General features: G+C 36.7%; 1 protein-coding gene across 4 annotated transcripts; it reads left to right on the forward strand.

Annotated features, from left to right (window-relative positions):
- Positions 1-1,354: 1,354 nt before the first annotated feature.
- On the forward strand, positions 1,355-52,552 carry LOC127872892 (uncharacterized transmembrane protein DDB_G0289901-like). 4 transcript variants are annotated; one of them, XM_052416380.1, is made up of 20 exons: positions 1,355-1,562; positions 4,057-4,338; positions 11,903-12,079; positions 13,129-13,173; positions 13,796-14,386; positions 14,481-14,606; positions 14,769-15,035; positions 17,923-18,021; positions 22,207-22,266; positions 22,589-22,648; positions 23,730-23,783; positions 24,208-24,234; positions 30,466-30,573; positions 43,985-44,065; positions 44,660-45,487; positions 45,641-45,694; positions 49,115-49,171; positions 50,647-50,697; positions 51,145-51,226; positions 52,380-52,552. In XM_052416380.1, the coding sequence occupies exons 1-20, from the start codon at positions 1,478-1,480 to the stop codon at positions 52,414-52,416; spliced, it is 3,171 nt and encodes a 1,056-aa protein (XP_052272340.1). In that variant the 5' UTR covers positions 1,355-1,477; the 3' UTR covers positions 52,417-52,552. The 4 variants fall into 4 exon arrangements, with proteins under 4 accessions (XP_052272340.1, XP_052272341.1, XP_052272342.1 ...); XM_052416381.1 differs by having other exon boundaries at positions 52,383-52,552; XM_052416382.1 differs by lacking the exon at positions 22,207-22,266.
- Positions 52,553-52,862: the final 310 nt, after the last annotated feature.

Here is a 52,862-nt window from a genome sequence, read left to right on the forward strand (position 1 = left end):
TATAAAAGCAAAATCATACAAATCAGACACATGCCATGGCTCTATTCTTGCGGGGCCAAACCTTTGTTCAAAATATTGGCACATTAAAACGATTACATGTTCTCAGTCTTTGTTCGTTTTACACCATTATAAATCGATGCTCATTTCAGCCGAGAAATTTAGGTCAAATAAATTATAAACAGGCATAACGGTCAACCTATGCACAATTTACTGAAATGATTAAAGTTGCATTGTCTCGTTGTAATCTATAAATAATATGCCTAAGTGCTTGAATACATCATACGTATATTTGTAAAATATATATATCTATGCAAGAACACGTCGTGTATATATTCTTAAAATGAATAAGTACCTCGACTGACTTAAGTATACATGTACCTGTACTGGTTGTTCAGGCGATTTAATTTATTAAATTGATTTAATATATAAACGATATTTTTTTATTAAAACATGTACTTAGTATACTTAAATTTTAAGTACTAAACCGTTGTTTGATATTTTAACAATCTTTAATTGTATAGCTTATTATGAATTCAATCGATAATGCACATATTCCATTTTACATTGAAGCCTGGGAAGATGAAGAGTTTAATTTGATTTTAAGTTGCTATTACTGACAATAAACTGTTTCAGTACACCGCACTTTGCTGTCATTGGTGTTGAACGCCAGAGAACGGTAGCACAGCAATGCACTTCAGTTTCAACCAGACTTTGCTTTTGAACGCCGTTCATTGTGTTCGGTGTCGGTTGTTTGCGATCATAAAATATTAGTGGATTGCAGTGTTACACAATCCTTCTCAATATCTCCCTTTTGTAACCTTATCATTTTCTCCCCACATCATTTTAATCAGATACAGGCTTCATCATCATCAACAAAAACAACAACGAAAACATCACCAATCATTTCCATTGTCATCAATAACAACTTTACCGAAACCGCTATGATCTCCGTCGTCTGCATCATCAAGGTGTTATCGTCATAATAATCTTTACCGTATCTAATTGCTATAAATTTATCACCATTATAAGTAATTTTTAAAAGATGTATAAATCGTCATTATGAGAGTATAAATATCATTGACAAAGCAATAATTCAAGAACTAGACATGAGCATTCCTGATGCTTCCGTGATCAGATCGAATGGGTATTGATTGATAATTGCAATATTTAAAAAAAAGTACACCAAAGTGTGGTACTTCAGTGCAATATTCGCTTAATTGAGAAAAACTGTAGTGCCTGTGACGCTTTGCTTTTGTAGAAAACATTGAGTTGTATAGCCACAACAGCTACAATCAAATCTTTGAAAGTGATTCCGTGACTCGGATTCTTATCTGTTATGTTGTCAATCATATTTGTGAGGTCAGGTTCTTATTTAAGTTGGCAAAGACACGAGCCAGTCCTTAATTTAACTGTTAGTTTTCGTTCGTTTGAAGCTCGTTTAGCTTGCGTGTAATAGGTAAAAACAAGGCGTGAAGAGATGCACACATTAATTATTGTCTGTGCGTTACTCGTGTCCGCAGAGGCAACGCGTGGCGTCTTCAAAGAGGACATAAAACATGTGTGTAAGTGTTAATAATAATTATCGATAGTTCATGAAACAAGATGTCATGAATAACTTAAAATGACGACACATTATTGGTAGAATTACGTACGTTTTTTTTGAATGTTTGGTACCCCGCCCGCATTAAACATGACGTGAAACACACGTGAATACGGTGCCTATACCACGTGACTTTTTAAGATCTGTGTTTGGAGAATAAAGCTCGACCCAGTTAACATTTTTAATAATGTCTTTTTAAATATTTCACCATGTTTAATGGGATAAAATTGAGAGCCCGCTAATTCGTGAGAGTTTTCTATAGTTATCTTGATCTGTTTAAAAAAAATAAGTACTTGTTCAGTAAAGTGCAACCGCGCGTTTGTAATATGAAGTCCCCGCACTGATCCGACATTTTTCAAACCGTTCAAACGCGCAGTTGCACTTTACTGAAAAAATACTTATTTGTTTAAAAAGATCATGATACCTATAGAAAACTCTTTAGAATGAGCGGGCTCTCCACTTCATCCCATTAAAAATGGTGAACTATTATTTTAAAGAGATCCTTAAAAATGTTAACTGGGTCGCGCTTTATTCTCCCAACACAGATCCGAAAATGTCACGTGGTATAGTCACCGTGATGAAGAATGACCGAGAATGTTAATCAGAAACTATTATCAATATACCATTTGATTTGAAGTTATAATTTGACAACCACTATGAAGACATGCTAATTTTATTTTGAAATATTTTGTACTCATCATGTTACTAATTATTATCAACTATTCTTAGAATTTCCAATATTAGTGTAACCATGTTTGTAAAGACTGCTAACGACTATTTATATTAAGACCACTACCAATTCTTATACCGTGATCTACATAAACTGCGAATGTCAAACATTATAATCGGAGGAAAATAAAAAGGGACTTATACTCGTTGAGTTATAAATTTATATTTATACATGATCTCTTTATAAGTGTTCAGAAGTTAAAGGAGTTTTTGATACAAAAAATTTCGATACTTAATCACGAGTTAAAAAACGATTTTGTCTAGCACAGTCATCGATTGCTACAACTACTTCAATGTGACGTATCCTTATCCGTTCATGTCTTATCACGTGTTCGAGATTCTATATAAGTAACATTGGATAAAACATTTGACCTCTAATCACACATACCAAAACGACCAAAGAATGCCAGGTTTAAGTATATTGGAGAGTCGAGTATTTAATACGGCAACACATGAGCGTACTACTTTTCACCATTTTTGATACATAGAGCGAAGACGATAATTTATTGTAAAAGTGCCAATATACTTTGGGCATTTTATCCTTTAAATGTGTAAGATGCTATGGACTGCAAATACATACAACTCATTTTCGGGTCATCGGGTGCAAATTCGTCGGCACTTGTAAGTTACATAAATAAACCCATTCGTACCGATGCGACGATTGTACATAGAATTTCAATGACTTAAAGACAAAGGAAGTTAATAGTATATACGGTTAAAATATTATCTAAAAGAAGATGGGTAATGGGTTTAATATTATTTGTGTAACATCATATGGTGGCCCTCTAAAACGTTTCTTCAAATAATGACCGTATGATCAAATCGACCACGCCCCAGCGGTTACTTGAATATCGTATATGTATATATTGAAAACCTTAACAATCTTCTGTGAAAATGTACGTTTGTTATTTGTTATGCAATATTCTATAGCAATCCTCTGCTAAGTGTGTTCATATCATGCCTCTGTGTCAAAACTTGCCACACTAAAGGGGTCATTTATAAAAGCATATGTAGTAAATAACTTTGAAATATATATATATATATATATATATATATATATATATATATATATATATATAAAACCAAGGATTGGAGGTTCAATATTTGTATGGTAGATTAAAATATTTTACCTCTACTTAGTTGGTGCAAATGCCCGTTGCGTAAGAACAAACCATGACACAAGGACACACGATTTATATACACATGTGTATCAAATATTTAAACAAATCTTTTTCTCTGAAAACGAAAGGTTTATGTGTTTAATTCGCGACATTGTAAGGTGTTCCTTTATGTCGTTTGTTCAAATCATGAAATTGATGTCCACACTAGGTGTTGCTTTTATGTGTGTATATGTATTTTCTAAACTTTCATTTGTTCTAATATTTTCTCAGACAATATCAGAGAAAAAATGCCTTGATAAAGACACAGTCTCAGCAAAATCGGCACATGGCATTTTAGCTTGAATGTGTCTAAATTGTACGGCCTATGATCTTCATTCCCTTTTATTTTAGTGTGTATTGCTTAAATAGATGTATAGTTCAAATCTATACCAAAACTTAACATTGAAACTATATTTTGAAATAGTATGCATAGTCGCACGAAAGGGTATTCCTGAATATCCCGTGTATTATTTGATTTTTTTATGTCCATATTCTATTTTAGATAAAAGATTTTTGTCGAATTTATTATTACCATGAACCACTTACGCTTTAAGAATTATGTTTCAGCCGCAATGTACCCACATTTTGGTTCGTTTGAGAAAATACGCCCTAATGCGAAAAACATGTGGCATCAGTCACACTTGAGCGACCCTTACAGCCTTAACAACTGGAACGAGATGCCAGGAGTTGAACTGCGAATACGTCGAGACGGAATCTTTGGCAATTTCGATCCAAATGCTTTCAATTCTCAGATTGGATCCAATTTTAATCCAAACACTTTTGGAGGCGGAGGATCTTCGGGAAGCAGTTCTGGAAGTGGATCGTCAGGATCCTCCATGTTTGGTGGTGGTTCGTACACACTGTATTTTCTTTTGAAGGGGTGTGCTCAGAAATAACTGTATACAATATTGCATGTATACTTATTATGTGTTGGTGTGTCGTATTTAGCCATAACGGGGGGAGGGGGGGGGGGGGGCATGCGTAAACTGATACTAACTGGGTTTAAGTGATGTTAGTTAGAACTTACTTCCAAAGTGGCATCGTTTTCGTGTTTTTCGCAAAGGAGTGCGGATATTTTCACCCAGTAAGCCACTTTATATTTATATTTCTTTTAAATAAATACGACATTTCGGCTCTACGGTGTTTGTGCTTCCATCGGATTTTGTTTGAAGATCGTAGATGTCGGGATGCAAAAGTTATTGAAAGAAAACCGTTCACAAATCTGTTGCCTTCTTACGTGACGTTCAAGCAATTAAATGTACAACTATCATGTTCTCTTATAATACACAGTATTTACGCATGCGTACAGTAAAATATAATTTAAATCACGAGTATTTTACTTTCTCGACGCCCTTTATCTGTGATAACTAATTTATTGCCAAAACAATTCTATGGAACTGACTTCCTTTTAAGCAAAATTTGGGACTTACTTCCAAATGACAAATAGCTCTTTTATATGTTAAAGAGCTTGGCACGAAATACCCACCCATCTTTAATAAAGTTAATATGTGTACTTAAATATTATAGTTTTATAACATGTTATATGGTGCAATCTGAGTGTTTTCTTGATCACGTTACTAACTGTAGAATTATAATAATGCTGTATGAAATACCTGTCGACCAACTAGTCAATTAACATATTTTCAAAAGGAAGGTGTGTGGGGTGGCTGATGTTCGAGATAATATAATGTTTGTCAGCCCTTTTTAGTAATATTTTTATTCATTTAATTTATTTCATGACATGTCGACCTTATATTGAACTATTTTCAAAACAATTATCTTGATATTCTGTTCAATATATTTTATTTTTCTCGTGAATAGGTGTGAGTGAGATGAGTCCATCCCACTCCACGCGGTACATATTTTACGAAAAATATATACATATAACAACGCAAATGCATACATTTTAGACATATAAGCTCTACATCACAATACAAACAATATTTGTCAAAGAGATATTTGATAGTAACGTGACTTCTTTTATAACATCTACTAAAAAAGAGGTAACAATATTTCCCAATTCATTACTTTGACACATAGTTAATTTCCTTAAGTACATTGAAATGTAAGGGCAGGTACGAATTTTATCAAAATAAATATTTGGTTTAAGGCTCTTATTGTATTTGCATGTCATAGGATAAAGGAGGGAAACATGACTACATACAGAAAACAATTAAACTATTAATTTATTAACGCGCTTACAATCCCAAAATAAATGTTCGATAGTTACACATTCAGTTTGACAAAACGTGCAGTTGGCTGAAGTTAAATATCTAATTTTAAATGAAAAGGAGTTTGCACCTATGATTCTTTGTATAATTTTATATTTAAACCACTGTAAATTCGTATCCCGTGTAATGAGAAAAGGCATTTAAAAATATGTTGCCATTCTTTTTTTTCAAATAAAATTAAAAATATTCGACCATTTATCTAGGCATATTGGCGATGACTCATCTATGGTAATTATTTCACACAAATGTTTGTGTTGTACCATGTGTGTTGACAAAGATAGGCCATAGGCTAGTGTGAATAAAAAGATTCGTAAAAAAGTGTCATTAGAGCTTTTGAGTATGAGGTATCTTTTAACGTCATTAATAATTCGGATTGAAGTTATATACTTTGCAAAACTCGTTATAATTGTAAAAGATTTAATGTTCTGCGTTGTGCATCAATTAACCGACAAAAGTAACGCCTTTTTCTACCATACATGTACGAAAACCACTTTTACCAATTGTTATGCCTTGGTTATAGAATAATGGATTCTGAAGCAAAAACTAATTTCAAATGGTTATTTTACAGAGTTCAACAAATGAATTTATCTTTCCAAAATTTATTTTTTTATCTTTATTATTAAATTGTCATGGTATTGACTTCCAAAGTTGTATATTTTTGAACATGAATCATTGTATTCACAATATGTATCCATTTTCCATTCCCATTGGCAATTCTACGGATCCACGAGCACTTTAGAGCATTTACAAAAGAAAACATCAATCATCTTTGCACCTCCTTCTGCATATTCTTCAATTTAAATATTTCCGCTAATTCGAGGTTTGCCAATTCCACAAAAAAAAATAAAAAAAATAATAGCAGTTCATTTATCTCTGTTAACACGTCATGTGGTGGATTTGGCAAGGAAACAAACATACAATTTGACACAGGTAATGCTAAGGTTGTAATAACGTGAATTTTACAAATCGGGGTTAAAATTGGTCTAGATCAGATTTTAGGATTTAAGGCTTTTATTTTTACTATTGTGTCAACATAATTTAGTTTTATAATTTTGTTAAGGTCAATATGCAACGTTAAAAAAAATAACCTGTCAAAAGTTTGTTGGTATCAATTAAGTTCCTATCTTGTTTTGATGATTTCGGAACTTCATTGATGTTTTACCTATCCAGACTACTTGCGTTTTGTTGAAATTAACTATTAACCCTGAGTAGTGTGTGAAGTTTAACAATACATCTCAGTTTGATAAAAGAGATTCTGCAGAGCATTCCAGGAGTATAGAAGTGTCATCGGCAAATTGTGGCAATTTGTATTCTGTGTCTCCGATTTTAATTCCCTTAATTTTAGGATTAGGCCTTAGTTTTATAGATAATATTTCAGCAAACAGCATGAACATGTAGCAACTGAGCGGAACTCCTAGTCTGCAACCGCGTTGTATAGGAAAACAACTCTGATAAAAACCCACATTGCGTAACGGCCGATACCCCGTCTTTATACAATACATTAAACTGTTTTATAATGTCAGGACCGAAATTAAAGCATTTTAATGTCCGATTAACAAATTCCCATGACAGTGAGTCGACGGCCTTTTCAAAATCAATGCGCAGCAGCAGACCCGGGATATTGTTTTTATGTGTGTAATTAAGAATATCGTAAATGAATCTGGTGTTCTCTCATATGAACCTACCCTTGATGAATTCAGTTTGGTCATTGCTAATTAATTTATCTATCAATAATGTATAGCTTCAGCCTATTTGTCATGCATCCATAATAAATTGTATATACGGTATTTAGAAAAGCCATTGGGTTTCAGTGTTGAGAAAATTGTCTAGGTTTAACACTTATTGAAATGCAGGTAATCATACCATGTGTTTGAGTAACAGATACCTTTCCACATATTGATGATTGCTAAGAGCTCTGCTATCAAAAGTACGCAATTTGGGACCAAAAGCTTTAAAGAAGTCAATTGTATAACCGGATGAACCTGGGCTTTTATTTTTGACATGTTTTTTAAACAGCAAAAGCGCCATTCAATATGATTGGCCCTTCTTAACAATTTGCTTGTTCACTTGAAAGTTTGGGTATTTTTATGTCATTAACATAACTATTTTAAACAGTATCATGTACTTTATATTTTGAGACTGGTAAAGTTTTTTTTTATAGAATAAGGCAGTTTCTTCCAAAATATAATACATAATACAATTCAGTTTTCATTAATGAAGTTGGTTATAGCACAGTCGCATAATTGTATCTTCAAGATTATAAAATAGTTTTTAGGGTTTTCACCATTTTAAACCTATTCGGCTCTTGACCTTATACCGAACCCCAAATTCGATCATATATGTTTAAAGTTCTTATTTTTAATAATATTTTGAACGTTTCATCTGTGAGATTTTTTCTAGTTTTTCGATTTCGAGTTTAAGGTGCTTTGCACGATTGTTAATCGATTTCTTCTTATATAAACTGTTAAATGTAGCTTTGCCCCTTATCTCTACAAAGTGTCGAGAAAACGTTTATCGTCAATCATGAATTGTATATTTTTATCTTTTATATCAGAAACGTTATTAACATTATAAACGGGGACCATATATGGTTGCTTAATTTCGATAAGTTTATCATTTATAGTGTTTTTGGTATTCGATATCACCTACTATTATGCTTCCATAGACCTTTGCAATGTTTAAAGTTATAAAATTTAAAGACATTATTACAATTGAGTGATCGGACTGGAAGCTCGGTATAAAATTTATATCGAGGAATGATGGTGATAAAAGCGGTGATAAAAGGGAAAAAATCGAGCCTAGCTTGTTGAATGGGACTTGTTCGTCTCCATGTGTGTTGATTTAAAAACGGATTTTTAACTCTGAAAGGTTCGAAAAGAATGCGTTCCTGTTTGTCTTTCATTTTATTATTCTTTGTTTTATAATTATCGTAATCGAGTGTTGGATCTAATACTAGTTCTTGAATGCTCTAAGCTTTTATGAGTACATGCGTTCAGCTCAGAGTCTTTCCTTTTAAAACGAAATTCCATGTCAAAAATTTAAGTCTCAAGTTTGTCTATAAAAATTGAATTCAAGCAACCTGATACATTGTTACAAACACAATACCCATTCACGTCGACATCAATTTGCTTGTGTTTTTCGTGGTTAAATGTTCAAAACAAAAAGTTGTCAAAAACCGAAATAAAACCGGAAACCGAAATTTTGAATTGGCGATTCAATCTATCGTAATGAGGCACCGGTGACAGTCGGTGCAGCACGATTGGTTGATTAAACACGAGACTATCTTGCCGAGGATTCCGGAGATAGTCGATGTTTACATAAGCATATTTTCTAATTCAGAATAATAGGCGTTTTTCATTGAAACAAACTTCATAACCGTATGATATGTGTGTGTTTATTAATGCCAAAAATAGTAAATGTTCATTTTAACAATTAAAGTGCCGCCTGAAATCCGGGCGGCAGAGTTTCCATGAAAAATCTTGTTACCAGTTTGAGTTGAATAATTGCAACTAGATCTCATACTAAATTAAAGTCTCCACAAATCAAATGATTCGTTACCGATGGCATCGATTTTTGCGAACATATTCTTAACAAAGTCCGGGGTATCAGTGTTTTGTCCATATATAATTACTATCTATGGACAAAACACTCGATTATTTTTCAGCAGAATAAAGTTTCATTGGTTGTCATCATAAACGTTACAGTATAGTGTAAAAGCAAGTGCGTCGATTCGAACGTAATTAGCATGATCTCCATGCAGTGAACGGGAGCAACAAAAGAGAATACAAAATAAACAGACAAACATAAAAGAAAAAACTGGCTACAATATATCGAACGGCAGCTTGGCTAAACATTACACAGATTATCTAGCATATGCAAATGAATAACACGTGAATTCAATACTTTTTTCAATAAGATATGTTTAGATACTTTATTTTTGTAACTTTATGTCATTTCAGATGATGCAGGTTAAAGTGCGATTATAAGTTCATCTTTCGTTAGAGTATATGTAATAAGAAATTTAAAGGTAGCGGAGGACTGACATGCCCTAGTCATGGACCACAATAGGTTAAATGCAAAATGAGCCAGAAAGAATCCTTCAACAGAGCCGGTCTAAACAGCATATAAAAACAAACGAACCAAACAAAAACCTGCACATTTGATGTTTGTAGTTAACATAGCCTACATAGACTACTCTGCAATATTATTGCTAAGAGTGCTACTTAATTACACGTGTCGTTCCGTATATGGCATGATGCAAGTTTCTCATCTTTGTTTAAATAAACAAAATGATCTGTATTACGTAATTTCTTCCCACGAGGTCTCTGTATACATTTTCAAATGTGCTAACATGCATGATAAAAATTTAATTGGGTCGGAATGAATTCGTTATGCATTTGACTGAATATTTCTTAAGATTAGAAGGCAAAGTAAGGAACAAACGAAGTAGCCTATCTAAGTACACCAATACATTATTTCATCAATATAACAGTCGTAAAACATATATTTATATATAATTATAAAAGGGAAATAATATACATGTATATTTTTATATCTTCTAGTTAAATCATATCGTGTATTGCATCTGCACAAATCTTTCTATCTACTACAAGGTTGTAGTATAATCACCAACTCAGAACTTGTTTCAAAGAAGATCGTCCAAAATATGTCACATCAAAGTTACATACATGTAGCAGTATCGTTATGGTTAAAACGTGTCAAATGTCACTGTATTAAATAAACAGTTAATATTTAAGTTTACAATACTAAATAATCATCCACTGATACGCATCTTCAAAGAAAGCTTCAGGCGCTTGAGGTATTCCAGATTGCTTCAGTCAATCCAAATCGCTATTATGGTAGTATTTGGTCACAACAACATTATACCAGTACCGAACTGGCTTTGCCCTTTTCTGTTTTTCATTGCACTTATATTTCGCGTATATTATATCGTTGTGTGTGTTTAACTGGCGTGGTACTTCGAAGTAATATTTTTAGTTTGGTTGGTATGTTTTCATTTTCCTTTCGCTTTCTATAGTGGTACAGACTTCGTTACGCCTTCTTTAGTAGACATAGTTTTCCGTTTAGTAGGCATAGTTTTCCGTGTAAGGCATTTTTAAACATAATTATGTTCATACTTGTTAGAATAAACAGGTAAGAATAACATAATGCAAATAATACCGTCAAATGACTTATATAACACACACAACACGTAAGCGAGAAGTCTTTGAGAAAACATATAATAATAAAAATTAATAATATAATAATTAATTAAAAAGATAAAATGATAACTCTTGATCTCTTAAAAGAAAATGATCTTCAAAACATTCGCACTAATGCGGAATTCATTCACAACAGTTACTTCGTGTCAAACCTTCTAACATAGGAAAGAGCTGTTTGTCACTTGGAAGTCCTGTCCCAAAATGTGCTTAAATGGAAGTCAGCTCAAAAAGGGAGATGGATAAACCAATCTTGTTGGCAAAAAATTAGTTATCAGAGATCAAACTACGTCGGGTAAATTAAATAATCGTGATTTTAGTTATATTTTACTGTACACGTGCGCCAATACTGTGAATTATAAGAGAAAATGACATTTGTACATCTAATTTCTCGAACGTCACGTAAATAGATTTGTGGACGATTTTCCTTTAATTAAAGAAATATAAATATAAAGTGGCTTCCCGGGTGAAAACATCCGCTACTAATTCGCCAAAAAGCTCGAAAACGACGCCATCTTGGAATTGCCGTACGAACTAACCTCACTTAAAGCCCGTAAGTTCCAGTTTACGCTAACCCCCCCCCCCCCACCCCACCCCCACCCCACCCCCACCCCCTGTATAAAAATGTTGACAATTTTGTGAAGAGAGAAACAATATGTTGTTCCCACACGGGTTTCAACCTAACCGTAGCGATCCGCATGATTTCAGCTATTTTAATATATAATTTATCCATTTTAAGTGATGTTAACGTATTAAATTGTGTAAAGTATACTTTTATATCTGTAGTGATATTGATTCTCTTTATCAGCGTTATGCTTGATAAAACATTGTATGTAAACATGTTTGGAAATTGTGAATTCGTCGTACGGTGAACTAGTCCTTTTAACATACATAAACCTGCACAGAGTTGTTGTCTGGTTTTGGTGGTCTGAATATAGTCCTACTCTTATTTCCTGTACATAGGTTCAATGTTTAATCCGAACGCCATGATGGGGAGTATGATGGGAGGCGCGTCAGGCGGTACTTCTGGAACTCAACAACAGACAACCGGTAGCGCACTGCCGACACAGGGAACCAGTCAGGTCACGTCTATTTCAGGGACAGCTTCCGGTGGTTTTGACCCAAATAACGCAGGGACAGGTACTCTTTCAAATTCCATATAAGCAGCTCACACATGTTTGTCAGTAATTCAAATGCTGTCGAAACTGTGTCCTACGTCATTCTGTCTGTCTATCCGTTCCACGTTCTTGTTATGAGCATGTCTCAACAACTACTAATCATAATTCACTGGGACTTCATAGAAAACTTCATTACTAATTTGGTGTGTATTGAATAAGGCATTTCTGCACCTAAAAGTTATACATAAAATATGATGAGACAGATATATAAAATCAGCATTATATTTACATGTATACATTTTGCCTGATCTACACATAGGCTATTTCTATTAAGAATACGAATAAACTTTCTTAAGCAAACACGTTTCACGTCAACATTTTTTTTAAGAGCAACGGAACTCAATTGAACGTTTTTCACTCACAAAAAAAACATATTCTGTTTCTCCGCTTTAATTATTTAATACTTGAAGTTGTTTTTTGGTTTCAAACTCGTAGTATGCATTTGACACGAAGTAGAAAATAGTATTGAAATAGCTTGTTGAAGATAGTATACGTATGAGAATCATAGATCATGGATGTGGGTCCGCGTTTCATCAAAGATACATATGGAAGTTAAAGTTGTCCTGGTTGGGTATAATGTTCCCTTCCTTTTTACATTTCAAGTCTTTAATGCATGCCCTTTTGCCATGTCAAATTATCATAAAGTAAAACGCATGGTATCTTGTAGGAGCAACAAAACTACAAGCCTCCTCGTTGTTCTCAACGCGTTCTGTGGGGCTATCCATTCTGGGGATATCCATCCAATTTAGTTATACATTTAAACCTAAATCTTTACTCGTATCCGTTCGTTCAACCAAAAGTTAGGCAGTAGTTAACAATTAATACGTTTCTACAAATCTACAATTTAAACAGAGGAATTCAATATTTGCGCCGCTAATCTCTCTATATATATATCTAAAAATATCTTATTAAACTAAACTTAACTACAAAAGTCGTATCTATTGCCTATAGTTGTCCATTTGGAACTATGCTGTGCACTGGTTGCTATGACACAACATAATGTTCTTTCAGGAGGGGCTGGTGGATTCAATCCGAACACCGCTGGAACTGCTTCAGGTATATATATATATACATATTTTTTTATGTAAGTTAACAAGTTTAACATGGATGTAACGGGAATGTAATAAATCTTTGCAGGTAAACAGTGTAGTGTAACCGTTACATTGTTATATATATATACTTTATTTCTGAATTAATGCTAATAATATAACAATACACCTTCAAATATTTATTTGATTCCCGTTACAGCCATGTTAAAATTGTTTTTACATCGTGTTTTAACCAACAAAAGCAGGTAGTTCCATACACACCCACAATAAGATTCACCAGATTCGTGATACGTCCGTTGTTACCTCACATCGAGACGTCACACCGGAAAGGGATAGTATTCGATTGCAATCGGCATTAGGCCAACAAAGTCACAAATTTGATTCACCGAACATATTTTATTTAAACTTCAACAGTAAATTATTTTCTATATAATTTCTGTTCACCAGGTAAGAAGTCTCAGAAGGTAATTCTATTGAGCCACATAATCACATGAAAGTGCTTAAGAATTTCATAAACACGTATTTATGTATATTGTATTTGTTTATTTATTTCAGTAGTTTATTTATCTTAATCGCTTATTTATTTATTTAAAAAAAGTAATGATATATTTCTTGTGTTAATCCGTCAGGGGGCAGTGGAATGGTGAGTGGTGCTGGAGCTAATAAGCCTCCGGGAGTCTCTTCCGGTGGAGTTAGTTCCGGAAGTATGCCAAGTTATGATCCTAACAATGCCGTCAACACAGGTGCCAAGTATGACCCTAACGCTGCGAACTCTGGAATGGGTGGCAGTGGAGGTGCATCGCCGTCTTTTTCAAACGGTATGGGAATGAATGCCTCACAGCAAATGCCTGGCGGATCTCAATCTGGAACATCGGGGAGTGGCGGGGTCACAACATCCGGTTCCTCTGGCGGAATAAATCCTGCAAGTGGGTTTGGAAGTGCAACGTCTGGTTCGGCTCCAGGTTCGCCGTCTGGTTCAAGCAGCGTTGGCGGTTCGTCGTTCGGGTCTGCAAGTGGTGGAACTGGCGCCCCGCAAACTGGAACAGCCCCGGGAACCGGTGGAAATACAGGAACAGCCGCTGGTGTAGGTCCAGTGTCACAGGGCGGCGGCAATACACAGTCGGGTGGCTCTGCTGGAGGCACTGGCGGGCCGAACTTTGATCCAAACTCAGCCAACTCCATGGCAACGTCTGGGTTCAATCCGCTTAATCCGATGATGGGTAAGATGCAGAGGTATTATATATATCGAAATAAATGTATTAGAAGTATAAGAAACAACATGTAGCACATATTGTATTATTGTCTGTTTGCCAGGAAAGGATATGTCTGTGGTAATGGGTCCACAGACTCAGGCGGGAGGCAACAACCCCGGCGGTTTCGATCCCTCGTCCATGAACGCTGCACTGGGGTCGCAAGGCATGAGTCTCAACATGTTTGGAGGTATGCTTCCTAAATTCACTGTTACGCTAGAAAATATGCAGCGTTAATGTGTATAATAATTGAACCTTAATTGTCGATTATACCCACTCCCCCTAACTAGCGCAAACCTTTATTATGAAACCAATTGTGTATGAATCGAGCCCAAAGCTATACCTGTTGCAGGCGCTGGAGGACAAACAGATCTGAACAAGGCGGACGCTGGAAGCTTGATGACGGGCGCACAGGGCATGATGGCGGGGTCCAACACTCTGCTGGGAGGGGGTAACGCCGTCCTAGGAGCTGGTTCAGGGACGGGAGGAACTTCCGCTCCCAGTGCTTCAAACTTCGATCCAAATCAGATGGGGAGCACCACGAGTCCCAGCAGCGGAGGCACAAATAGCGGCAATGCTGGTGGAATGAATGTGTTCGATCCCAATGCTATGATGGGAGGTATGTAGTCGATAATTATATCCCATATGAATATAGAGTGATATGAGTGACGCTTTACACGAATAAATTGGTTTACATCACATATTTGCTTCATCTTCGGTCACACAGTGCATTACGACTTAATCACATACAAAAAGTTTTGAAAATCTGGTGGACGTGGGCGTTAGTGGAAGTTACTGATCAATGTTGACTTGGTTGTGCTTTGTACTTGGTCCGACCGTCGGCGTTTGTTCCACTGCTGAAACAACGCCTAAGCACGTCTTACCACTTCTAGCCGCGTGTAAGTTTAAAATAGGTTCGCGCGTGCTTCAATGCAGGGGGGAAAGATGCGAGTTACCACGGCTGGCCGCGGCCTTATGGTGTTTGGAGCTCGGCTGATCACGTGTTGAGTACGATCGTTAAACGGGAACTCCGCGCACGCCTGGTCCTCACATTGCCGATCTTTTACAGTACAAGTTCGTTCGCTGTTCTCATTTTAATAATGCCCAGACAGAAGGGTTCCCCGGAAAAAAAGATAAACGAAGATCAAGGCCAATGCCCCAGCTGAGGATGAGGCTCTTCCAGCCTCACGGGCCCGGGTAGCGGTTTATGTCCAGGCCGAGGTCCATGCTCCTTCTGCTGATGCTGCCAGTCCAGACACTGGCCCTTAGGCTGATACTGACCATGCTGCTCCCAGATGTTTTTAGATATTCCGTACCATCCTCCACCGCCTCCTCTTTCTACTTCTCTTAGCAACGAAATATTGGGCCTGTATCAGTTGGTTCTGCTGGTGATGGAGCATAAAGATGAGAATATCATGGCGTTGAAGGTTTATGTTCATCCCTTGACATCAAGACTGAGCGTGCAAAAGTCCAAGCAAATTGTTGTTTTTATATGCCGCAAATCAGAAGTGATACAGTCGTGATTAGGCAGTAAACATTCGTATTTAGCACTTGTTCGAGGCGTCGTTTAAATGATCTAAGGTGCACACACTGCACAGCAAACCCCACGTGTCAGTGATAGGCCGCAAAAAAAAACACGCCATTTCCCTTGATACCAACGCGTAACACCCGTCCGATGACCGATGTCTGCCCATGACAGTCCGCTGAACTTTCGCGTCCTATTGCGTTTTAATTACTTCCGGAACACGAATTTTCGCGTGTGTTACACGCGAATTGCACGTCTTTCCCACTTGTACCACCCGTTGTTGTCTGTGGTATAAAGTTTTGAGCAGTTCAAAAAAAAACTCCGCATCCAACGCCGTTTCGAATTTTCACCGCGTTCTGTTACGTCTGAACATCGACTTCAGCTCGTCTTAACCTCGATATCAACGCGAACAACATCTACTTCACGGGGGGAGGCGGAAAACGACAACGGGCGAGGCATGGTATGGTATTGCGCAAGGGGGGGTTAGAGGGTTAGGGTTAGGGTTTGGGTTAGTGTTAGGGGTCGGGTTAGGGTTTGGGTTAGCCTAAACCCAACCCTAACCCTAACCCGACCCCTAACCCTAACCCTTACCCTAACCCTTTTTTGGGGTTATCACCCCTGACCATGCCTCGCCCGTTGTCGTTTTCCGCCTCCCCTTCACGGGAGATCAATTTTTGACGAGTTGTGGCCGTGTATTAGCCGTAAATCGCTGTGTGGCTGGGTCTTTAGAAAAATGTATGTACCCTATATATACGGTATCCGGACAAACGGCACCCGGACAATTGGCACTTTGTGTGGGGTTTTTGCATTCCCAGAAAATCGGCACCCCGTAAATTTGTCGACTGGGAAAATTGGCACCAGATTTATTTGTAAACCTGGACAATCGTGACCTGATTAAAGGCGATTAAAAAGCCCGTCAGCACCATGTTGGACTAATTAGTCTAATCTGCTAATTGGTTTGTAAAAGAGATGATTCCTAAATCCTGTCATCAAACTGTGTTATCAAACTAATTTAAGTGTGGATTGATTAACGGTATCTATCAAAGATAATTAAAGCATTCTTAAACTTATGATTATGCGATTTTCTTTTTTAAACGTGGTATTGACAAACTGACGATGTGAAGGAATACTGTATATGATATTACGTTTAATTGTGGCTATACATTATAAATATAATATATACACAAATGTAATATGTATATATTATATATATAGCGCGACAGTCGCAGCGACGCACGATATTTTGCGCGACAGTAGCGGCGACGCACGATATATTTAACACGATATATCACCTTTTGGGCTACCTACACAAGGGCAATATTTCGTCGTACATTCTCGCGCGTCGCTTCGTGTATCGCGCAAAATTCGTCACGATTCTGATCTAAACAGATAATTCGTGTTGTACTTGATTCATCACCACTTCTCGATATTGCAGTATTACACTTTATATTAAATAGTAATGGACAGTGATCTGACCATACTGAGTAAGAGTCAACATTAAAACTTGTTATAAGATTAAAGTTTTCTTCGCGTAGTAACAAGTAATCAATGACACTAGTACCACGTGAATTCATGAACGTAAAAGCGCCTAAACAATAATTGTTTAATCCTTAATTTATCGATCGTCTCCTTTCAAAGATTTTCTTTCGCTGCAAAGTCAAATAAAGTCAGATGTCATTATTGGTAAAAACATTAAGTCGGGTGCCGATTGTCCTGGTCGACACATCTACGAGGTGCCGATTGTCCGGGAATGCAAAAAAAACGCAGGGTGCCGATTGTCCTGGTCGACACATTTACGAGGTGCCGATTGTCCGGGAATGCAAAAAAAACGCAGGGTGTCGATTGTCCGGGTGCCGTTTGTCCTAATCGATATATACTATAAATATAAACAACAGCCACGTGTCGAACGTCCGATCGCGAGTCAACATTTTACATAACTTGAAAACACCCAACTGGACCTACTTAGAATCATTTTTCTCAGGTGGTTCCGTTAACCCGATGATGCCGGGCGGTGGCATGAACCCTATGATGCCGGGCGGGTCTATGACGGGAGGAACATCCGGTACTCGTGATTCCAGTGGTAATACTCGCCCAAGCGGCTCACGTTATTGTAAATTATATATTCCGATACCCACTATGTGTAACGATTTATTTTAAGGCTTCATGTTTTTTTCCTAGGATCGTTTTTAATTTTCCCAAAACATAATGTTTTCTTTCTATACGTTACTGTCTAAGATGGTTTTTTACCTCGACTTCTTAAGATGAGTGTATGCAATTACAAAATTTACTGTCAATAGAATAGCACGAATGTTCAAATTGAAGGAAATGCACATAATTGAAAAACAACAGCATATATAACACTAACTGTTGGACATAATTTATTTGAACACACTGCTAACATATACTTAAAGTCATGCTTTCGAAATAAATTCTAGAACTTAATATACGTATCAAACATTGTATTGATTCTCTTATTTGACATTGACAGAAACTAATTACATATTGACATATCTTTTATACTAAATAAAGTAATTATTTACTCCATATTGGAGACGTTAGACATAAATGTGACGCGTTAATTGAAATATAAGACACTGTTGTTTTTAGCTCACCTGAGCACAATGTGCTTATGATGAGCTTTTGTGATCGCCTTTTGTCCGTCGACCGCTTTGCGGCGTCAGCATTTGCCTTGTTAACACTCTAGAGGCCACATTTATTGTCCAATCTTCATGAAATTTGGTCAGAAGATTGGTCTCAATAATATCTTGGATGAGTTTGAAAATGGTTATTTTTGCTTGAAAAACATGACTGCCAAGGGGAGGGGCATTTTCCTTATATGGCTATATATGGTTATAGTAAAATCTTGTTAACACTCTGGAGGCCTCATTTATTGTCTGATCTTCATTAAAACTTGATCAGAAGATTCATCCCAATAATACCATGGCCGAGTTCGAAAATGGTTTCGGTTGCTTGAAAAACATGGCCACCAGGGGCCGGGGCATTTTTCCTTATATGGCTATATATGGCTTTAGTAAAACCTTGTTAACACTCTAGAGGCAACAGTTATTTCCAATCTTCAATTTGGTCAGAAGATTGGTCTCAATGATATCTTGGATGAGTTCGAAAATGGTAACGTTTGTTTGAAAAATATGGCTGCCAAGGGGCGGGGCAATTTTTCCTTATATGTCTATATATGGCTATATATATAACGCTTGTTAACACTCTAGAGGCCACATTTATTTTCCGATCTTCATGAAACTTTGTCAGAAGATTCATCCTAATAATATCTTGGACGAGTTCAAAAATGATTCCGGTTTATTGAAAAACATGGCCGCCAGGGGGCGGGGCATTTTTCCTTATATGGCTTTTGTAAAACCTTGTTAACACTCTAGAGGCCACATTTATTGTCCGATCTTCATGAAACTTGGTCAGAAGATTTGTCCCAATGATATCTTGGATGAGTTCGAAAATGGTTTTGGTTGCTGTAAGGACATGGCTGCCAAGGGGCGGGGCATTTTTCCTTATATGGCTATATATGGCTATGTAATATAGAGTGTTTTTCGTCGGGGGGATTCCAGACTGACCGTTGTCTGCAGGTGACCGGTAAATTCAGGTAGCCGTTAGGTCAGTTTCGACTGTAGTGAAATCTTGTTAACACTCTAGAGGCCACATTTATTGTCCGATTTTCATGAAACTTGGTAGGAAGATTTATCCCAAAAATATCTTGGACAAGTTCAAAAATGATGCCGGTCGGTTGAAAAATATGGCCGCCTGGGGGCGGGGCATTTTTTCTTATATGGCTATAGTAAAATCTTGTTAACACTCTAGCGGCCACATTTATTTTCCGATCTTCATGAAACTTGGTCAGAAGATTTGTCCCAAGAATATCTTGGATACGTTCGAAAATGGTTACGGTTGCTTTAAAAACACGGCCACTACGGGGCGGGACTTTTTTCCTTATATTTCTATATATTGCTTTAGTAAAACCTTATTAACACTCTTGAGGCCACAGTTATTGTCCGATCATCATGAAACTTGGTCACAAGATTTGTACCAATGATATCTTGGATGAGTTCGAAAATGGTTCCGGTTGGTGGAAAAACATGGCCGCCAAGGGGCGAGGCATTTTTCCTTATATAGCTATAGTAAAACCTTGTTTACACTCTAGAAGCCATATTTGTTGTCCAATCATCATGCAACTGTGTCAGCAGGTTTGCCCCAATGATATCTTGGACAAGTTCGAAAATGGTTTTAGTTGCTTGAAAAACATGGTCACCAGGGAGCGGGGCATTTTCCTTATATGGCTTCATGAATCTTCATGAAACTTTGTCAGAATATTTGTTTAAATTATATCTTGGATGTGTATGAAAATGGTTCTGGTCTGTTCAAAAACATGGCTGCCAGGGTATTCACTAGTCATGAAAGTTGGTAAGAACGTTTTGTTCTAATGACATCTTGGGCTGCACAGAACAGGTCAGTTCCTTTGAATCTCAGGTGAGCGACTTTGGGCCTTTCAGGCCCTCTTGTTTAAATTCACATAAATTGATATCAAATTAACAAGATGCCGGTAATAAATAATATAATTAAATTATATTTATCGCAATATTCCTTCGATTACGTTTTTCTTAAAAATATATAACGAAATGCACTTGTTACTGAACATAACAGGTATAGCCATAGTCACTCGCCAACATAACAACTGATATTGTTGCATTATAATATAACTGAATTGAATACTTACTGCTAAAGTCGCAACGGCATATTTAAATCAATAAATGTAACAATAGAAACAGGAAATCACTTAAAAGTCTGATATCAAATTGCACGAACATGTAACATGTCTATATGTAAATATTGGCAAGCTATGCGTACACAAACGAGAAATAATTTCGAAATGTTAAAAAAAGCAATTCTTTAAATAAACAACAAGTAAAACTGTATGCAGAAACTATACATGTACCTGTATTTCTTCGCGAACCACCGAGGCCGCGGTCATTCACCACGGTCGCGGTATTCCATCGTGAGATCGATTTCCCAATAACGCCCGCGGTGCTCACCCACTGTCACCGCGATCTATCACGATGGAAACACCTTCAGATCACGTTGATTGTCCACGCTTATAGTGGTTTAGGCAGAAATCACAACAGACGTAGTCTACAAACACCTATTGTTTAGGTGACTTTAGATTGCTCCTTCTATCATAATAAAAAAAATAATGGTGAAATTAAAATTTAGTGTTTTGTTAAATATAAGTTGTTTTATATATTAAAAGTCAAAGGTTGTGAATCATCAAAAGCCGACATCTATTGTCCAATTAATTAAGTATCTACCGATGTGCAATCTTGTGCCTAACGCGCCCCTTGGTTTAAGGTAGCGCACCCGTAATGGGCACCTATCCAAATATATAATCTAATCTATTATTTTCTTAATCAGCATCATTTCACTGAACTACATGCAAATTTTTAGGTAGTCTTTCCATGCTTTAAAAAAAAAAATACTGATTTTTTTTCAAAACCACCCCCACACTCGGCTTTTTTCCACTCGGCACCCGTGGGGTATATGAAAGTTCCATAATTCATCCAGATTTCCATATATAGGCATGCAGTTGGTGTGAACAGATGCAGTAAAGGTGTTTAAAGTTTAAACAAGATGAAAAAAGTTTTCTTTTACAGACATTTATTTTTTATAACTTGTAATCTATGGAAGAGCACCATGAATTGTAAATGGTTTCAGGCAAGTAGAAATTGGGTTGGTTAAAAACAAAGTGTCATAAAATTCAAAATAGTATCATTTAAGTATTATTTTGAACTTAGTTTTTATAGATACACTATATACAGCAAAAATACCAAGAAATAGACAGATTTACCGTTTTACTTTTTGAAATAAAAATAAAAATGCAACATGCATGGTTCGTATTTTCAGCAGTAAATCACCCAATTTAGCCATAACGTTGTTTTAATTTTAAAATTAAAGAATGTACATAAAAATTGCAACATATTTAACAATAAACATGCTTATATGCCATATTAAATCAAATTACGCTAGAAAAGAAATAAAACGCGTCGCAAAATAGTATACGTCGTCGGCAGGATTCGAACCTGCGCGGGAATATCCCAAAACATTTCTAGTCTATCGCCTTAACCACTAGGCTACGGCACCTAATATTAGGCTCTTCAACCTTCGAAGAAATCGCGGGAAATCATTAGGGGTGCGCTACCTTAATTATCTTAACCGCCGCTTAGCTTGTCTCGATCTCGGCTTACAGGGGGCTCAAACCCTGCCAAACCCGCGGCCTCTCCACTTGATCCGCTTGGGGCCATGACAGGTCGGTGAACGATTTGAGTAATATGACAGTCAAGACAATAGTTCTATAAACATAATATATATGCATTGATAATATTGATGTTAAAATATAATTCGATTGCAAACACAAGCAACTCGTAAAAAATATGTATGAATATCGCGTCAGATTTCAATTAAATTAGTTTAAAAGTGAAGGAATAATTGTAGCAGATTTAGCTGTCAAGACAGATTAAAGATTAAAGATATTTTTGTAATGATTTTTAAACAGCTTCAAGCGTTTTTGTAACAATGCGCAATATACAATTTAATGCTAACAAGACTCGCTGCATTCTGGTGTGTTGCAGGTGGTGCTAAGAACTTTTCTGGTGGTGGCAGTCTGATGGACCCTATGGGTTTCATGAATGGTCAGTAGGCCGCCCAGCGCTCACCGCTCCGTCCCTCTCCTTACCGCACAAGCCTTGGCTCTTAAAACACTCGGTTACGGACCCGCAATCCCTCTTTATTTATTTTCTTATTTATATATTTTTTACATGACGTTATGATCTTACATGACTGCTATAGAAATAGAAAGCCTTCAAAAATTGTGTTTTAATGTGTTTAAATTTATTCATTAAACCATTAAGAAATATATACACACAATTAACACCTCATGTACATCTGTAACCTGTATTACATAGGTACATATTGGCAACCCGAGATAGTTATCCGGTATAAAGTTTGCTTAAATCATACCAGATCGTTCAAATAGACCACGAACCAGGGGTTACATTTTTATATAGGCTATATTGGCAGAATCGATTTAAAACAGTATTCCTTGAAACATGAAGATTCAGAGATGAATCATTTCGAATGTGGCATTATAAATTAATCATGTGCATATAATGTAGAATCAATTATTATCAGTTGCATAAAATGTGGTACTCTATACTGATCAAATACATGTAATTTATCATTCAAAAGTGGCCACATGCATAGAATGTAGCATTGTATAGTGATCATATAAATGGAATGTGTCATTGTTTAATGAACATATACATTTAATGTAGCATTGCATAGTGATCATATACATGGAAAGTTGCATAATATAGTGATATAGGAATCATTTCTAACATCAAGTCCATGTCAAAAATTTGAAACGTCCAGTAGCTTAAATGCTTTTAAAATACTTGCATTGCTAACCCAGCAAACTTTTCAATCTTCTCAACCAAGTCAATATAACTTTATAATCATAATAATTATAATTACCAGTTAAACAATTGGGTATATGCCGTTGTATAATTTTGGGTTTGAATCCGACAGATTGGCATGGGTATGCATTACAACAATTGCTCGAATCTATAATGTTTGACATGTTGGAGCATATTTGTTTAGTTATTGATGTACATCGTGTTAATGGTACGGCGTATATATACGTAACGCAGTGCTGGGTTGAAAATCATTATCTCCAATACGGAGTATTAGTGCGAACGTTTGTTTGTTATTCAGGCGGTGGTCTGACTGGGTCCATGGGCAACACGTTCTCCGTAAATGGCCGCAGAGGTATGGACGCGGCTCCAGGATTTATGTATATGTCGAATATTGTACCTTTAGGCCTTTTATTATCTCTTTTCGTCGAGAGCAGTTATAGTTAACTAGCATCAGTGACGTGTTATCATGTTATTTCCTTATTGCTAGAATGTAATCTGCACACAATGGCATAGAAGATACTGTTTTCAGTACAGTGTATCGGTAACAACTCGACGTGGTTATCTGCACGGACCAGGTGTCGGTGATAAAAACTGGAGAACGCGTGTGTGTGCGTAGGGGAATACTGATGAACACACCAATGGCCCTCGCATTTAGTGTTCATAAAATGTTTATCTAATAGAGTATACTTACATTTCTTCCGTTTGTCCTTATAAGTGTTGTGACATGCTAACAATGTGGACATATTTAATTGCGATATTGGTTATTCTCGTTTCAGCCGTGCGACCCATCCCAGTTGACAATGGTACGTACGCACTTTATATTGTTTGGTCAATTTTGAACCATTTTCCCATTTTTTGTCAAAAACGTTTTTCTCTATATTGTTTTAGATGGGGGTGTATCAGGTTGAACGATTAACTAACCTAACGATTGATTAACCAATAACATTTTAGTATTTACAGAAAACTTGAAACTTTTTCTTTAAATACTTGTTTAATTGGTCATTTAAAAGGCCCCACAAACGATAAATTAAACAATGATAAATTTGTTAATTTCTATCCATATACTTCAACAGTGAAACTGTAATACAATTTCAAATATACTAAATTGAAATAAATATTTTGGTCTATTTAATATTAAATTGTACTTTAAAATCCTGGGAATTATATGGCCGCTTGTAAAATAAATGTAATTGGGCTTTTGGAGAAAGTAAATGTGATGAAGCCGTGAGAATTACGAATGCGATTAAAGTGTAAGTATTGCGAATGCGAGGAAACGGTGAGAAGCACGAATGCGACGAAACTGTTAAAGTACGAATGCGATGGACCTCCGTGGCGTACGAATGCGATGACAACGTGAGGAGAACAAATGCGATGGAACTGTGAGAAGTACGAATGCAATTGAACTGTAAGATGTACGAATGCGATGAAATTGCGAGTTCGAATGTGTTGAAATTGTAAGTAGTACGAATTTAATAAAACTGTGAGTAGAACGAATGCGATACAATTGTGAGAAGTACAAATGCGATGAAACTGTGAGTATGGCGAATGCGTTAAAGCTGTGAGATATACGAATGCAATCGAACTGTAAGAAGCAGGAATAGAATACAATTGTGAGAAGTACGCATGCGAGGAAAAACTGAATACCTCGAATGCGATAAAACTGTGAGAAGTACGAATGCGACAAAACTGTAAGAAGTACGAATAGTATATATGAAGAAAGAGATATTACATTTCAAACAAAAACACTTGGTATATTGCGCATATTGATACAAGCAAACACATGTTTTATAATGTCAAACGATATATCAGTACACAGGTACAATAACACCGGATAATATTATTTAAAATAAATTCAAATATTATTATATTATTTAATGTTACTAATGTCTTCGATAACTTTAAATGTTTTAAATTATATTTGGGCTTATGTACACAAAAGGTAAGTAATATGTTTTTCTGATAACAGGTTGGAAGTGCATGTTAAAACACTTGTACATGGGTTGATAATCATTTTTATATGTTCAAGTGTTGAAAACTACAATCTGCCATGATTCATGTCTGCTGATTTTTAGCGTCTAGCTCAGCCATAATTCACGCCTGCTGATTTCGATCTTCTAGCTCTGTCGTGATTCATGCCTGCTGATTTCGAGCTTCTAGCACTGCCGTGATTCATGTCTGCTGATTTCTAGCGTCTAGTTCTGCCATAATTCACGCCTGCTGATTTCGAGCTTCTAGCACCAGGGCTTTCCTTATACCTCAAATCTCAAGAGCCAATGATTCTTGGGACCATACTTTCAAGAGTGGAAATCAAATTAGAATGAGTCATAATAATAACGCAGGAGGGTCAATGATCGTTTTGTACTTTAAGCAAATTACTGAGATATAATATATAACAAGACATGTGTTTGTCAGAAACACAATACCCCCTTATGCGCCGCTTTGATTTATAAACATTTTTTTATCATTTGGCAGGTACAGATAATTATCTCCCTTTAAAGCTTATTACTTCCCTTGGATTTGTTTTTTTACCTTTGACCTTGAAGGATGACCTCGACCTTGACCTTTTACCACTCAAAGCACTGTCGTGATTCACGCCTGCTGATTTCGAGCTTTTAGCTCTGTCGTGATTCATGCCTGCTGATTTCTAGTTTCTAGCACTGTCGTGATTCACGCATGCTGAATTCGAGCTTTTAGCTCTGCAATAATTCACGCCTGCTGATTTCGATTTTCTATCCCTGTCGTGATTCACGCCTGCTGATTTCGAGCTTCTCCCACTGTAGTGATTCACGCCTGCTGATTTCGAGCTTCTAGCTCTAGCGTGATTCACGCCTGCTGATTTCGCGCTTTTAGCTCAGTCGTGATTCATGTCTGCTGATTTCGAGCTTCTAGCACTGTCGTGATTCATGTCTGCTGATTTCTAGCTCTGCCATAATTCTCACCTAAGTATTTCGAGTTCCTAGCTCTGTCGTGATTCACGCCTGATGATTTCGAGTTTCTAGCTCTGTCGTGATTTACGCCTGCTGATTTCGAGCTTCTAGCTCTGTCGTGATTCACGCCTACTGATTTCGAGTTTCTAGCACTGCCGTGAATCATGCCTGCTAATTTCGAGCTTTTAGTTCTGTCGTGATTCATGTCTGCTGATTTCGAGCTTCTAGCACTGTCGTCATTCATGTCTGCTGATAGCTAGCGTCTAGCTTTGCCATTTTTCACGCCTGCTGATTTCAAGCTTCTAGCTTTGTCGTGATTCATGCTTGCTGATTTCGAGCTTTTAATTCTGTGGTGATTCACACCTGCTGATTTCGAGCTTCTAGCTCAGTCGTGATTCACGCCTGCTGATTTCGAGCTTCTAACTCTGTCGTGATTCACGCCTACGTATTTCGAGCTTCTAGCTCTGTCTTGATACATGTTGCTGATTTCTAGCGTCTAGCTCTGCCATTATATACGCCTGCTGATTTCAAGCTTCTAGCGCTTCGTGATTTACGCCTGCTGATTTCGAGCTATTATCCCTATTGTGTTTCACGCCTGCTGATTTCGAGCTCCTAGCACTGTCGTGATTCACGCCTGCTGATTTTGAGCTTCTAGCTCTGTCGTGATTAACGTCTGCTGATTTCGAGTTTCCTGCTCTGTCGTGATTTACGCCTGCTGATTTCGAGCTTCTATCTCTGTTGTGATTCACGCATGCTCGTTTCGAGCTTCTAGCACTGTCGTGATTCACGCCTGCTGATTTCTATCCCTGCCATCATTCACGCCTGCTGATTTCGAGCTTCTAGCTCTGTCGTGATTCATTCCTGCTGATTTTGAGCTTTCTTGCTCTGTCGTGATTTACACCTGCTGGTTTCGAGCTTTTAAATCTGTCGTGGTTCACGCATATGTATTTCGAGCTTCTAGCTCTGTCGTGATACATGTCTGCTGATTTCTAGCGTCTAGCTCTGTCATAATATACGCCTGCTGATTTCAAGCTTCTAGTACTGTCGTGATTCATGCCTGCTGATTTCAAGTTTCTATCCCTGTCGTCATTTACGCCTACTGATTTCGAGCTTCTGGCACTGTCGTGATTCACGCCTGCTGATTTCGAGTTTCTATCTCTGTCGTGATTCACGCCTGCTGATTTCAAGCTTCTTGCTATGTCGTGATTCACGCCTGCTGATGTCGAGTTTCTATCTATGTCATGATTCACGCATGCTGATTTCGAGCTTCTAGCACTATCGTGATTCACGCCGGCTGATTTTGAACTTCTAGCACTGTCGTGATTCATGTTTGCTGATTTCGAGTTTCAATCTCTGTCGTGATCCACGCCTGCTGATTTCGAGCTTCTTGCTCTGTCATAACTCACCCCTGCTGATTTCGAGCTTCTATCTCTGTCGTGATTCATGTCTGCTGATTTCAATCTTATAGCTCTGTCATAATTCACGTCTGGTGATTCCGATCTGTTAGCTCTTCCGTGATTCACGCCTGCTGATTTCAAGCTTCTAGCTCTGGCGTGATTCACGCCTGCTGATTTTGAGTTTCTAGCACTGTCTCGACTCTTCTGCTGATTTCGAGCTTCTAACTCTGTCGTTATCCTCGCCTGCTGAATACGAGCTTCTAGAACTGTCGTGAATCATGTATGCTGATTTCGAGCTTCTAGCTCTGCCATAATTCACGCCTGCTGATTTCGAGCTTCTAGCTCTACCATAATTCATGCCTGCTGATTTTTAGCATCTGTCTTTGCCGTGATTCAAGCATAATGAGCTATAGCGTCTAGCTCTGTCTTGCTTCATGCCAGCTGTTTCCTAGCTGTGTGGTGATTAATGCCTTGTAATTTCTACTATGCCATGATTTACGACTACACATGTCTAGCTTTAGCGAAATACATGTCTACTGATTTATAGCACTACCGTGATTAATGACTGCTGATTTATAGTTCTGCAGAGATTCATACCTGCTGATTTATAGCTCACATTTGGTCCATGCCTGCTGATTTATAGTCCTGCAGGGATTCATGCCTGCTGATTTATAGCTCACCTTTGGTCCATTCCTGCTGATTTATAGTTCTGCAGGGATTCATACCTGCTGATTTATAGCTCACCTTTGGTCCATACCTGCTGATTTATAGTTCTGCCGTGATTCATGCCTGCTTATTTAAAGATCTACCGTGAATCATGGCTGCTGATTTCTAGCTCTACCATGATCCATGCCTGCACATTTCTAGCTCATCCGTGATCCATGCATGCGGATTTTTAGCTCTCACTTGGTCCATGCCTGCTATTGAATATATCTACCGTGATTCATGCCTGCTGATTTCTAGCTCTAACGTGTTTCATGCCTGATGATTTCTAGCTCTTCCGTGATCAATGCCTGCTGATTTCTAGTTCTGTCGTGATTCATGCCTGCTGATTTCTAGCGCTACCGTGATTCAAACCTGCTGATGTTTATCTCTTTCGTGATTCATGCTTGCTCATTTTAATCCCTACAGTGGTTCATGCCCGCTGATTTCTAGCTATACCGTGATTGATGCCTGCGATTGCTAGCTTTACCGTGTTCCATACCTGCTGATTTCTAGCTCTACCGTGATCCATGCCTGCTGATTTTTTAACTCTGCCGTGATTCATGTTTGCTAATTGCTAGCTCTACCATGACCCATACATGCTGATTTTTAAAGCTCTGTCGTGATTCATGGTTGCTGATTGCTAGATCTACCGTGATCCATGCCTGCTGATTTCTAGCTCTACCGCGATCCATGCCTTCTGATATCTAGCTCCGCCGTGAGTCATTCCTGCTGATTGATAGCTCTTCCTTGATTCATGCTAGCTGATTTCAATCCCTATCGTGGTTCATGCCTGCTGATTTCTAGTTCTACCGTGATTCATGCATGCTTATTTCAAGTTGTGACGTGATTCATGCCTGCTGATCTCTAACTCTACCGTACTTCATGTCTTCTGATTTCTAGTTCTGCTGTTTTCACACCTGCTGATTTCAAGATCTACAATGAATCACGTCTTCTGATTTATCCATGCCTGCTTATTTCTAGCTCTGCCGTGATTAATGTTTGCTGATTGCTATCTCTACAGTGACCCATGCCTGCTGATTTCTAGCTCTACCGTGATCCATTCCTGCTGATTTTTTTAGCTCTTCCATGATTCATGTTTGCTGATTTCAAGCTCTACCGTGATCCATGCCTGCTGATTTCTATCTCTACCGTGATCCATGCCTGCGGATTTCTAGCTCTGCAATGATTCATGCCTACTGATTGCTAGCTCTGCCGTGATCCATGCCTGCTGATTTCTTGCTCTACCGTGATCCATGCCTGCTGATTTCTAGCTCTGCATTGATCCATGCCTGCTGATTTCTAGCTCTACCATGATCCATGCCTGCTGATTTCTAGCTCAACAATATCCATGCCTTCTGATTTAACGCTCAACCATGATCCATGCCTGCTGATTTCTAGCTCAACCATGATCCATGCCTGCAGATTTCTAGCTCTACCATGATTCATGCCTGCTGATTTCTAGCTCTAGTTTACAAATGCCGGTACATGAATAAGATAAGAAACACCGGCTTTTTTCTCTGTCATCTTACCAAATGATAATTTTAATATAGAAGTGGTTCATAGTGACTCATACATGGGTGGCGTTTCTATGGGTTGTATTGTGTTTTGTTATATTTCGCGAGCTGCCGAACAATCAACTGTACATATTATTCATTGATATTACGACTGTCAATCTATCGTCTCTTAAATCATATCACAACAGTAAGGCTTTCACCTTCGCTTGAACTAGGTTGAGCACTTATGAACTTCTGGTCATTTAATTACATTTATTTTATTGGAGAACCCATATATAATAAAATAATATCAAAGATCTAGAAATAAAATAATATTTGATATAGTCTTTTTTGTCTGGCTACTACCCAGAACTCCATGATCATTTGATTTAGATGCAACTTCATATAATGCCGCTTTGTCAGACTTTTGGAAACTTAATATGGTTCCGGGTGTAGTTAATCGTTGACAAGATAATAATTAAAATTCAAATAACAAAAACTGTTCTTTACAGGAAGGGTTTCACGTGAGGCGTCACCTATATCTGGTGGAAACGTCATTGACCTTCTGCGCACATTGGGGACCTACAATCCGATGGACCCCATGGGCTTCATCTTCAAAGGTGGCATACAATACCAGCGAAAAAAAATCGCACATATTTAACATAATACCATCGGATTTTTGTGTCACGTGTAACTTAAAACGAATTACTGCAGGATTGCTGAAACAAAAATTTATATAAACAAATCTTAACTTATGCTCTTGGGTTTGAATCACTTTTTACTCGACCGGAGTTATGGCCCTTTTTCAGAAAAAAACAACATTTATTTAAACTTGTGCTGCATGTACCTGCAAAAGAAAAATAGTAGCTGCATATGTGACAAACTTTACAATCACATCTACAAGCATGTAAACATGTGAATCGGGGTTTCTTTATTAACATTTGATCGGAGTTATGGTGTTTTTAAGGCAAATTTACTTTTTGAACTTGTCTGGCGCGTAACTCGAAATTTTTGCTGCTATAGTAATGCACGTTTACACATATATTTATAAGCAGATGAACTTTTACATATCCGGAATAACGGCCGCTTTTTGTAAGAACAAAATAGCATCTTGGTTTTATAAAAATATGTTTTGACATAACTCTGAAAAAATAACAGCTAAAGTGATTGAACTTTTTATTCATGTTTATCACCATTAAAATGCATAGACAAAGGCGAATGGTGAAGGCATTCACAAACATGTATTACTTTAGAAACAAGGGCCGCTTTACTACAACTACTACTTCTACTACTGCTGCTACTACTACTGCTACTACTACTACTACTACTACTACTACTACTACTACTACTACTACTACTACTACTACTACTACTACTACTACTACTACTACTACTTCTACTACTACTACTACTACTACTACTACTACTACTGCTACTACTACTACTACTACTACTACTACTACTACTACTACTACTACTATTACTACTACTACTACTACTACTTCTACTACTACTACTGCTACTACTACTACAACTACTACTACTTCTACTACTACTACTTCTACTATAACTACTTTTACTACTACTACTACTACTACTACTTCTACTACTACTACATGTACTACTACTACTACTACTACTACTACTACTACCTCTACTACTTTTATTTCTATTAGTATCGCTTCTACTTCTATTGATTGGGGGAAAGATAATAAGGAACAAGCGATGGGTGGACGACCGAAATCATGGATCTATGTGACAAAAGAAGAGAGCTTAGGCATGAGAAGTACACCAGCCTTGACTGTAGGGCAAATGACCTGAAAGCGGACATGGGTGTAAAAAAGAAAATTAAAGAGGCCAAGGAGGATTTAGGAACAATGTATCAGCATCGTCATAGTGATGACCGCAGGAAGCAGTTAGAAGGCCGGCAGCACCCTCAAGACCCTCGCAAAGACCAGTCAGCCCAAGACCAGTGTAATATCAGACGCTGACGGGAATCTCCTTACCGAGAGTGCCACAGTCCTAAACAGGTGGGGTGAATGCTGCAGTTACCTCTACAACTATCGGACACCAATCTCCTTCACTGGCTTCAGAACGATCCTACACAAAAAGCGGACGACGAAAGTCAGCCCATACTTAAGGCAGAGTTTGAGGAGGCAGTGCGTTGTCTTAAGGCAGGAAAATCTCCGGGAGTGGATAATGACCCTTCCGAGATGATAAAGCAACGACTGCAGCAATCATGGCACTATGCCAAAAGATCTGGGAGGAGAAGTGGCCCAAGGAGTGCACCAGTAACTTGTCATACCCCTACCGAAAACGTTGTGCGAGAATTACCGCACCATCGGTCTAATCAGTCATCCCAGGAAAGCTATGTGTCGCACCATCCTCAATCGATTGAAAGGTAAGACCGAGGAACTGCTGGCCGAGGAGCAGGCTGGATTCAGAGCTTGGCGGAGCAAAGTGGAACAGATCTTCAACTGCAGAATCATCACTGAAAAATACCTGCAATAACAACGTGACTTCTTCTACAACTTCATGATGGCCTATGGCATGTTATGAGAGGATTTAGCATTGACGAGGGGCTGGTAAAAGCCATTCAAGAACTGTACGGAAACGCCACCAGTGCAGTTCTTCTCAATGGACAGCAGAGGAACTTCTTCTGGACATCAGTGGGTGTCCGTCAGGGATGTCTGCTCTCTCCCGTCCTGTTGAACCTTTTCATTGAGAAGATAATGCATGATACTCTCCATGACCACCATACCTCTATCTCCAACGGTGGAAGACACATCTCCATCTTGAGATTCACTGATTAAATTAGCCTCATGAGTGGCACCAGCAGTAAACTTCAAAATCTCACGAAATGACTCTATTAAAGAGCAAGAGCATAGGGGATGAAGCTCAGCACGGAGAAGTCGAAGATCATGGTGAACCGCACGACCAACACCAGCACGGCGAGAAGCTAAAAGAAGTGACTAGCTTTAAGTACTTTGGCGCAACCCAGTCCAAGGATGGTTTCAGTACCGCTGAGGTCCCAATAAGTATTGCCATGGTAACGGCAGCGATGGCCAGAATTAGCAGGTTTTGGACAAGCAGTTCCATCAGCTTCCCCACCAAGTACGGGCTGTACAAGTCCCTAGTAGTCTCCATCCTACTCTACGGCTACGAGCCCTCGACGCTTCGCGCGGACACAGAACGCAGGATAGAGGCATTTATAAATAAATGTTCCCGAAGACTGCTCCGCTTATTAAACGGAGCACAAGAGCAACGAGTACGTCCGGAACATGACTGCAACACGTGTTGGTCCACAAGTGCCCCTACTGGCGACCGTCAAACGACGAAAGTTTGCCTTGTATGGACATGTAACCAGGCACGACTCTCTGTGCAAGTCTGTTCTCCAGGGCACGCTAGATGGAGGTCGACGTAGAGGCTTTCATGATGATGACAACAAAAGAGGGTAACACATGCACAATGTTCATGTATGAATAAATAAGATGTATGTATAAGCTCCGAAAAGGTATCGAGTGTGAGCTATGTACTTTAAAGAATTTGGTAACGTCAAACTTCTGCCACACTTTTATTAATTGTATACACTAAGGTCAACCACTTATTGGATTAAAAAATATCACCGTCTTACAAAACTGACGTCTTTACTGCCACCACTTAATTCTAAGAAACACCGATATTCTATTTAATAACGCTGATGACTTTTTCCACGGAAATCATTGCAATACGTAGTGGGTCGTATATGTTTCATCTGCTGCTACCATAAGTTTCTCATTGCGAACATCGGATTGGTGTTTAATATATATTTTATTCATTTTCTGCCCATGAGGGGCCGAGGTAGTAGGGCAAAAACATTTTGATTTTTTTAGCCTTCTTGAGCAGTGTTTTGCCATTCTTCGATATCAATAACTCATATTTATCATATTATAGGTTAAGATAATGATATATGTATGATGCAAAATGAATGAAAAGATATTAATTCATCAACATATCACATAAACGTGTTGGAATGCATTGGACAAACGCCAATGCCAACTTAATGAAGTCGATATGCCCAAAATATCGCAAATGCCACTTACATAAATACCATTTGAAATAATGTTGTTAATTTTAAGGAGAGTGTTGACACCGCCCCTCACCTCCCGCTGATATTTAACCGCGTGCAATGCCAGGTTATGATATGTAAACAGATGACAATTCATTTGAGTGCCCAATTGTTACTTTGTGGTTACTGCGAATTAAAGTTTTTTTCTACAGAACTTGAACAATTTAAATTCTTACACAATCACCCCAGCAATGGGCAATGCAAACTATTTTCTTGTAAATAGATTCACTGAAAAGTTTTCAAGTATGGACTGAGTGATTTCTTTAATAGCACAAAGAACAAGAACAAATTAGATATATGTCAAATTAAGGTTTTAATTTTGGACTAAACATTTGTATAGGTTGATTTTTATATTTGGAATAAGCATTTTTTTTTAAGAAATGTATCATGCCGTAAGTGAAATACAGCATACCACAATAATTTCAAGCATTGAAAAGGAACGTTATACCTGGTGTAGTTTTATTTTGATATTTTGTATATTTGAAGTTACGGACTTGATGTGCAGTAATTGTATGATTCACGCAGCGATGAGCTTGTTCCCACAACAACGTTTATTTATAGCTATTAAAGAGGTTTTTTCACGTTTGGGTAAATTGACAAAATTAAAAAAATGTTTCAGATTCGCTTATTTTCGTTGTAGTTATTATATTTATGAGGAAACAGTCATACTGAACACTAACCATGCTCGAAAATATCCATTATGTGCATCTTTTGACGATTTAAAAACCTGAACATTATAAAGCGCTGCAATGCGAAACGATTGAATAATTTGGAGAGTTCTGAAGTTGTCGTAATATTTTGTGATACTACGAGCATTGCTTATATATATCACTTATATACATCACTTATTATATGAGCACGGATGGCCGAGTGGTCTAAGCGGTATACTTTTACTCCAGGGGTCATTGGTTCGAGCCCAGTTGAGGGTTACTTTTTTATTTCTTTAATTATATTCTTGTTTTTACTGGAGCTTTTAAGATCAAATGTTAACATTTATCAATAAGAAGCATTTAATGCCACACTTCAATACATGCCAAAATATGTGAAAAGGGTCCTTTATATAAGAAAAGCCACATAACAATCCGTTCCGAAAATAAATTCAGTCTGAAAATAAAATATTTTTATCACTAGAAGAGTATATAGTACACTCATATAAAAAATGCAAATATACAAATAGTTAGAAACTGCAAAATGTTACTTTAAGGTGACACAAATGCACCGTTAAATGACAAATACGTTGTGCTTTTCATGGAAGTAAAAAAGTTCATTTTGAATGCAAAAGGAAAAAAGTTATCCCAAATTTTAGGGATTTAAGGCTTCCCTTAGATTTGCTTTCAATGTTTATTCAAACACAACAATTGAATCAAATAAAGGAATTTTTGGGACAGTTATAAGACTAATATGTAATTTATAATTTCATGTATACAATAATAACTGTTGTTAACCTAGCAACTCCCATTTTATATGTAAATGATAATTGCATAAAAAACTGCTTTTTTACTAAGCAACCATCATTTTGTATGAAAATTGCAAATTGTGTTTCTTGATTAATATTATATTTGTATTTTGCATACTGCAATCAAAATTACAATTGATTGTGTTGTAAAAATGCACTCTGTGTTTAAAGTCACATTTTTGTTCATAATGTACATTATTAATACAACTAGCAAATCTTACATTATACAATACTGTGTTATTTGAACACAGTAATCATAGTTAAAAGGTACTTGTAAATCTGAAAACTTTTTGGTAAGAATAACTTATGTTATACAAAATAAGTTGTAAAGTAGGTATTTAAGTAAAGTAAAATGTGTTAAAAACGACGAAGGAGTCATATAATAAATCAGTTCGTGTTTTAGTAGTTATAACACTGGTACAACACAGGACATATGGTAAAATAAGTACAGTCGAGTTACCATTACCGGCTCATTAGCTTAATAAAGTTGTGCTGGTGAAAAACAAAACATGTTGTGATACTTCTATTACCTCAGTTTAATAAAATATTACCTTTGCTTACTGTTCAAGCAAAAATTATGTTTTAAAAGGCAGACAATATCTTTTTGTGGCACGTTTTTTCACAGTAGAATTGATGCATTAACGGATCAGTTGTAGCCATAACAGATCACGTGATCAAAACCACTTGGGGGCATCTCAAACGCTATTTGAACGGTCAAAACATTTAACTTTTAGTTGTATACCGTGATTTAAACATTGTATAAAGTTGATATGCTTATAAACAGTGATTATGCTGGGTTTTATATAGTATTTTAGATTTTGCACGCCGTGGAAATAGACATAGCAAAGTCTGCACTTCACTGAAAAAACGCTACTAACCATTTTAACCTGGCCCATTGTAGTCACCAATGGTATTTTCATTCCATTTATAACAATCGCTTTGCTATGTGATTTTAAAATGATTATCAATAGGTCAGCTTTATTTTAGCAGCAGATAAGTGGGTTTTTCAACAGGCTAGCTAATTTAGGGAAATATATATTGTTTGACTGTGGATTATTTGTTTAAAGCTGTCAATAGATCTAACATATATGGATATTTTATAAAACATGATAATGTCTAATCATATCTTATCATCAATATTTAATATACAGCACAAAAAAAACGTGTAGAGATCATTGAGATCATTTATTGGAAACATGAACAAGATTTGCATACAGTTTAATATATGTACCGATATATAAAATCAATGGGCCACAATTAATTAAAATTAATCATAGACAACAGTAAACTATAAGTAAGCAAAGCAAAACGAAACCAATTGAACACAAGAACATCAAATAACATCACAAGATACAATAGTATCAATGTAAAATAGCATTACATCATCAAAAACATTGATCATATAATATATTAAAATGATGACTGATTGAAACATGCACATGTTACAATTAATAAAATTGAATGACTGATCTTGAAAAGTAACATAATTTCAAATAATACATTTACACAAGAGTTATGACTTATTAAAAGTCTTAAATGTTATAATGACTAAACTTGAATGACTCAGTTGAACAGAAAACTGAAAGCTTCAAATGATAGAAGACTTACATGTATGACTTATTAAAATGTTGCACAGTAATTAGGCTCTTTGAAAGACACGGGTTCACAAATAATTTTGATACTGATGCTTGAAAGGTTTTAATTACAGTCTTGGTCTAATTTTTTTGTTGGTAAAATTCTATACTAAAGGTTGCAATAAAAATGATTGTAATTATCTACGAAAAATTGCATACACCATAAATAAGTGTAAATATCTAAGAATTTCAAATATTAAAGGGCAATTATATAAGTACTAATGTTATGTATATGTTACACATACCCTCAAACATATCGGAACGTGCTTCACTTAGACTGGCAAAAGTGCTTTCTGCATCATCAACAACACCATATCAACGAGGTATGGCAATGTCTCATGTAGGGTAGGCCATGGTGGGAAGCTTAGACAAGGCTCCCCTGTAACAATCGCATACATATAGTCCAAAGTCTAATATTCTAAAAAAGCAGCCATACAATGTGCCTGGAATATGCCTTACATTAAGCCAGCAATATCTTTCAATTTCAAATGCATTTTTTAATCTGTGATCAGTAAATGCAAATAGATATTACATTAATAAATGTAAGGGATCAACACATGACACGCACTCTTATCTACATGGTTTGTATACTTCCGGTCAATAAGAAAGTAAGAGTCAGAGACAGGGGGGGTTAATTTCATAAACATGGTAACCTTAAATAAATTAATAGTCAATCATGTTAGTTGCTGGAATGCCTTGATGTAGGTGGAAATTTCTTGAGTGACTGGTGGCTGCACCCCTCAGCCACTGCATTGGCTACCTGACAAATACATGCATGTATACTTTTAATAATCAATATTAATAGCTTTGTAAAACATGAATTATACCCTTAAACTTCTTAGCCCTGTTCAAGGACAAATAACTCAATAATTTGTTGTAATGCGAAGTGTCCTTCACATCTACAATTCATGGTGATTACATTTTTGAAGTTTCAATTTAATCTCTTTGAAAATGTGGCAGAAACATATACCACTAACCACTAACATTTTATGCCAACAACCAAAGAAGAGTTTGTTTTTTGGCCATATTTTTAAGTTTAACAGTTGATGTTGATGCTGTTGAAAAGTTTAATAAGTAGGCCTACATGGAAATCGGATATACAAACAACTGTTGTATACATGCAATACTGGTCTTTATTAATTTATGAATAAACAGTGTAGGTTAACCACAATTATGTTTATATGTACCATACACAGTAAGCTCTTATTTTCAAAACAGTCTCCATTAAATAAGATTTTACAAGTTTCTTACAACTTTAACACGTAATTTTAATGTCAGTAACAAAATAAGATGGCTTTTCAAACGTTTAGACAGCCCCTTTAACTCATGTAAACTTGACACGTTGATCCGCTATTGCCCTAATTCTTCATTCCCTTTACTGTGGTGCAACATCTTTAAAAACGCAACAAAACTGATATGGTGTTGTGCAGGCAGAAAGGCTACTAAATGGCTTTTAAATATCTGCATACTTCTTACTTACCAACCTAATTATAAAATGTGGCCGCGCTAAATGTCCAACCACGTTCTCGAAACGATACGGAAGTAAACAAAGTCGTACGTACATGTCAGCAAAACATTTCAAAATTGTTGCCAAAGAGGTGTCCGATTCTGATTACAATATCGCGTTTTCAAGAAAATGCATTGAATATGCTGTTTGCAAAGTATCATCTAAAAACGATAACTATTAATCGTGATACGCATTTTTGAACATCAAAGTGATCCGCTATTGGCAATGATCCGTTAATGGTAACTTGACTGTATTTACATGTACATGTCTTTGTAAATTGATGCATATACATATATTACGACATGAATAAAATCATTGAAAAAGGAAAAAAAACACTAGCATGTTCATATATATTTCGTTATTCTTGTTTTCTATTAAACTGATGGCAATTGCATCATCTTTCATATACGATGACTATTAGAGCCATACTGTATTTCGTGGACAGCGTCAGGCCTTATCCCTGTGATTGATGGACATGATAGCTCAACTTACTGAAACAAAATCCTTTTGAATATATAAATGACATGCATACTGTCAAGCTTGAATTAGTATATGTATTCATGATTCGGTTTTATGCTGGAACATATTTTACAAGTTCAATCAAATAAAGTATAATGTTTAATGATACATGTATATTCTTTATTTCCGAACAATTACACATAGCTTTTTATTTAGTACAGGTATTTATGCATCCAGTAAACTTTATGGGATATTTACAAAATGTTAGAAACGTTGCATTTACTGGCTCTCTGAATTGCGACAACTATGACTTCAGAGACATGACATCTGTACAACAGCTATTTAATGTTTCTGATCATATGTTGCAATTAAGTGAATATCTGTTAGATACTTAAAGCAGCCGTGATTCATGTAAGTATTTTTGTAATGTTTATGTTTGACCTCATAGTTCTTGATAATAATCTATGAATCCTGCAGCCATTTTGTTCATATATAGTGTTAGAAAAATGAGCCACATATCTATATATCATATATCCACATTTGGATAAAGAATTATCATTATCAAACGTCACAATTTCGACAGCCACAGACCTTACGAGCATAATTATGGAAAATTGATGCAGATTTGCGCCCAAACATACCTCTGTTTAAAGCAACCCTGTAGCTATAGCCTGGTTACCAACATTGTGTAAACGTTTTCCGAACTTTGCTTTAACTAAGACACGTGTAGAATTAACCTTTTATCTCTCTCCTGAACGTTACTTTGAAGGTAGTCATCCGTTTTTGCTGTTCACACCGTCTCATTAAACTTAACATCGACTCTAAGTTATTTTGAAATCCTTCAATGCATGATAGAAATTAACTATGAGACAGTCTTTATATTGATAATTGCTACATTTAATGGGCCTTTTCAAAGATTTTGGCATGTTTTGAAGTTTTTCATTAAATGCTTTTAATATATTGATAAATGTAAACATTTTGTCTAAAAAGCTCCAGAAAAAAAATCAAGAATAAAATAAAAAGAAATAAAAGTAACCCGCAACAGGGCTCGAACCACTGACCCCTGGAGTAAAAAGTCTACCAATTGACCACTCGGCCATCCGTCCTCGTACAGTGATGGATGTATTTTATACTTTATATAAGCAGTCCTAGTAGTTTCATAAAATACAACGAAAACAACAAAACTCTTTTATTCAATCGTTTCGCGTTGCAACGCTTTAATTTTCAGGTTTTTAAATCGTCAAAAGATGCATATTATGGCCTTTTAGAGCATGGTAAATGTTCAGTATTACTGTTCCCTCACAACTATCATAACTCAAACGAAAATGTGCGAATCTGTAACAACTTTTTCAAATTTTGTAAATTTACCAAAACGTGAAAAGGCCCCTTTAAATGTTTTAGCTCCATATACCACTTTGAGCGCAGATGATGTGCGTCACACACCTTCTCATAGGTGTGCAAAGTTATTACAAACGAGTTTTCCGCATACCATTTTCAAAATAAAGTGAGGTATTTTGATAGTCTCAACTCATCCTCGCCTGTAGTCCCCTCTGGGACATATGCCGCTGATAACCTTCATTTAGGCATGGCGGTACAAATACTCGTTTTTATTTTGTGTGGCACAATATCTTCCATTTTAATTTCCTGCAACGATATCTATTCATACGATACACGAACACTAAAATGGTACATGAACATGTTTTAAATATATTGTCTTGCAAAAACCAAAAAAGAGCATTTTGTATCGTGTTCAATTTATGATACCAGACGACATCTAGCGTTGTTATTGCATTGATTTTTTGTGTTAACTTTATTAGTCAAACTGTACGAAAAATTCGTTGATTTTGAGTGTTTATGGGCTTTTAAAGGGGCCTTTTCACGTTTTGGTAAATTGACAAAATTGAAAAAAGTTGTTTCAGATTCGCAAATTTTCGTTTTAGTTATGATATTTGTGAGGAAACAGTAATACTGAACATTCACCATGCTCTAAAATATCCAGTATATGCATCTTTTGACGATTTGAAAGCCTGAAAATTATAAAGCGTTGCAACGCGAAACAATTGAATAATTTGGACAGTTCTGTTGTTGTCGTTATATTTTGTGAAACTACGAGGATTGCTTATATAAAGTAAAAAATACTAGCAGTACTTAGCATGAGCACGGATGGTCGAGTGGTCTAAGCGGGAAACTTTTACATCGAGGACTACAGGGGTCAGTCGTTCGAGTCCAGTTAAGGGTTACTTTTTTCTTTTTTTAATTGTATTCTTGTTTTTTTACTGGAGATGTGTAGGTCAAATGTTTCAATTTATCAATATTTAGCATTAAATGACACACGTCAATACATGCCAAAATCTGTTAAAAGGCCCCTTTAAATACATATTTAATTTAAGGTCATCTTTTTACATTATATATATTTAAAGCAATAATTGGCATGCCGCTTTCCGTAATATTTAAATCCCACCCCTGTGTTTTATTGCTCCACACATTTCTCTAATATGACGATGCATGCTCACAATCGTTTCGTATGGTATAAGTATATTTATGTACATACTTTGTGTTTTTCAACCACCTATAACTGTTACTAACATGTCACAATAGACTTGAAGTTTGGACACATATTTATCAGGGTTTTGTGTGTCCTTAGTTTTTGAAAGAGCTTCTGTATATATAACGTTATTTTCTTGATATTGTTTGTACAAACATAGCATTATTATAAATGCTTGAAATTGATCGATACAAAATATTAAATATGTTACAAACGCGTTTATATTTGTTAAAATATATACGCGTTTTATGGGGTCGTATATCTATTATATGATACATTGTCGGCTGGCAATCATTGTTTAACCAAGTCAAGGGAGGACGACACAAATGCCAAGAACTTTTATATAACACTATCATATTGTTTATATGATAGTAGATTATGAGGAGAACAAAATAAAACACACCAGTTATTGGCCAATGTGTGTGCTGCTAACTCAAGTTAATTCCAAGATATGATCATTTGAGCACATTTTAATGATATCTATCGAACGTTGAAAAAGTGTAACGTACATTAAAAATAATACAAAAATGATTGACAACTGGATTTAAAGTCCCATTTTCACAGATTTTGGCCTGTATTAACTTTTGTCATTAAATGATTTATATTGATAAATGTGTATATTGGATCTAAAAAGCTTCAGTAAAAAAACAAGAATAAAATAAAAGAAAGAAAAAAGTAACCCTCAACTGGGTTCGAACCACTGACCCCAGGAGTAAAATTATATCGCTTAGACCACTCGGCCGTCCGTGCTCACACAAAGAGTGATGTATTTTATACTTTATATGAGAAATTCTCGTAGGATCAAAAAATATAACTACAACAACAGAACTCTCCAAATTATTCAATCGTTCGCGTTTCAATGCTTTAATAATTGTCAGGTTTTTAAATCGTTAAATGATGCATATAATAGAAATTTTAGAGCATGGTATATGTTAAGTATTACTGTTTCCTCACAATAATCATAGCTACAACGAAAATTTGCGAATCTGAAACAATGTTTTTAAATTTTGTCAATTTACCAAAACGTAGTTTGTATGGACAATACACTAAAAATATACCAATACCGTTATAGATACTTCTATGGAAAATAAACTAATATACCAATACGGTTGCAGATAGTTCGTATTGAACATCCGCTGATAGACCAATGCCGTTCGTTACAGGTAGTGCGTATGGAACATCCGCTTATAAAACAATGCCGTTGAAGGTAGTGCGTATAGAACATCCGCTGATAGACCAATGTCGTTAAAGATAGTTAGTATGGAACATCCGCTGATAGACCAATGCCATTATAAGTAGTTCTAATGGAATATCCGCTGATAGACCAATGCCGCTGTAGATAGTTCGTATGGAACATCCGCTGATATACCAATTCGCTATTGGTAGTGCGTTTGGAACATCCGCTGATAGAACAATGCCGTTATAGATAGTGCGTATAGTCCGCTGATAGACCAATTCCGTTGTAGATAGTTCGTATGGAACATCCGCTGATAGACCAATGCCGTTGTAGATAGTTCGTACGGAACATCCTCTGATATACCAATGCCGTTGTAGATAGTTGGTATGGAACATCCGCTGATATACCAATTCCGTTGTAGATAGTAGTTCGTATGGAACATCCGCAGATAAACCATTGCCGTTCGTTATAGGTAGTTCGTATGGAGCATCCGCTGATATACCGATTCCGTTCGTTATAGATAGTGCGTATGGAACATCCGCTGATATATCAATGCCGTTATAGGTAGTTCGTATGGGACATCCGCTGATATACCAATTCCATTCGTGATAGGTAGTTCGTATGGAACATCCGCTGATAGACCAATGCCGTTGTAGATAGTTCGTATGGAACATCCGCTGATAGACCAATGCCGTTGTAGATAGTTCGTATGGAACATCCGATGATAGACCAATGCCGTTGTAGATAGTTCTTATGGAAAATCCGTTGATAGACCAATACCGTTGTAGATAATTCGCATGGAACATCCGCTGATAAAACAAATTCCGTTAAAGGTAGTTCGTATGGAACATCCGCTTATATACCAATTCCGTTCGCTATTGGTAGTGCGTATGGAACATCCGCTGATAGAACAATGCCGTTATAGATAGTTCGTATGGAAAATCCGCTGATAGACCAATGCCATTGTAGATAGTTCGAACGGAACATCCGCTGATATACCAATGCCGGTGTAGATAGTTCGTATGGAACATCCGCTGATATCCCAATTCCGTTGTAGATAGTTCGTATAGAACATCCGCTGATAGACCAATGCCGTTGTAGATAGTTCGTATGGAACATCCTCTTATATACAAATACCGTTGTAGGTAACAACAAGGATTATACCTCAGGCAATGGAGTGGACACGCCCCCGTACGACCCGGACAATTTTGCCTATTTGTATGCTGGTAAGGACATTGCACACAACTTTTGATTAAATAATAATTGTACAGTTATTTAAATTTCTTCATAAATAATGTTTCTAATAAGTGTTCTTTGACTATTTTTAATTTCATATAAAAGTGAAAGTGCTGTAGTAACTTTTATTTTACCACACTTTACTTTCCCATCTCAAATTGTCATATACCCATTTCTGCATAAAATTAATATGCTATGAAGCTGGAACGCAACATATCTCGATATGACTGTTTCATATACCCGTGCGGGGGAGGGGGGAAGCTAAAATTGTAACTCGAGTTTTCCGAAAATTCTGTTTAAGCGATTAATCGGTGGGCGCTTATTCGCTTATTAAAACTTATTGTTGATGAGCGCTTGTCTTTTAAATAAAATCTGCACGTACGCCTGATTTGTTCTAGAAAGATCAGCATGTTTATTCGGTATAAAATAAATAAATATTACAGACATGTTTTGTTGTATAGTCAAATTAGCCTTCACAATCATCGGGATGAAATAGTTTATAACTATATTTACTATACCCCTGTGTCTATGCTATTTATATACACAGACGCATACACGCACGCACACACACTGTTTTGTTGAAGGTTCCGGGTATAGCCCAAAGGGTTCACAATTCATGAGCGACCCGTCCTTCATCCCCAGTGAGATCAATGCCGAATCTTTGGACCACTCGCCCAACTACTCCTCCAATACCCGGACCGCCACGGTAGACGTCGGCAGTGTTAGCTCTCCCACCCAACCCTCTCAAGTAGGAAATAAGGACAGTTTTGGAAACGCCGAAAGTAACGCCAATGAAAATCCATTATCAAGCAGACCGTCAATATCTGCGGATCAGCAAATACATGGAATAGTTTCCCAGTCACTCCCAGAAGGTATATTTGAAGGTCTCAACTTAAATGCCAGTTACATGTTTCCTGAAACGCACTACAGTGGCCAACCAGGAATGTTAGGGATAGGTGCGCAATTTTCACTAAATGAAGTGAAACCAGAAATAACCGGAAATATAGAATCTCAATATATCCCACAAAATATAAAGAATGCGTCTGAAACAATCATTAACGAGCCGGTGTATAGCGGCTTTCCGGGCATGAAAGGTTCAGACAAACAAGACCAAGGTTCAGTGGGAGACGCAGTTAGGAACATGAGCGGCAACTTCCAGCCTCAGTACGCTGGGGTGCCGGGTATGCTCGGGTATGGACAAATGACCAGCATGGATCGCGATTGGACAGGTTCCGGGCTGACAGATGCTGACGGAACATCAAGTGGATCATCTAGAAACACTGGAGCTCACAGTTACTCGAACAATCAGAACAAAGCCGGGTCGTTTCAAGCCACAGGAGGACCAGGTTCGCTCGGAACAGGCATGGTTCCTTTTGGCGTCAACGAGAACAACTGGAAAGGAGAGTGGCCAGGTACGTGCAACGGCCTATTCTGGGTTGTATATTACATGTACATGTATGTGTCGTATAACGATATTGGAATATTGTACTAGCATTCGTATTATTGTCAGCATCACACGTTATAGACGCTCCGAACGGATGATTCAATATAACGTATCTATTCAGGTAAAACGGATGCGGGAGGCGACTGGTCCGGGGATTGGGCAGAGAAGTGGCCAGGTAATCTGGTTGTGCGATGATCATCCCATACATTTGCTTTAATACTTTCAATTTACATCTGAATGTATCTGATAGAGGGCACGTCAAGAAGAATCTCTAAATGGTGAACATGCGAATTTTGTTTGGTCGTTCCGCTTCAATGATTGTTCGTGGAGTTGTTGCTTTTTAATGACAATATTCTTTTTATTTTTGTGGGAATCTTAGACATTAAAATGCCTGACTTTATATGCAGTTTCGTTATTGATTTGACACGCGCATATTGTTCAGAAAATTTCCCTCCAATTATTTTCCAGGATGTATTTCATTTTGAATAAGTATTCGTTTCCGCTTGAAATCTCGGATCCGTATTATCATAATTTGATGAAACTAATAAAGCAGCATGTCTCTAGGCTGGACGGGCACAGGCCGTCACGTCGTCATGTCGTTGCGATATATTTTCAGGAAGCTCTTATCCTTAGATTACATATTGGGCATTTTAAAGAAACTTATCGTTTCTGCGTAAATCCCCAGGAACATAACATCTCAATTAAAGAAACGTTTTAGACAATTTCCTTATACAATCGATCTGCACATATTGTAAGGGCGTTACACTCCAATATTTGTTTTTCACAGAGTACTTGATTTAAAAAAAATACCTTTACCAAGTTCAATGACATTTATTCAGCTTCTCAACATTAAAATTGTCAGGTTGCTCCGAGCCGTCTATCTTTTAATGGCTAATTGCTTCGTTGACCATGGTTTCAATAATTAACCTATAAAACACACACTGAAGACGTTGATGTGCAGTTATAAATACGTCTGAAATGCATACCGGTACTTCGTTCGGATGGATTTGTTTAGTTCGTGTTGTTATAGGAATAAAACCTATCAATATTCTAAAAGAAAATCATTTTTATGTCCCCCACTATAGTAGTGGGGGACATATTGTTTTTGCCCTGTCTGTTGGTCTGTCTGTTGGTCTGTTGGTCTGTTGGTCTGTCTATTTGCGCCAACTTTAACATTTTGCAATAACTTTTGCTATATTGAAGATAGCAACTTCATATTTGGCATGCATGTGTATCTCATGAAGCTGTACATTTTGAGTGGTGAAAGGTCAAGGTCAAGGTCATCCTTCAAGGTCAGAGGTTAAATATATGTGGCCAAAATCGCTCATTTTATGAATACTTTTGCAATATTGAAGATAGCAACTTGATATTTGGCATGCATGTGTATCTCATGGAGCTGCACATTTTGAGTGGTGAAAAGTCAAGGTCAAGGTCATCCTTCAAGGTCAGAGGTCAATTATATTTGGCCAAAATCGCTCATTTTATGAATACTTTTGCAATATTGAAGATAGAAACTTGATATTTGGCATGCATGTGCATCTCATGGAGCTGCTTATTTTGAGTGGTGAAATGTCAAGGTCAAGGTCATCCTTTAAGGTCAGAGGTCAAATATATGTGGCCCAAATCGCTTATTTTATGAATACTTTTGCAATATTGAAGATAGCAACTTGATATTTGGCATGCATGTGTATCTCATGGAGCTGCACATTTTGAGTGGTGAAAGGTCAAGGTCATCCTTCACAAGGTCAAGGTCATCCTACAATGTCAAACATCATATAGGGGGACATTGTGTTTCACAAACACATCTTGTTCAATATGGGTTATGCTTTATTTTGTTGTATTCGATGTAACCCCGTATATGCATGCCGTCTCAAAGCATGTTCATCGAATGAAGACATCTGTAATAGCCGACTATGTGCGTGTTCGTCTGTCTGTAATTTATAAACACACTGTTATATCATTAGTAAAATAGTTGCCATATGAATATATATTTAGAAATAATTGTGAATATCAGTCACATAATTATTATTTTTGATTACCGACGAAGCAGTCATTGTGTTGTGCGCTGCATACAAGTAATGTGTGCTCTACGTAACGACTAAACGTGTATATGGAGAAGAATGTATATGCCTTTGATACGCGCGTTTGCCCACGTATAGGCCACAGGTGTTTAGCGTGTGGCTATGATATTAATTAGTGAAAACATCATTTTGAATGATGAATTTTCATATAATAACGAGATATCAATTTTTCTGAAGAAAAACAATCTCACTATCAAATACATATATAACAATGTATCCAACTCGAAATCATCCGAAAACGGGGTGCATCGTTTTGAACAGCCATTACTTCATCAATTTTGCAGCGATTTTCACGATCTTGGTCTTATTCAACGCAGAAATGAATTTCCTTTCTGGAAATGTATATGTCTTGCAATATTTTACAAATACTGGGTCATCTTTTAAGAAATAACACGATACACAACTCGCGTGACCCAGTTAACATCGATCAGACCGTATCGATGTTAACTGGGTGAAGCGAATTGTGTATCGCGTTATTTCTTAAAATTTGACCCCGCATGTGTAGAAATATAACAAGATATATACATTTCCAGAAAGGAAATTCATTTTTGCGTTGAATAAGACCGGGTTCATGAAAATCGCTGAAAAATTGATGAAGTAATGGCTGTTCAAAACGATGCACCCCGTTGTCGGATGATTTCGAGTTGGATACCTTGTTATATATATATATTTGATAGTGAAATTTTTTTTTCAGAAAAGTTGATTTTTCGATATAATATGATAATTTATCATTCAAAATGATGTTTTCACTAATTAATATCATAGCCACACGCTTACCACCTGTGGTATAGGCGACAGATGTGGTATTACAATTCTATTCTTAACTGTGTTTGATTCTATAATTAAGTATGATAGGTTTTGTTTGAATTTTACTAATGTATGATAACTTGTGTTTGAGCATATATATTAATCGACATATTTGTTCTCTTAAATTTCTCGAGTGTGTGTCTTGGTCTTTAATGATAATTTAAATGAATTTTTGTCTAATTGATACAGTGAATGGATTTTGTCCAGTTTCAATTATTTAAGAAGTGTTTTGATAGATGTTGTATAATTTCGTTGGAATTGATGGAATATTTCCATATATAACGACGATGGAAATCCTAAGATTCTATTCATTGTAATGTAATGTTTAATCGGATTATACTTGCGGATGTAAAATTAAAACATGTTTTCTTTACAAATAATTGTATTTATAAACTGCATATTGTCCTTCAAGTGTTGTTCCTTAAATGTATGCATTGGTTCGTGTATCAATCGCAGGCACTAATTATATTATCGAAGAACTATTATATGTACTTACAAATAAATTACAGGGTTTCTTCTCAAGAATTAACATTAACATTGTCCTTCAAGTTTTGTTCCCTAAATGTATGCATTGTTTCATGTATCTATTGCAGGCACTAATTATATTAGCGGAGAACTATTATATGAACTTAGAAATAAATTGCAGGGTTTCTTCTACAGAATTATCATCTAGATTTCTTCGTGACATGTACCGTAATTGTTTGCAGAGAGTGCAGCCGAGGCAGGTAGCAGCGCGGGGCAGTCAAGACAGCCGGTCAATCATGGTAACCTCTTTAAACCTGCATAAACCACGTGACTTAATATACATGCGCATTGCTTGTAAAGATAGATTTTAGGCAATCAATGCATTGAATGCCAATGCAAAATATTCGAAACCCGCTTATGCACGAACGTACAAAAAAAAATGAACAATAAAATATAGACATGAAAATCAATCAATGCATTGAACGAGTGGATGTGAGGATATAATAAAGTAGTTCATGTATATGTTTTATATCGTTTATCATTTTGCCCAATGTACCTGACAACCACAATATTGTACATTGGACTGGTCAATCGCTGTTTTTACCTTTACATCGGACTTGTCTATCTTTGTATATACCTGTACATCAGACTTGCCCATCGTTGTTATCTACCTGTACATCGGACTTTTCCATCCCCGGTATTTACCTGCACATCGACCTGTCATTCACTGTTTACTACTATCTACCTGTACATCGGACGTGTCTTTCATAGGTATTTGACAGCACATCAGACACGTCCTTAACTGTACACAAAGTGCACACTGGACTTGTCCTCAACTGCTATATCCCTGCACCTCGGACTTGTCCTCAACTGATATATACCTGAACATCGGATTTGTCCTTCACTGAACACTGTGATCCACCTGAACCTCGGATTTGCCGTCAACTGCTATGGACCTGTACATCAGACTTGTTCTGTATATCAGACATTGGACCTAGCTTTTACTGTCCACCTTAAGGGGCATTTTCATGGTTTGGTCAATTGACAAAATTATAAAATAATTGTTTCAGATTCGTAAATTTTTGTTGAAATTATGACATTTGTGAGGAAACAGTAATACTGAACATTTACCATGCTCTAAAATATCTGTAATATGCATCTTTTGACGATTTAAAAACCTGAAATTATAAAGCGTTGCAACGCGAAACGATTGCATAATTTTGAGAGTGCTGTTGTTGTCGTTATATTTTGTGATACGACGAGGATTGCTTATATAAAGTATAAAATGCATCACTCAATGTATTTCTACGGCTGACCGAGTGGTCTAAGCGATAGACTTTTACTCCAAGGTCAGTGATTCTAGTCCAGTTGAGGGTTACTTTTTTTCGTTCTTTTATTTTATTCTTGTTTTTTTTTACTGGATCTTTTTAGATCCAATGTTTACATTTATCAATATAAAGCATTTAATGACAAACTTATTTTATTCTTGCTTTTTTTACTGGATATTTTTAGATCCAATGTTTAGATTTATAAATATATAGCATAAATGACAAACTTTAATACATGCCAAAATCTGTGAACAGGCACCTGTAGAATATGACTATTATATGATAATTGCCAAAAGCCTTTAAAAATGAATATTTAACTGAAATGTTTAAACATATTTTAATACTGATACCAAATTCAATTTAAAATAAATTCATCATGTTTTTGTGAAAAAGTTGAATGCGTCACATGAAGAGATAGTATGTTTATATTAAAAAAACAATTTCAGGAGAAGGAAGCGTTAGTACTCATGGTGGAGCTGACAAACCCGAATTAACAGGTGATGAATATATACGCATATATTTCTTTCAAAAATGAATGTATCAGGCCTTTTTTCTAACCTATGAACAATCTAATCATATGCGTATGCGTGTCTCTATTAATTTAGGTATATTTTTATCCGATAGAAAAATATAGATAAATGGAATGTGTGACCGTGCGATCTCTTGGCGGTTCGTAAAACAAAAATTAAAAACAAATTGAGTCAATGAATGAATATGCATACGTAAGTATTTTTTTATGTTTGTACCTGGAACTCGTGCATTCAATGTGGCTTAAAGGCTACTACTTCATATGTTGCAAATAAATAAGCTTAGCGATAGCAACAAACATTGACAAACGAATGCGGGTTTGAAGTATTCCCTTGATAGATACTGACATTATGGAAGTACGCCATAAGTGATTATATTTCCTATGGCACAAATAACTGATTCGTGTGTATTTTCAGCGATGGAAACCACCCTGTCTGCGCTACAGCGACTGATGACAATGCTTGACATGGTCCCTAGCAACATGGCCGCCACACAAAAGTAACCAGCATCAGCGTCGGTCATCTTGTCATTGCAGATCATTGAAATTGCCCATCACAGTCATCAGCCATCTTTGATATTGCCCATCACAGTCATCAGCCATCTTTGATATTGCCCATCACAGTCATCATCAATCTTTGATATTGCCCATCACAGTCATCAGCAATCTTTGATATTGCCCATCACAGTCATCAGCCATCTTTGATATTGCCCATCACAGTCATCAGCCATCTTTGATATTGCCCATCACAGTCATCAGCCATCTTTGATATTGCCCATCACATTCATCAGCCATCTTTGATATTGCCCATCACAGTCATCAGCCATCTTTGATATTGCCCATCACAGTCATCAGCCATCTTTGATATTGACCATCACAGTCATCAGCCATCTTTGATATTGCCCATCACAGTCATCAGCCATCTTTGATATTGCCCATCACAGTCATCAGCCATCTTTGATATTGCCCATCACAGTCATCAGCCATCTTTGATATTGCCCGTCACAGTCATCAGCCATCTTTGATATTGCCCATCACAGTCATCAGCCATCTTTGATATTGTCCATCACTGTATGTGATCATCATTGGCATCACTTTTAGTGGCCATAATTTCTATTTTCCAACATTAACATTGCTCATCATCATCATGGTCTCAAATTGATGTATTCAAACATTGGTATCGTTCATCATTGTGATCTGTGGCAGTGTCTACCATTTATATTATCCAACATTGGCATTGTTTATCATTGCTTGTGCAAACCATTGATATTTCCCAGCATCAAAATTGCTCATGATTTTCAGTGAAAATTATTTATTTTGTCCAACAGCGACATCGTTAATCAATTGAGTGTCCGTTATTGTCCATGTCAATAAATGCCCATATCTGTGTAAATAACAACTGTTTTCAGTGCCCAGCATCGTCAATATCCATATTTGTCAGTTTTAAGCAATTTTAGGTGGATTCTCTTAAGGATTCGTCATCATCTGATTATCTAAGTGTATGTGTCCATTATTTTAATTGTCAATCACAACTTCTATTGCCTATGACAATCGGTGTCAATGTCCGTTATTGAACTGTAAATGAGTCTGTAAAAATACTATTAGTTTGTCCATCACAGCGTAATGCCCCAATCGTTTATCCCTCTGTTACAGCAGTGCTCCCTCGGCTAACCCAAGCTCCAGATCATAGACTCACGCATCACAGGATAGGGGTTTGAGACACTTCTACAGCAAGAAGACCGTGTTGAAATGATATAACAATCTAGATATACAAAGCATAATTGTATCGCAAACGTTTTAACAACTAAGTAAACATATAAAAAGCATGTTTTGTTTTTCTTTAAATGTTTATGTGGACTAGTGTGCTTCATACTTTTGCGAATACATGTACAATTATTTGTATATGCCATAAGATATTTCAATAGCAATAAGTCATAACAAACGTTTTGCACGTGCATATTTATTTTGATGATAACATGCGTAATATTAGCCCTATACTAGTATATGAAAAGACTAATTGGAATACAGCCGACCCAATATATTTTGCATTTGCTTTCCGCTAGGTGTGTTTTTTACTAATCTGAGCAAATAGTACTCATGGAGAGAATTAAGGACATAGTGCTCATTGGAAGCTTT

The sequence above is a fragment of the Dreissena polymorpha genome, chromosome 3 (genome assembly GCF_020536995.1).
Source record: "Dreissena polymorpha isolate Duluth1 chromosome 3, UMN_Dpol_1.0, whole genome shotgun sequence".
Taxonomy (NCBI): domain Eukaryota; kingdom Metazoa; phylum Mollusca; class Bivalvia; order Myida; family Dreissenidae; genus Dreissena; species Dreissena polymorpha.

Coding starts and splice junctions, on each gene's coding strand:
- LOC127872892 (XM_052416380.1), top strand. CDS start 1,478: ATGCACACATTAATTATTGTCTGTGCGTTACTCGTGTCCGCAGAGGCA. Junction 15,036..17,922: donor TCCCAATGCTATGATGGGAG/GTATGTAGTCGA, acceptor CATTTTTCTCAG/GTGGTTCCGTTAACCCGATG. Junction 44,066..44,659: donor TTTTGCCTATTTGTATGCTG/GTAAGGACATTG, acceptor GTTTTGTTGAAG/GTTCCGGGTATAGCCCAAAG.